Source organism: Argiope bruennichi, chromosome X1 (assembly GCF_947563725.1).
Source record: "Argiope bruennichi chromosome X1, qqArgBrue1.1, whole genome shotgun sequence".
Lineage (NCBI taxonomy): Eukaryota > Metazoa > Arthropoda > Arachnida > Araneae > Araneidae > Argiope > Argiope bruennichi.
The window spans coordinates 121,997,210-122,069,298 of NC_079162.1; the positions used below are offsets into that span (position 1 = coordinate 121,997,210).

At 27.7% G+C, this 72,089-nt stretch overlaps 1 protein-coding gene and 1 long non-coding RNA gene across 2 annotated transcripts; one reads left to right on the plus strand and one right to left on the minus strand.

Moving 5' to 3' along the window:
- Positions 1–38,854: 38,854 nt before the first annotated feature.
- Positions 38,855–49,183, minus strand: LOC129958065 (acireductone dioxygenase-like). Its single transcript, XM_056070235.1, has 4 exons — positions 48,881–49,183; positions 44,070–44,189; positions 40,944–41,123; positions 38,855–39,117 (listed from the first exon to the last, which is right to left on the minus strand). The coding sequence occupies exons 1-4, from the start codon at positions 49,001–49,003 to the stop codon at positions 38,998–39,000; spliced, it is 543 nt and encodes a 180-aa protein (XP_055926210.1). The 5' UTR covers positions 49,004–49,183; the 3' UTR covers positions 38,855–38,997.
- Positions 49,184–49,569: 386 nt separating this feature from the next.
- LOC129958066 (uncharacterized) lies at positions 49,570–55,365 on the plus strand. The gene is made up of 3 exons (XR_008783121.1): positions 49,570–50,539; positions 52,611–54,298; positions 54,999–55,365. It is a non-coding gene; the product is annotated as an uncharacterized LOC129958066 (long non-coding RNA).
- The last annotated feature ends 16,724 nt before the right edge of the window (positions 55,366–72,089 follow it).

Here is a 72,089-nt window from a genome sequence, read left to right on the forward strand (position 1 = left end):
AGTGCGCGAACAGGAAGTGACTAGCAATCGAGCAGAGACAAACGTTATCAAGAGAGTTTATAAGCTTGCTTAGCTCTAGCTACCTAGCTCAAGCATGACACTCCCAAACAGCTCAGAATCAAACATGGCTGCCTGTTCACAATGCTCGTGTAGCAAGTGACTACAGTCTGTGTATTTTCTGTAGGTGGTTCAAGGTCACATTTTCTACTTCGTTATTGGTTGTCTGGTACTAGTAACGCGGTATAAAATGTGACCTTAAACCGCCTCCAGAAAATACACAGACAATAGTAACCAAACGCAAGTATACGCCACCAAACGAGCTCATTCAGAATGGAAAATTTTCCTTGTCTAGATCAAAAATCAATAAATAAAACATTTAATAACTATTGTGACAAATTCGTAATATAATTAACTATCTAAAAATCAAAGTAAAATTATTTTTAGCTCATTCTGCATGACGATCAATCAAAGCTCGTTCTCATTCTTGGCTCAATTTCAGAAATAAAAATAAAATAAATGCTTATTTTAATTCAAAATTTAAATTCTCATTTTAAAATTTCAAAATCTTTTCTATTTCTACTTCAAATTATTCAAGAGATTAAATGAAGTAACAGATTCTTTAACCAGTTAAGTATATTCAAATCTTCATTTTGGCACTGCCGATATGTAATTTTTAGCTCATATAAATGAAATCTTATTTGCTTTATTATGATTTTTTTGTAAAATCTACTATGCACCTATTTGTATTACAATCGACGTAAATATGCAACGTCGCTTTATTTATATACATATTAATTAAATTTAGAAAAAAAATTATTAAAAAATGAAAAAAAAAAAAAGAAAATTTATTTTGAACTCGCTCCATTAGCGAATTTATTAATCACGTACTATTGTTTGTTCTAAATATGAAAATCCTGCTGACCAGGTTCAAATCTTTTGAAAGTATTATAAAAGGATAATATTTTTTCTAGTCCCGCATTAATATATATATATATATATTTGGTTGAAGCAGAATGCAGTTTTGAAGACAGTGAAGAGACATTGTATTTTTAAGTTCGCTTTATTCTCTCACCGGAGGCAGGCAGGATTAGTTACAAGAAGGCACGGACAAGCCACGTCCGCCACAACACGGCACAAAAGCAGAAGTCGGGAAGAAGAAGAGCGAAATAAATTATCCCTCGTCTTATATAACATGAGATAGGGATAGTGAAAATATTTTTTGTATTAGTAAGATTCTGATAGGGATTTCTGACGCATGTCAATCACAAGAAAGGGAAACACAGGGATCTTTAAATAAGAATGTGTTTACTGGACATTTTTCTATCCCTTTACGCTGAGCGTGTGAAAGTGTTGGCGTTTAACCACCGATTCAGCAGTTTTATAAAGCTTCTCTTGAATTAATTAAGTAGAGAAAGTGGAATTGGATCAAGAAATAAGAAAATGAACTTTCTATGGACTAAATTAAGATAAAACTTTGTAAATTAATTAGAATTGAAATCAGAGTTTAATATATATATATATATATATATATATATATATATATATATATATATATATATATATATATATATATATATATATATATATATATATATATAACATTATTTTGTTTGTGAAGCAGAATGCAGTTTGAAGACATTGAAGAGACTTTTTATCTTTTTAAATTCTTTTTAATCCATCGGGAAAGCATAATTATTTACAAGAAAAGACGCGGACATTGTGTGTCCGCCACAGAGCGTTGCAAAAGCAGAAGTGGCGAAGAAGGGCCGAAATAAATTATCCCTCGTCTTATATAACCTTAGATTTTGATAGGGAAAATATTTCTCCATTGTCCTATTATATTAATAAGATTCTGATAGGGATTTCTGACGCATGTCAATCACATGTAAGGGAAACACAGGGATCTTTTAAGAAAGAATGTGCTTACTGGACATTTTTACCTCTTCACGCCGAGCGTGTGAAAGTATCGGCGTTTAGCTGACTAAGCAATTTTATGAAGCTTCTCTTGAATTAATTAAGTAGAGAAAGTGGAATTGGATCACGAAATAAGAGAATATTTTAGAATGAAGTTACTATGGGCTAAATTAAGATAAAATCTTGGAAATTAATTAAGTTGAAATTAAAGTTTAAAATATCATTACATATATATATATATATATATATATATATGATATTTTGATATTTTAATGATATTTTAAACTTTAATTTCAACTTAATTAATTTCCAAGATTTTATCTTAATTTAGCCCATAGTAACTTCATTCCAAAATATTCTCTTATTTCGTGATCCAATTCCACTTTCTCTACTTAATTAATTCAAGAGAAGCTTTGTAAAATTGTTGAATCAGCTAAACGCCGATTCTTTCCCACGCTCGGTGTGAAGGGGTAAAAATGTCCAGTAAGCACATTCTTTCTTAAAAGATCCCTGTGTTTCCCTTACATGTAATTGACATGCATCAGAAATTCCTATCAGAATCTTATTTATATATTAGCACAATGAAGAAATATTTTCCCTATCAAAATCTAAGGTTATATAAGGCGAGGGATAATTTATTTCGGATCTTCTTCCTTTCTTCCGCTTTTGGCCGCGCTGTGGCGGACACACGATGTCCGCGTCTTTGCTTGTAAATAATTATGCTTTCCCGTTGGATTAAAAAGATAAAAAGTCTCTTCACTGTCTTCAAACTGCATCATGCTTCACATAAAATAATGTTACATATTAAAAAGTCGACAAGGATAGTTGCCTGCTAAAAATTGTCAAATGAACTGAAAGAATTAAAATAAAATCCGCGTGAAAGGAAAATGAATCATGCAATAGCTCTTAGCCGACGCTCTTCGTTCCGGCCAGCCGTCTGCTGTATCTCCGTGGTCGTGGTTCGAAATGACCAGCCGTCTACAGTCTCCCGTGGCATGGCTTCGCTGCGTCTTTTCATGTCAACCGATGCAATATCTCCTGCATTCCATACCCAGAGATCTCATCCGACGTTCCTGCTCTGCTATTCAATAGATATCCTTGTACTATTGCTCCATATCGTCATGTGCGTGCTCCTTATATCCTCAAGGATTTGGGGCTCCTTGTCATCATAAAAATTTTCTGGCTCCTTACCTGTACTGAATAATCCCGATCTCCACGTCATTTTCGTGTTAAATAATCACCATATAATACTCGCCAGTGGTCTCCAGTGCCAAATTGAATCAACCAAATTTCGAAAATATCATTTGTGTGTTATTTTATCAACTCAATATAAAAATAGCTTTCTGTCACCTGCCGTAGTCTCCATTTCCAGTGCTCACAATTGCATTTTTGTGATTAAAGTGATAATTCATCAAGAAAGTGTTTAGTGTTTCCCGACTCAACGGTGAAAATCAAGATTTACGTATATTGCGTGTTTTTCTTTTCTTTTGATTTTCATTTTTGAATTTTAGAATTATTGCAAGTTATATTTTTATAGTATTATTTAAAGTATTGAATTTTTAGCCTTTTATCAAGTTTATTTTTTAAAATTTTATGCATAAATCTATAATGTTTTTTATTTGAAATATACTTTAATGTGTTAAGAGCTGGAAAAATGACTGACCCAGAAAAAATAAATGTGTCTAGCCTTCAAAGTAAAGAAAATAAAATTGATAAAGAAAACAATCAAATAACCCAAGAACCCTCCATAATTCATTTTGATCCTGAAAATGGGATGAAAGTGGATTTATGGTTGGGATATTTTAACAAAATTTGTCAAGAAAATAACAAATCTGATTTGTGGAAAATTAAAAATATTGCTAAATTTCTAAAAGGGTCAGTTTTAACACAATATATAAATAGTTGTTTAAATGTTGATAATTTTGATGATTTGTGTTGTATATTAACTGAACAGTTCATTCAACCCAATATTGTTAGTTTTTCTGACTTTTCACTATTGAAATTTGATTCCAAAAATTCTAAATTAGTTGATAATTTTCATCAAAAATTAAATCATGGCAGACAGTTAGGCCTTAATCCACAACTGATTTTAGAAGGTCTTACTGATGGACTTCCAACTCAACTAGAACAATTAGTTAGCATAAAAGCTCCTAATACACCTACAGAATGGCTTACAATAACAGCTAAACTATTAAAAATGGAAGAATCTTCAGAACCAAACCCAGGCAGGTGTAATGAAACTAAAATCAGAATAAGACAACATGCACCTTTTACACCTAGGCATAATTTTAATTATAAATTTCAAAATTCTTTTACTCCTCGAGCTCCCAATAATTTTAAACAAAATTTTCATAATTCAATAAGGCCACGTCCCAATAATTACAATAACTATAATCATAATTTGCATTTTCAGCAAAGATTATCACTTTCTCCCCGTAGAATTTGCACTCAAAATGATATTCCAAATGTTTATCATTGGACACAAGCATGTCCCTTTTATCAACCTCACTTTATGACCAATACTCCAATAACAGCCAATGTGACTTCCCCGTGCACAGAGGTCCCTCTTGACTGTTTTCAAAATTCTAAAATGAGACCAAATTCTTCTAATGGGGCCCCTAGCCCAGCACAGTTACAATTATTAGTATCCGGACACATCTCAATTTTACCAAGTCTAGCTAACTTGGGCAATGTTTATAACCTTCATAGTAATGTTAATATAGTTATTGACACAGGATCCACTCTTTCAATTATATCTGCAGATATTGTAAAAAAACTTAACTTGACAAGAAAAAAATGTAAACCCTATTAGAGTCAAACAAGCTCATGGAACGTTCCAATTAACCCAAATTTGTGACATATATTTAAAAATTGGCCAAATAAATAAGAAAATCAAATTATATATTATGGATAATCCTTTACCATATATCATTTTAGGTCTGCCAGATTGTAGTTTATATAAATTAATTATAGATTGTGACAAAAATAAAATATTTAAAAATGGAAAAATTATTACCAACTTGCATACCAATAATAATTATATGTCTTTACATGTTGTTGAAAATAATAACACTAGTGATAATAAGGTCAAGGTAGTGAATACCTCAGAGAAAATTTTCCCACCTTTGACTGTAAATAAACTATCTGAACCTGTGTTATCTCTGGTGTCAGAATATTCTCATGTGTTTGCAAAAAATAAATATGATGTTGGTAAAATAAGAATGGAACCTCCTAGAATAAATTTAACATCTGATTTACCAGTTTCACAAAGGGCTTATAGAACCTCTGCTACTGATGAAATTGAAATAAATAAGCAAATCAAAAATTTGTTAGATGCAGGTCTAATAAAAGAATCTACTAGTAATTATTCATTCCCTGTAACATTAGCATATAAAAGAGATGAAAATAGAAAAAGTAGACTTTGTATTGATTATCGTAAAATTAATACCCTTTGTAAATCTGAGGCCCTAGAATAGATACCTTGTTAGATAAATTAAGTACTGCTAAAGTTTTTTCAACCTTGGATCTTGCATCTGGATATTGGCACATACCCTTTCATGATCAAGATAAACATAAATTGGCATTTGTAACAACTGAAGGTTTATATGAATTTCAAGTCCTAACTTTTGGCTTTAAAAATGTACCTGCAATATTCAATAGAACTATTCGTAGTATTTTAGATAAACATAAATTTTCAAATTTTGCATGTCACTATTTTGATGACATAGTAGTTTTCTCTGACTCATTAGAAGAACACTATGATCATTTAAAACAGATTTTTCAAATGTGTGAAAAAGAAAACATTAAATTAAAATTTTCTAAATGTGTGTTTGCTCAAGATAAAATTAATTTCTTGGGGTATGAAGTCAAAGAAGGATGCATTTATCCTGATAATCATAATATTGAAAGTATTAAAAAAATACAACCTCCAAAAAATGTCAAGCAACTTCAAGGTTTTCTTCGCTCTGTAAATGTTTATAATAAGTTTATTGATTCTTATGCTAAAATAAGAGAACCCTTAAATAATTTTCTTAAAAAAGATACACCATGGCAATGGACAGAAGACTGACAAAAAGCATTTGAAATGTTAAAAAATAAATTGATTATTAAGCCAATGTTACAACTATATAACCCTAATTTACCACTTCATGTTTTTTGTGATGCATCTTAGGTAGCCATTGGAGCTATTCTAAAACAGCCTGACTGTTCTGGTAGATTACATCCTGTATCTTATCATTCAAGAACTTTGCGATCTTATGAAAAAAAATTATTATATAACTGAGTTGCAATGTTTAGCAATAGTAGATGCTCTTAATAAATTTTATTATTATTTACATGGGAAAAAAATTCATAATTCATACTGATCATGCTGCTCTTGCTTGGCTTAAAAATGTAAAAAATTTAAGGGGAAGATTATTTCGTTGGTCTTTAAAACTAAGCATGTTTGATTTTGAAGTTAAATATTTAAAGGGAACAGCTAATGTCGAAGCTTATATGTTATCAAGGCATCCTACTGCTCAATATCTCCAACATTCTGTGCATTTATTTTAATTAAATGAGATAAAACACTATCAGAATTTAGACAATTTAGATGATAATAAATATAAAAATATGAATGATGTACTTGTAGTTAAAAAGAAAAATTTATTTAAAATAGTTGTACCTTTTTCTCTTAGGAGAAAAGTTTTGCAAACAGCTCATGAACAATTTGGGCATCCAGGCACTCAAGAAATGATAAATTTAATTACTCCTCAGTATTATTGGCCCCATATTACTAAAGATATTGCACTTTTTGTTAAACATTGTGATATTTGTCAATTAAATAAAAAGAAAAAACAAAAAAGATTTGGCCTTTTATAGGCTGTGCCCCCCACAGATCGTCCTTTTGAATGTCTTTCTGTTGATACTGTTGGTGGACTTAACTATTACAATTCAACAAAAAAATTTCTTCATATAGTAATTGATCATGCGACTAGATATGTTTGGGCTTTTCCTTCCAAAAATGAAAATTCTGAAACTTATATTAATATATTAAAGCAAGTTTTCCAAATTCAGGTTCCTTCCAAATTATTAACTGATAGAAATGGTGCTTTTACCTCATCTAATTCAAAAACTTCTTCAGAAATTACAGTGTCAAGCATCTGTTAACATCTTCACATCATCCACAAACTAATGGGAAATGTGAAAGAGTTAACCAGTCAATAGTAACTAAATTAAAGTGCAAAGTCAATTCGTCTCTTACCAAAATTCCTTGGACTAAACTTTTGGAACAAGTAATCAATGAATATAATTTAACACCCCATTCAGTTACAAAATTTCCTCCTGCATATTTGTTATTTGGCACTTTACCTTATCCTCCTCCCTTAACTCAAAATTAATTCTATCCTCCAGTAGAAGAAGCAAGAAAATTAGCTAAAGATAATACAATAAAATATCATGATAAAAATAAAATAAGATATGATGCTAGATTTATAGATTCTCCATTCAAACCTGGTGACATTGTAATGTATGAGGAATTTAATTACCCAAATCGTAGAAAATTATCTCCAGTATTTTCAGGTCCATATGAAATTGTAACTAAAATTTCAGATGTAAATTATGAAATAATTAAACCAAACGCATTAACAAACAAAGCTACTGATATTGTCCATGTATCAAAATTAAGAACATATTACCCACCAGAAAAATTAAAATTAAGTCATGAATAATAATTTGAATTTAAAAAAATCCTTTTATTTCTCATGTTTCTTCCACATAACCCCACTTAGGTTGGCCTGTTGTCTCCACTCGTAAGAGTTAGTTTTTCTTTTCTTCATGATGATGATGTGATAGGCGCCATCACAACATAAATTCAAATACCTCAGTCTTATTGAGATGTGAGCATAGGGTCAACCTCACAATTAATTTCTATCTCTTTCTATTTTTTTCCTGGATATGTTGTTCTCCACTTTGGAAATAAATATTCCTGGATGAGAGTAGAGAGAGAATAAGAATTACGTTCCCTTTTCTTGATGTCCTACTTTTGGGTCATTAAGTTTCACCCACTACTAGAAATTGGTGGACAAGGTTTTACTATTTACCACTAATTGGCTAACTAGTGGGTTAAAGTTTTTCTTTCACAAATACACATTTTTATGTCATTTGTTTTTGAATATTTATATTAAAAGAGTATTTTGAATCTTATATTATTATGTTCAGATTCAAGTGTTATATACAAAAATTAGAACTGTGTTGATATATTACTATTATATAAATTAAATTTGTTATTCCAATATATTACATTCAATTTGATCATTTTGGTGAGCCTTCTACTATTTAAAGGTCACTGTGTGCAAACATTCTTTAGAGACATTTCTCATCAAATAGAGACAATCTTACAGATTGAGAGACAATAGACTGAGTTTCTGCAGAAAATCATTTGTACATTGCATATTTTAATATTATTATTTTTGGTGTTGTTGAATATTTATCTAATATTTTCACAGATATCATATTATCTTTTTTGTGCTAATCTTGCTAAAAATCATTTTTATATTATTGTAAAGGTAAGGGAAACTCGTTTATCACTCTTAACATGCTTTTAAATTTTAGTTTCTTACTTCACCAATTTTTGATTTTGACTTTTAAATTTTAGTTTCTTACTTGACCACCACTGTAAGGTAAGGCTGTATGTCGAGGGTTCCGACAAACTTCCGCGTCTTGCAGTGGGGGGGGGGAATGTAATGATATTTTAAACTTTAATTTCAACTTAATTAATTTCCAAGATTTTATCTTAATTTGGCCCATAGTAACTTCATTCTAAAAATATTCTCTTATTTCGTGATCCAATTCCACTTTCTCTACTTAATTAATTCAAGAGAGGCTTTGTAAAATTGTTGAATCAGCTAAACGCCGATTCTTTCCCACGCTCGGTGTGAAGGGGTAAAAATGTCCAGTAAGCACATTCTTTCTTAAAAGATCCCTGTGTTTCCCTTACATGTGATTGACATGCGTCAGAAATCCCTATCAGAATCTTATTAATATATTAGCACAATGAAGAAATATTTTCCCTATCAAAATCTAAGGTTATATAAGGGGCCTTCTTCCTTTCTTCCGCTTTTGGCCGCGCTGTGGCGGACACACGATGTCCGCGTCTTTGCTTGTAAATAATTATGCTTTCCCGTTGGATTAAAAAGATAAAAAGTCTCTTCACTGTCTTCAAACTGCATCATGCTTCACATAAAGTAATGTTACATATATATATATATATATATATAAGCGATTAAATTTAGAAAAAAAAACAATTAAAAAATGAAAAGGAGAAATATTACTTTGAACTCGCCCCTTTGCTGACCAGGTTATAAATCTTTTGAAAGTATTATAAAACGATAATTTTTTTTTTCTCGTCCGGCATTAAAATTTTTTGATGAAAAAAAATCTACACATTTGCTTGATTTAGCAAAATTTTTATAAAAAAGTCTAGTAATAAATCGGATTATCCGAATCTAGATATCGGAACAAGGTACCAGATAAAACGAGCAAAACATCCAGCTATATAAAATAAAAAAACACCCTAAATTTCGTAAAATAATAATTACATAAATGGCTGAGATACATAATTAAAAAACTCTGTTATTAGAAAGTATTAAAAATTAGAACGTAACGGAATTAAATTAGAATGTTATTATTATTATTAAATTAAAATATTAGAAATTGGAAAATAAATTAAATTAGAAAGTATTAAAAATATTAATTAATTAAAACGTAGTAAAAGAAATATCAAGAACTTTCTTTGCCTAAAATTAGATATAAGATTGTTCAATTAAAATCGAAGCATTGATTGCATAAACACATAAAATCATCCATTTAAATTCGTACAAAAAATAATTAATTTTTATTTCAAAGCTGCATTAAGATTTTTTTAAATTAGCAGTTTTAATAAATAATTCCTCGTATAGAAAGTTTTCACATCAGAAGTAATTAATTGGGAATGGAAATATCCATTACCTCGGAGGAGAAATAAGGCTCCGCTGACCAGACGAGAACTACGGAGAACAAACAGCACGCTAGAAGACTGGATGAAGATTTAGATAATCCGTTTTTTTCACCCTTTTTATAGAGTTAGATGGACGGGAAAGTTCGTAGGGGAAAAAACTCGATCACTGATTGGTCCATTGGCAATCGGATGTTCTTTTTCGCCGAATTTTGGGCAAAAACGCTGTTTGAATTTTTTATTTCTGGAATTTTAGGAGCAAATTAGCATAACCTCGTGGGAATATATTTGTTTAAGCGAACATTTTTGTTCAAAGTGGCATTTAGGCAGAAAAAAGTGTATTCAGGTTAACATATTTTATTAATATTTTTAATGATTAAATTAATATTATTTTTCTCTTAGTCTGAGAACGAATTTGCACGGTTTATTAGATATTGGATGAAAGTTAAGGAAAAAAATTTTATACTTTGTAAAAAAATGAAATTAATCCAATATTTTTTATGAATTTTTGTATTTAAAAAAAATTTGAAATAGAGATTGTTAGGGACCGGATATTGTTTCTTTGTCATTAATTTAATGCAAATCAAATGAAAAACTTTCTCACGTTTCACTCCTGTACAACCAAAAAAAACTAATATATACGTATATTGAATGTTTTTCTTTTCTTTTGATTTTCATTTTTGAATTTTAGAATTATTGCAAGTTATATTTTTATAGTATTATTTAAAGTATTGAATTTTTAGCCTTTTATCAAGTTTATTTTTTAAAATTTTTTGCATAAATTTATAATGTTTTTTATTTGAAATATACTTTAATGTGTTAAGAGCTGGAAAAATGACTGACCCAGATAAAATAAATATTTCTAGCCTTCAAAGTAAAGAAAATAAAATTGATAAAGAAAACAATCAAATAACCCAAGAACCCTCCTTAATTCCTTTTAATCCTGAAAATGGGATGAAAGTGGATTTATGGTTGGGATATTTTAACAAAATTTGTCAAGAAAATAACAAATCTGATTTGTGGAAAATTAAAAATATTGCTAAATTTCTAAAAAGGTCAGTTTTAACGCAATATATAAATAGTTGTTTAAATATTGATGATTTGTGTTGTATATTAACTGAACGGTTCATTCAACCCAATATTGTTAGTTTTTCTGACTTTTCACAATTAAAATTTGATTCAAAAATTCTAAATTAGTTGATTATTTTCATCAAAAATTAAATTATGGCAGACAGTTAGGCCTTAATCCACAACTGATTTTAGAAGGTCTTACTGATGGACTTCCAACTCAACTAGAACAATTAGTTAGCATAAAAGCTCCTAATACACCTACAGAATGGCTTACAATAACAGCTAAACTATTAAAAATGGAAGAATCTTCAGAACCAAACCCAGGCAGGTGTAATGAAACTAAAATCAGAATAAGGCAGGCAACCAGCACCTTTTACACCTAGGCATAATTTTAATTATAAATTTCAAAATTCTTTTACTCCTCGAGCTCCCAATAATTTTAAACAAAATTTTCATAATTCAATAAGGCCACGTCCCAATAATTACAATAACTATAATCATAATTTGCATTTTCAGCAAAGATTATCACTTTCTCCTTGTAGAATTTGCACTCAAATTGGTATTCCAAATGTTTATCTTTGGACACAAGCATGTCCCTTTTATCAACCTCACTTTATGACCAATACTCCAATAACAGCCAATGTGACTTCCCCGTGCACAGAGGTCCCTCTTGACTGTTTTCAAAATTCTAAAATGAGACCAAATTCTAAAATGGGGCCCCTAGCTCAGCACAGTTACAATTATTAGTATCCGGACACATCTCAATTTTACCAAGTCTAGATAACGTGCGCAATGTTTATACCTTCATAGTAATGTTAATATAGTTATTGACACAGGATCCACTCTTTCAATTATATCTGCAGATATTGTAAAAAAACTTAACTTGACAAGAAAAAATGTAAACCCTATTAGAGTCAAACAAGCTCATGGAACGTTCCAATTAACCCAAATTTGTGACATATATTTAAAAATTGGCCAAATAAATAAGAAAATCAAATTATATATTATGGATAATCCTTTACCATATATCATTTTAGGTCTGCCAGATTGTAGTTTATATAAATTAATTATAGATTGTGACAAAAATAAAATATTTAAAAATGGAAAAATTATTACCAACTTGCATACCAATAATAATTATATGTCTTTACATGTTGTTGAAAATAATAACACTAGTGATAATAAGGTCAAGGTAGTGAATACCTCAGAGAAAATTTTCCCACCTTTGACTGTAAATAAACTATCTGAACCTGTGTTATCTCTGGTGTCAGAATATTCTCATGTGTTTGCAAAAAATAAATATGATGTTGGTAAAATAAGAATGGAACCTCCTAGAATAAATTTAACATCTGATTTACCAGTTTCACAAAGGGCTTATAGAACCTCTGCTACTGATGAAATTGAAATAAATAAGCAAATCAAAAATTTGTTAGATGCAGGTCTAATAAAAGAATCTACTAGTAATTATTCATTCCCTGTAACATTAGCATATAAAAGAGATGAAAATAGAAAAAGTAGACTTTGTATTGATTATCGTAAAATTAATACCCTTTGTAAATCTGAGGCCCTAGAATAGATACCTTGTTAGATAAATTAAGTACTGCTAAAGTTTTTTCAACCTTGGATCTTGCATCTGGATATTGGCACATACCCTTTCATGATCAAGATAAACATAAATTGGCATTTGTAACAACTGAAGGTTTATATGAATTTCAAGTCCTAACTTTTGGCTTTAAAAATGTACCTGCAATATTCAATAGAACTATTCGTAGTATTTTAGATAAACATAAATTTTCAAACTTTGCATGTCACTATTTTGATGACATAGTAGTTTTCTCTAACTGATTAGAAGAATACTATGATCATTTAAAACAGATTTTTCAAATGTGTGAAAAAGAAAACATTAAATTAAAATTTTCTAAATGTGTGTTTGCTCAAGATAAAATTAATTTCTTGGGGTATGAAGTCAAAGAAGGATGCATTTCTCCTGATAATCATAATATTGAAAGTATTAAAAAATTACAACCTCCAAAAAATGCCAAGCAACTTCAAGGTTTTCTTGGCTCTGTAAATGTTTATAATAAGTTTATTGATTCTTATGCTAAAATAAGAGAACCCTTAAATAATTTTCTTAAAAAAGATACACCATGGCAATGGACAGAAGACTGTCAAAAAGTTTTTGAAATGTTAAAAAATAAATTGATTACTAAGCCAGTGTTACAACTATATAACCCTAATTTACCTCTTCATGTTTTTTGTGATGCATCTCAGGTAGCCATTGGAGCTGTTCTAAAACAGCCTGACTGTTCTGGTAAATTACATCCTGTATCTTATCATTCAAGAACTTTGCGATCTTATGAAAAAAAATTATTGTATAACTGAGTTGCAATGTTTAGCAATAGTAGATGCTCTTGATAAATTTTATTATTATTTACATGGGAAAAAATTCATAATTCATACTGATCATGCTGCTCTTGTTTGGCTTAAAAATGTAAAAAATTTAAGGAGAAGATTATTTCGTTGGTCTTTAAAACTAAGCATGTTTGATTATGAAGTTAAATATTTAAAGGGAACAGCTAATGTCGAAGCTTATATGTTATCAAGGCATCCTACTGCTCAATATCTCCAACATTCTGTGCATTTATTGGAATTAAATGAGATAAAACACTATCAGAATTTAGACAATTTAGATGATAATAAATATAAAAATATGAATGATGTACTTGTAGTTAAAAAGAAAAATTTATTTAAAATATTTGTACCTTTTTCTCTTAGGAGAAAAGTTTTGCAAACAGCTCATGAACAATTTGGGCATCCAGGCACTCAAAAAATGATAAATTTAATTACTCCTCAGTATTATTGGCCCCATATTACTAAAGATATTGCACTTTTTGTTAAACATTGTGATATTTGTAAATTAAATAAAAAGAAAAAACAAAAAAGATTTGGCCTTTTACAGGCTGTGCCCCCCACAGATCGTCCATTGGAATGTTTTTCTGTCGATACTGTTGGTGGATTTAACTATTACAATTCAACAAAAAAATTTCTTCATCTAGTAATTGATCATGCGACTAGATATGTTTGGGCTTTTCCAGTAAGCACATTCTTTCCTAAAAGATCCCTGTGTTTCCCTTAAATGTGATTGACATGCGTCAGAAATCCCTATCAGAATCTTATTAATATATTAGCACAATGAAGAAATATTTTCCCTATCAAAATCTAAGGTTATATAAGGCGAGGGATAATTTATTTCGGGCCTTCTTCCTTTCTTCCGCTTTTGGCCGCGCTGTGGCGGACACACGATGTCCGCGTCTTTGCTTGTAAATAATTATGCTTTCCCGTTGGATTAAAAAGATAAAAAGTCTCTTCACTGTCTTCAAACTGCATCATGCTTCACATAAAGTAATGTTACATATATATATATATATATATATATATATATATATATATATATATATATATATATATATATATATATATATATATATATATATATATATAAGCGATTAAATTTAGAAAAAAAAACAATTAAAAAATGAAAAGGAGAAATATTACTTTGAACTCGCCCCTTTGCTGACCAGGTTATAAATCTTTTGAAAGTATTATAAAACGATAATTTTTTTTTCTCGTCCGGCATTAAAATTTTTTGATGAAAAAAAATCTACACATTTGCTTGATTTAGCAAAATTTTTATAAAAAAGTCTAGTAATAAATCGGATTATCCAAATCTAGATATCGGAACAAGGTACCAGATAAAACGAGCAAAACATCCAGCTATATAAAATAAAAAAAAACCCTAAATTTCGTAAAATAATAATTACATAAATGGCTGAGATACATAATTAAAAAACTCTGTTATTAGAAAGTATTAAAAATTAGAACGTAACGGAATTAAATTAGAATGTTATTATTATTATTAAATTAAAATATTAGAAATTGGAAAATAAATTAAATTAGAAAGTATTAAAAATATTAATTAATTAAAACGTAGTAAAAGAAATATCAAGAACTTTCTTTGCCTAAAATTAGATATAAGATTGTTCAATTAAAATCGAAGCTTTGATTGCATAAACACATAAAATCATCCATTTAAATTCGTACAAAAAATAATTAATTTTTATTTCAAAGCTGCATTAAGATTTTTTTTAATTGGCACTTTTAATAAATAATTCCTCGTATAGAAAGTTTTCACATCAGAAGTAATTAATTGGGAATGGAAATATCCATTACCTCGGAGGAGAAATAAGGCTCCGCTGACCAGACGAGAACTACGGAGAACAAACAGCACGCTAGAGGACTGGATGAAGATTTAGGTAATCCGTTTTTTTCACCCTTTTTATAGAGTTCAGATGGACGGGAAAGTTCGTAGAGGAAAAAACTCGATCACTGATTGGTCCATTGGCAATCGGGTGTTCTTTTTCGCCGAATTTTGGGCAAAAACGCTGTTTGAATTTTTTATTTCTGGAATTTTAGGAGCAAATTAGCATAACCTCGTGGGAATATATTTGTTTAAGCGAACATTTTTGTTCAAAGGGGCATTTAGGCAGAAAAAAGTGTATTCAGGTTAACATATTTTATTAATATTTTTAATGATTAAATTAATATTATTTTTCTCTTAGTCTGAGAACGAATTTGCACGGTTTATTAGATATTGGATGAAAGTTAAGGAAAAATATTTTATACTTTGTAAAAAATTGAAATTAATCCAATAATTTTTATGAATTTTTGTATTTAAAAAAAAATTAGAAATAGAGATTGTTAGGGACCGGATATTGTTTCTTTGTCATTAATTTAATGCAAATCAAATGAAAAACCTTCTCACGTTTCACTCCTGTGCAACCAAATAAAAAGAAAATCATATATAATAAAAGAAATGAGTTTTCAAATACAAATAAAATTTAAGGAAATTTTTTTATTTTAGTTCATTTTACCTGCATGTTTTTTAAAATTTTCAAAAGCGAAATGATTATATACCCTTGTAAAAAAACACACTCAGTTTTAAAATTGCACATGATTTGTAACATATTTTTTTTATTATTTTGAAACAATTAATATAATAGGCAATCAATATTAAAGACAGATTCATCCATTCTGAATACATTTTTTAAACATGATTAGATAGGAATTAATTACCCATTTATGCATTTTTAATTTGTAAAATCACTTTACTTAAAATTTTTAATAAAATCCGAGATTAACTTTACCGATCAAATACAATCTATAAATTTAATTTCATTTCAATGTTAAAAAAATGTTTAATTAATAACAAAGTTGATAGTAATTAATAACAACAATGTGTTTTGTTTTGTATTGTAGGTTAGAAGACGCAAATGTAGATATTTTCATTTCTTTGATTAAGAATTAAATTAAAGATGTTTATTCGTAATTCGAAAAATTGTTTTAAATTTGTGTTTTATATATATATATATATATATATATATATATATATATATATATATATATATATATATTGACAGAGAGAGAGAATTCAGAATTAGTTTTATTATTTTGCCAGAAGAGATTGGATTTCCAATTAATAAATGATATGTAGAGTATCCATTCTAATAGCTAATATCTAAATTGTTAGAAATAAGCCCTGGAAAAATATCCTAAATATCATAAAGAATTGTATTTCTGGTGCTTGAATCGTTTGTGAAAAAAATTATTATGTCTAAGTTTTTATTAAATTGACTGGTTCTATTAGTAATATGTTGGGAAATATTCTTAACACATTAAAATTTTTAATGAAAAAGTTTGACACGTCCATAATTAAAAGTGACATATTATCGAAGGTCTGAATACCAACCTTTTAAACAATTTTAGACCATTTCAATGGCCTCCTCTAAGAAAATATGTCTATGAACACAAGGCGCTTCCTCGAGACGACCGTTGATTGAATTAAAATGATGAAATTAAAAAAAAAAAAACTCAATCAATTTTTGATAGAGCAAAGTGAAACTTCTTTTGTTTTCACTATCAGCTTGTCAACATTATTTCACATATGACTAATAAGATAGAAGCACAGTATAAAAGTTTAAAAATCATAGTTTTTTTTTCTACAGTACAACTACTAAATCAAACTACATAAAAAATATATTTTTTATGTCATTTAAAGTTTTACCATTTGGAAATATATGTTTATCTAATGATTTAGAAATTGGCTATTTCGACAAGATTAGAATAAACACTCCGTATACTGTTGAATTGAATAATTATAGTTGTAATTTTTTTAAAAACTAGTGCGTTTTTTATCGATTTCCTATCATAAATATCGATTATTATTCTCGTGATGAACTCGATCAATACAAAATTATTTCCTAAAATCAGTATATAAAATATCTAATCTATAACAGATGAAAGCATGCAAATGTTTTAATTAAAAAGAGATCCCATAAATCTATTTCACAAGAAATTTTCAGTTTGTAAGAGTTGATTTGTTCCCAAAGTGGATTTGTGATGAAAAAAGCTGCGAATACATCTTTTTTTATTAACCTTATCTTTCGGTATAATATGGGTAGTTAATTTTATCTTTGATACCATCGAATCCAATAAAATTTGTTCAAAATTTGCCCTGAAATGATAGCGCTTATTTTCCTAGTATATAATAATAATTCTCTTGGGATTTTCCTCTGGTTCCGGTCACCTTGTAACGAAATCTTAGTTTCAGAATAGGAAAGTTCTGGATTCGAGATTCGATTTCTTCAAAGTTTCATTATGTTCGTGGGACTGGTGTAATTTAAATTCGAGAAAATGAAATATCTTCCATTTAATGTGGCATACAAATTACTTAGCTAGGGCCAACTCAGATATATTCTCAGAACCTGATCGCTATTCAATATTACAAAACCTGGTCCCGAAACATCCTAAGACGAATTTAGGCATTTTACGGACTTAAACAAGGCATATTATGAGCTCCCTCTTTTTATAACCAGCATATTGTTGACAAAGTTAATATGTTAACGATTTATTTTAGTTTTAGTTTATTCTTTTATTTTAGTACCTTTTTAAAAATATAAGTAACTATTTTTAATTTATATATCATGAAAAAAAGGAAAAAAATAATAAAATTCTTGAAAATTTATTAATAGTTTATGACTCTCCTACTTACAAAAAGAGCATTTAATTATTATGACGGATTATAAAGAAATAGAAAACTTTAAAGAAATATAACATTTAAAAGTATTATTTTATAGAAGTTATCAAGTGGAATATAAAATAATCAATTGAATGAATAATTAATGTTCTATTATATAATAAATAAAGATTAATCTTAGTAATGATTTTAATAATACTCTTAAAATACAATTGCATCCCTAGTATTTTAAAATTCAAAGAATTTGTATTTATTTTTCAATTAGGCTGATGATAGTCGATTTTCCTGTCCTTCCCAGCCTAGGCTACATAATTAGAAAACCTGCCAATAAGTGCCTCCCTCTTCTCTTTAAAATAACTTCAAAACTGGACGTTAATCTAGCTGAATTGAACCAAACCCCAAGTTTTTCAATTAGAAATTCATTTGACCTACAATAACCATCATAAAGTGACTCTATCATATTTAATCTTCTTTAAAATAATCATAATTTTAATGCACAAACATAGAATTTTCTTCAACGGGTTTAACTTCTAACACTCCTTGATATATTTCCTTCATTATTTTTCCCTTTATTGAAACAGCTCATAACAATCAACATAATAACTTTAATAATCTGATGAAACTCATTGTTTTATTGCGTGATTTTGAAATTAAAATTGGAATTCGTTAAAAGAGAGAAAATCAAGAAATGTTCCTTCAGAGAAAAAAAAAAATCAAAAATTATAATTTTTGAAATAATTTTTAATTATGGATGTTCTTGAGAGAAGGTTTAGTGAGTATAAAGAAAAACCTAATGATAATTAATTTTTCAAATGAATGCAACAGCGTAAAATATTGACTCTCGGTGATTAATTCATTTTAAAGTTGAAAAAAATGTATATATATTATTATTTCATTTGTTTTGAATCTCTTTTAAATACGATTTCTTATTGCAATTACCTTCAATAAATTATTTTAATGAAAGCTGAAATAAGTAAAGGCCCATCCTCGAAAAACTCCATTTCTGACTAACCAAATTTCATGAATCCTATCAAGAATGTGCGTATTTAACTATCTATGTGTATTTATTTCCCAGTTACAAAATCGATGAATAAATTAATTTCGATGATGTCTTGATTATGCCCGAAACATAACTGAAGATGTTGTACTGGTTTTTAAGTTATATATAGCCTCATTTATCTATTCTTCACATGTTTTATTATTAAATATTATTCATATACTAAAAAACAACCGAAGGTATAGGAACTTCACCCCAAATTGAGCTATATTGAAATATTCTTATATTTTTATTAAATTTATTATATTATTTTATTGTTACTTATTACTTTATTATATGATTTTTAATAATTTATTACATTACTATTAAAATTATTTATTATTATTACATTTTTATAAAATTATATTTGTTCATCTTTTTAGTGATCAGAATTGAAATTTCATTATTTCATTCAATACATTTATTCTAGAATTTGCCTTTAATTCAGCACAACGTAGCTAAATGTTCGTTATTGTACCGTTATCCAACAACATCCCTAAACAATACATTTTGAGGTGATTGCTCACTGACCTTTTCTACGGAAAATTAGTTCATGTTACATAAGGGATTCCGACACGTGCAAGGCAGTGAATCACTCACTCGTTTGCGCAGTTTTCATGCAAAATGTTTTGTCTGACTTTCAGTTCGTTAATTTTTGATGAAAGTAAAAAAAAACGTGCACACACATGTCTTCTTCTCTTTTCTACCCTTGATGACAGAAACATTCAATTTCACACCAATGAAAAAATTGTGCATGAATTAATCAATTTCAGTTATTTCCCCCTTGTTTTTTAAAATTTAACTGAAATCAAAATATAATATTTAATATCATCTTTTAATTTAGTTTATTCCCTTAAAAATAGCTTTTCATAATTATTACAGATCTATTTTCTCCACCATTTCAAGGCTTTGCATTTATCAGCAAAATGATGTCAGAAGATTTCATATAATTAAGTTTGCATTCTAAAAGTCTCTAATAAACGTAACTCTTCACTCTTTCTCTCTAAATAAATGTAAACCGGAATTTTCAAGACCGGATTCATTATTTTACTGACATTTCCTTCAATATTTTACGGACAAATGTAGTGATTCCCAACCAACACAGTGGATTTCCTTGATGACCAAATACGGGTATCTGAGGGGGAAAAATATTAGATAGAACAAGTAATATATAAAAAAACTTTTTAACTCAATTCCTACTTAGGTCAACAAAAAAAATTATTTTAGTTACTTTTTATTAAATAATTACAATTAATATAAATATGTATATGCATATGACAAAATTACAATATTAAGTGGCAAAATAGAGCTTGGCGACCATTTGGCGACATTGCGATGGATTTGGTGACTTTGGCGACTTTAAATTGAGAAAATTTTTAAATTGCTTCAAGATTATTACGCTTAGGAGACTCATGTGAGCCAACTTCTTGAATACAAATGTGTCTCATTGAGCTCGAATGGGTTAAGAAGCAATTTATATAGACATTTTAAGTGATTTTGATCTAAATTGAAGAATTGTCGGAATTTTTGAAGCAGAAAAAACTGACATAAATAAAAGCTCTAATGGTAAGCTGTTTTTGTAAAATCTATTACTTTCTCAGAAACAATTCGAATTTGAAACAAAATTGCTTTATATGAGAGAATAAATTATTCCTTTCTGATCTGTGAAGGAATTTTTACGTTATATATATATATATATATATATATATATATATATATATATATATATATATATATATATATATATATATATATATATATATATATATATATATATATAGCTTTTTTTACATGTATTGAATATCTGTTTTCTGAATTCTCACCTTCTAAACGACTTTCACTACATCCCCTCTATTAAAGTTCTATACCTCTATATGTCCGCTACAAAACTTGAGCGGATCGATGGAGTTTCTCATCATTCTGTATTTGCACTAATTAATACATATGTTTATAAATAAATACTTGTATAGATGAAAATAAATATAATGACAGTATACTCTAGCACACTGTTCATCCCCCCCTTACTAATTGAAATTCAAGATAGACAGAATTTGCAAGTCAGTATTCCCCCCCCCCTTGAAAGAGAAAGTGTTTCTTATAAAGGAAAAACATGTTACTTTCAGTCCGTATGATTTTTTTTGTTTGTTTGTAATTTAATTATATTCTCCAAATATTAAAAAAAAAAATCAGGAGTAGATTTAAATTCAAGATATCCAGCGATCATAGACACAGAGTTGGCTGTCTGACAATCTTTGCAAGAAATTTTAATTGTCATACTAGCAATACTAATTTATAGTTCATTGAAATTGTTTGAAAATAGTTAGATGAGAAATTAGTAATATAACCTGACTATATATTTTTTGTTAATAATTTATAATAACAATATTAAATAAATATTTTTCAATACAAAAATAACAATTATTATCTTTTTTTTTTTTTTATCCAGAATATACGCAGAGAGAATATCGCAATAGTCAAAAAATTCAATCTCGATATTTTGATGAATTTTCAAGTATTAGATCTCAGTTGAGTTCGAAAAACTCTTCTGCCTGTCTCTTACGAGTCGGACAGCTCAATGAGCTAGATGTAAGAAATTTGGTATGAGATCTTTCCACTATAAGAAATCCACAAAAGAACCCTGTCTGTAAGTCCATCTGTGTGCATTTGGATATGATACTTCAATAGCGCAACGAATTAGATAGATAGATTACGCCATGTGATTTTATCACTAGAATTATAAAGAAATATATGAACCAACTCTGTATGTCGATTTGTGAAACTTAACGTTTGTGATCGCAATCGGAGAAAAAAAACTACATAAGAAAATTTTAGAGTATAATAGGCAAAATCAGATTAAATTAAATTAGGTTAAGCTGTCTAATTGTTTATCCATACCTTTGTGATAGAGATTCAAAAACGCAAGCTAAATTGAGGAAATTCTGCCTACATTCTTGACATAAAATGCAGGTCTATATAAATTTTAGACGCAATCGGAAGAAAAAAGTTCCAAAAAAATGCAAGCTAGATTTTGTTCACTATTCAATGAAGATTACGCAAGACGCTCATTAAATGAGTGGTTAAAATATATCGAAAAGAGGATATTTCCGTGAGTTATAAATAGGTCCTCATAAGAAAATTATTTTATAAAAATTAACAGAAAATTAGTCTTGTAATAAAGATAATCTTTCTTCTACTTTCATATTTGATTTGTCTATAATAAATTAACTACACAGAAATTAAAAATGAATTGTAATTATAATAAATTATTAATTATATTAAATTGCAATTATTTTCTAGATAGTAGAATCGAAAGTTACATATCACGGCGATTAATTTAAATGTTATTCTGCAAACTCATGCTATTTTGTTTTAACGAAAGAAATATATTGCTCTAAAACTGCTTAGACTCTTTAAGATTAAAAAAAATAATAATAAATGCTTTATCGTGATTTATAATAAGCCTTAACGAATTCAACTGCTCTTATTCCATTTCTCGAAGTGCTAACACTACAAGAGCTGTTCATTTTCCATTTCCAGTCTACTTTCTGTTAAAAAAAGAGGTCTTTTTTGAAAATAAAAATAATAATTAGAAAAAGCAAAAATTAAAAAAATATTAATTTTAGAAATTTATGAAGTTTGAAAATTTTTATCAACTGTTAATTTCGTACAAGTAGGAAGAAGTAGAAAAAGTGATAAGTAAAATTTATATATTATATATATGGTCTATTTCGCCCTTTCCTTTCATGCTTGAGAAAAGATTTTTTCATGATTTAGGTTTTTCTTATATTATAGTTTTGTATCTAGATATTACTTGCATGTCTTGAGAATTGTAACCTTATATTTATTATTGTAAATTTTTATGTTGTCTTCAAACATACAAGTGTATACTCAAATAATTAATGTTTGCATTGATAAATCATCAAACATTCATGATTCACAAACATGATAAATCATCAACATCTGACATTCCTTCGAAATGTCTTGGAATGGTGATCAGTTGTATTAAATTTAACCATACTGGTGAACTATGAAACAAAGTAGACTCTAAACCATCCGTAATACTCAACCTAGGTAAAAAATAATAATTAAAAAGTAATAAAATATAATAAATAAATAAGGAAATTAGGAATAATTTATTGTTTTGAAAACTGCAAATTTTGTTTGGCGCGTTCATTTTATAAAAAAAAAATTAATTAAAGAAATCGTATTCATGGAAAGTAAAATAATTATATATATATATTTTTTGGTATCAACTATGCCTATGTTTTCCATTAATGCGATATTTATTTTTAAAATCATGCATGCAAATTGTACAATGAACGGGATTATATATTTCCTGCATTTAAGTTAAATATAATAAAATTTAACTTAAAATTCGTGCATTATTTTTATTCTTGTATTTACTTTTCCGGTAATAAATTTTGAAACATTCAACAGAATAGATAAAAAATAATTACGAAGAACTGTCATAAAGGAAAAATCATATGAATGAAAGTGGGGTTTGATAAAAGAACAGAATTCATAATGATAAGGAGATGCAAGTAATGGAGGTCTGTAGAATTTCGTTATATACATTTTTTTAATAAATACGGCCTGACATTCCTAGATCTTAGACCAAAAAGCTGGTATTCTACATTTTATAACTGTAACCCAATTTACAAGCATGTCATTTCAGAAATAATCATATATTCAAAAAGATTCTGAAATTTCAGTTTCAAATCTAATTTTTCTTTAATATATAATAAAAATCTGGTGCATTTCGTTTTCAATTTAAGTAATTCACTGCTAATAAAGCTGAACTTTAAAATACCACCTGATCACTACGCTACAGGCTCAGTTGCTATTTTAGGGACTGTCTCCTTTGCAATAGATTGTTTCCTCAACATACATTTCCATATTTAGATTTTCTTTTTAAGCTCTGGCCCTGAAATTTTGCGCATGCGTTTGGACTTTTCTTTGAATTTTTTGAAATACAAATTTATAAAACGTTTTCTCTACATTATTCCCCATGTATCTTTGTACTTTGTATTTCTTTTATATTTCGTTTTGTTCATTATTTTCTTTCTGTGTTGCTTTTTTTTTTTTTTTTTTTTTTTGCAATTGTTTTTCATATATAATTTTTATAAATATTTTCGTTAGAATTTTACATCTGAGCTCATTCTGTAACCAATATTTCAGATGCAAATAATTTACGTTAGAGATTCAATTTCTCTTTCAAAAGCCCCATTGTGGTCGTGATCTTATGATTTTATTTCTCTTCAGTTGTACTAATACAATTTCAAAAAGACACGATTCATTTTCTCTGTTCCCACATTTGCCCCATTCGTCCCAGATTCGAAATTTCACGATTCTAGGTGCAGAGTCATAGAGATACGTACATAAATAATACTGATTTTAACGTTAAAGAAATCTGTCTTTTTTAGCACACCGCATTATTCAGTATTCACTTTCCTCATAATTGTATTGCAAAGAATAATACAAACAATCGTTAAGTTATTCACAATAACAGTAAATTACATTATTCGCTAAGAATTTTATATGGTTTATTTTTGGTAGCTATGATTTTAACTATGATTTGTGAATAAACTTCCAGGTTATACGTTGTACTTCAGCATATCGTGAAACTTTATTCCAATCCACAGCCGCTGACTCGCTGCAAGCACCTCAGATTTTTTTTTTTTTTTTTTTTTTGTTATCGGAATATATTACGCGAGGTCTACCTCTTCTGACTACGAAACGTCGAAATGATAACAAAAATGTATCAGTGGAAAGAGAAGAAACTAGTTCAAAATGCACAGCTCGAAAAAGGGCACATGTATAGATTACAATCCAAGAATTATCACCTCGCTTTAAGTACAGAGGACCAGCTAAGTCCACATCAACCACTTCAAATACTGCTGCATCTTTAACACGGTCAGCAGGTAAGGAAGATGGTTCCGAAACAAATGATTTACTTTCAAATCGACGACACTTGACACAATTATTCCATACTTTTCGAACTGTTCGTCTTCCACCTAATATCCAATATTTCTCTCTAATTAAGCTTAGAAGCAATTGAGTTCCAGCATGGTAATTTTCAATATGAAAATGTTTTGTGAAAATACAATCACCAGGCAAGAGAATAGGTGATAAAAAGTTAGGAGTATTTATGCGTTCTGTAATTCGGGTTTTGACTCGAATTATACCTCCCCCATCTTTAAAAACAAATAAATTTGATATCGATTTCAAATCAGATTGAATAAGACGGGTCTCAGCCTTCTTTATCTTATCTAAGGATAAATTTTTATCCAAGTTTCTCTTTTCATAACTATTTTTTGCATTATGGATAAATTTTAAGACCCATGCTACTACTAATCGAATAATAGAATGAAATTTTGAAAGTTTCCTAGCATACCAAGGTATCTCTTTTTCTGACAAGTTTATATTGCATAGTCTAATCTTTCTTCTTTCTAACAAAATTTCGGAAGTCTCACAATTAATTAATTCATTTGCAGGCCAAGTATGGGAGAACCCTAGTAATCAAGAAGGACCTTTCCACCAACTTGATTCAATCAAATGATTGGGGGAACACCCTCGAGAAATTCATATTTCCTGGTACATGACGCCAATCACTTCTAGGAGAAAGGATTTCTATTTCTTTAAATCTATTCGCAACGAAATTGACCATTCCTCTTTATCCCTCAAGCAAAATAATGCTACCATAGAATCACTCCAAAATATTGTTTCTATGTTAGTAATTTTAAGGACAAGTTGCACAGAATGTGCTAATCTGGCACCAATACAGTATGCCATTAATTCTAATCTAGGGATGATTAATGTTTTAAGGGGAGCTACACGCGATTTAGCTCTCACAAAAAAAAATCTTAACACCTTTCTGTTCTTAAAAATATACATGTGGCATATGCTTCTTTGCAAACATCCACAAATATATGCATCTGAGTTGTATCATTGATTTCATAATAACGAGGAATTCCTATATCATTTAAAACATTAATTTCTTTTAGCCACTTTTTATAAGAGTTGGTAATATCATCTGGCAAAATAGAATTCCAATTATAATTGAGACTCCAAATTTGTTGCAATAAAATTTTAGGAGGTAAAGTTACAGAACTTAGTAAACCAATCGGATCAAAAAATTTCTGAATACTATTCAAAAGATGCATTTTCATAAATGCTTGTTGCTCTTCCATAAAATTGTCTAGACTTAAATTACATTTTAAAGTATCTTTATCCAGATCCCACAAAATTCATAAAAGTTTAGTAACCCCACTACTTTTAGAAACATTATTATTCTTAACATTGCTTTCCCAATTTCTCAAATTAAAGCAACCACGTGATAAAACTTCTTTAGCCCGTTCAATAAATTCTTCCTGTTGTTTTACATTATTAACCCCTGTAACACAATTATCTACATAAAATGAAAGTTTCAATTTATCAACAATTTCAGAATATTCTATAGGTGCATTTTGTAGCAAGTGTGACAAGACCGCAGCTAATGGAAAAGAACTTGATGATACCCCAGAAACTACACGGCATTGTCGGTAAATAATTTCTTCCGTCTTCTTTAGGATAAAAGAGTCTCAAAAAATCTCGTGCTCGGGAGCAATCCCTAATTGAAGGAAAGCCTTTACAATGTCGGCAGAAATTCCAATAGGGTGACTTCTAAACCTATTTATAATATCTGGTATTTGTTCAATTAAATTTGGACCTGTGTACAATAATTGATTCAAACTTTTCCCACCTTCTAGAGCGGACACGTCAAAAACTGGTCTAATTTTTGTAGTAATACTATCAATTTTAATCACTGGTTGATGCGACAAACAATAAGTTTTTTGTTTACTCCCAGCCTTTTCTATTATTTTTAAATCTTCCCACTTATTAAATACATCTTGGTAATCATCGGGAAGACCCATTTGTTTAGTGCGTTCACACATTCGTTTATGCCATTTTTACACACCATACACGCCATATTTTTCAACAAACTTTCATTGCTTTCTTGATAATTGTATTGTAGAACATAATACAAACAATTGTTAAATTCTTCACAATAACAGTAAAGTACATAATTCACTCAGATATATTTACATGGTTTATTTTTGGTAGCTATGATTCTTTATGTTAGTTTTGACTGAAATCCCATCAGACAGCATTAAAAACAACAGTATGTAACTTCTCAAAATTGTAAAGTTTCGCAATAATGTTCGCAATTCGTATAAGTTAAGTGAATAAATGACGTTCTATTATTTAAGTACTTGTTTAATAAGTTCGATTATAAGAAACTTGCTTAGGCTATTAATGTTTGAGCTATTATACTACAATACATCTCTCCGGGTTTTAAAGATGAAATTTACAAAGAAATTTGATTTATGTTTTTTGCTCTGTTTGTGTTTTTTTTTAAATAGACTAAATATCAGCACATTTTTTATTTATAGGCAGCTGAAGAGCCCATCTAAATAAAGTTTAGTATAATATATATTGATTATATGTTATGCTATTGTAATATATAAATTAATTATATATTATCACTATTAATTATCTCCGAAATAATTATATCGGTAATAATAGAGACTAATATAATTAAAAGAGTTACTATCCACGATATGTTTTCCGAAATGCCAAGTATGTCGACTTCCCCATTTTTTATAAATATGACTTAAAATTACTTACCGTCTTTTCGTTCCAAGTGTGATAATCTGAACTACATAAAGAAGATTGGTTTAATTTTAGGACTTACTTTATATTTAATACTTTTTTTAGATTCGTTACGGACTCTAACATGACTAATTATCGCACCCACGCATATTCTTATATTCAGCCGGCATGTTGAATTGCTTTCATGTTTCCGTTTGTTTTTTGTTTTCTCTTTTTTTCTTTGTTTTTTAATTCTATATTATTCATTGTTTTAAATCGAAATTTTCGTCGGAGCTCATTCTATATCCGACATTTCCCCTTTGGCTTTGTACATTTTTTTTTTTTTTTTCCTTTGAAAAGCCTCAATACGCATACTTATCATTAGTTATAAATATTTCTAACATTTCCTCAAAAAGACATGATTCACATTTTTTTACTCCCGCGATTGTCCATCTCTCTGTTTGAGAATCTTCAATATTTTTAAGACAGTGTAATTAGCAAAACTAGACATTCTCCTTTTTTATGAGCGTTTGTCCAATCAGAGTGAGGCGAACTTGCTGACTTATGTAACTGCCCTCCGCTTCTAACCATTCCACATGAGGAGAGCCCTGTTGACGTAACTTATTTTGCTCCGCTGTCCACCCAATAAACGACAGGAGAGCGCAGAATATATGGAGGTGGCGGGAAGCTGACTAGCATTTCAATCGAACAATTATCCCTGTGGGATGGGCGAATCCATCGCAAACCGTACTTTTTCACAGGAGCATTTGAGCGAGAGGAGCACCCGGGCTAAGTGTTGTCATTTAAATGCTGAGTTGTAGCTCAACACTTTTTCCGGTTCGAGTGAATAACGGTGTTTCGCTGAGCACCAGAGAAAACGTTGTCATTGCTACATGTGATAATCATTTTTTAAAACAGGTTTGTTATATAGCGAGAGAAAAATGTTAACTTTAAATTTCCCTCTATCATAATCTATTTTTAAATCGCTATTTCTTATATTTGTAAATATTGTTTTGCAGTTTACAAATTTGTTCTTGTGATGCATTTTATAAATAACTCATATAAAATTTTCTAAAACTTATAAATTTCATTGCGAATGAAGAGTTAATGTGATATATTGATAGTTAAGTTCCATAATATATAATATGAAAATAAAACAAATCATTATCCATTTCAAACAAGTTAATTTTTATTTGGTCATTATATTACCCTTATGCTTTGTAGTTTTAAATAAATGCATGTTAAATTCTAGTAAATTACAAAGCTATAATTTTTAAATAACTTTTAAATAACTTTTAATAACCTCATCTAGATAAATAAAACAAATTAACAGATAAATCTCATTAAATAAGCTATAAAAATATGATGAACAATTTTAAAGCATGAAATAAAATCATATTTCAATTCAGGTTTTATTGATATATTTTTTTTAATAAATTAATCATGTATAAATTATGGAATAGTTGTAAATATATTTAAAATATTTTCACTTATTTATCAGCTCAATTAATGTTATTTGAAAATTACTAGCCACCGTCAATGACTTAAAGTTGCAAAAAAATTGCATTTTATGGTGTGTGTTTTTATATTAAACTATTTAAATTCAATTTTCTTACGACAAAACATAAAGTTATATTCAGTGACATAAAATTGTTTAAATGTAATTTCCTGCCAACATATCGGAGGATTTAAGTATATTTTTAATATTGTTTCTCTTTAAATCAGGGTTTGTGTTTCTAGCTGCTAAGTCATGTTATGAAGAGTTTCATGTCCATACTTGAAGCTTCCTCAATATATTTCAAAATATCAAAAATCCTTGAAAGATTAACGTAATAGTGTTATTGATTAAGAGTTGGTAAGAATATTCTTTATTTTACTGCCTGTTATGGACACTTTAATTATAGGAAAGTAATAAACCTCCATTTTAGAGAAATCAAACTACTATATTTTCCGATTAATAATTTAAACAGAGGTGATATTGATTAAAATAAAATGTCAGAGGTTGAACCAATACATTATACAAATATAGAAGAAACGTTCAACATGTCAGAGTTTCAATACATATAAGAACTGCCATTTTTCAAGTGAATAATATATTTGGTGCAACACAGCCAAACATGGCTATTGAACCAATTAATTCCAAACAATTCATAGGAATCAATAAATAATACTTTATTAGATTGTCAATATGTCAATTTATTTACAATTAATTGAAATACAGAAAGGCAATAAAGTAAATTTCTTGTTTGGAGACCATTGTGAGATATGAACAGAATGAAACCAACTTGCATATATAGACTATGGAAGGCACAAGGAACTAAACTTCACAAAAAAGTTACCATATCAATATATTATATAAAGAAAAAGACGTCACATCGAAAATATCCCACATGAGCTTTGAGACCCTAATGTTTTGGTTTTAGTAGCACCAATATGTCTCCAAATGATTTTTTTTCCTCCTAAAAAGTGTTACTGGAATTTAGCTTCATTCTATTTATTAGTCTTAGTTGCAGATGCCTCCAGTTAGAGAAAGTTATTTTATGGTCACCCAGTAGTTTCATTATACAAATTTTTTGAAATGTGGTGAAATGAAGTTTTAAGAATTCATATAAAAATATTGGAGTAAATAAATTATAGTTATTAAAGAATTAAATTTACTTGCTAATCGTGCAGCAGTTACTTTTTTCATGCTAAGGAGTACGAAGATAATATCCTGAAAAGTCTATAGTTAAATAACGAAATAATGCTGAATTTTGAATGATGCGATAACACTTGGAAAAATAGAAATATAGCCAAATTCATATTGGTTTGACAGTATAATAGAAATAATGAAAAAGTGTACAAATGAAAGCAATGCTATCTTTTATATTATATATATATATATATATATTCCTTATAAAGATAATAGATTTTTATTTGTCATAGTGCTGCATATTTACGAAATGTATTATCTGAAACATACAAATCGCTAACAAACAAAAATATCGTCAAACAAAGGAAATGCACGTTACAAAAGAACAGAACGAAATCAAATCAATTTTAAGGGAATAAATTTATTCCTTACTGAAATTTATGAGAGACTATTAAATACATATTAAATATCTTCATTCGTACATTAACAAAATAAATTTCTCTATTTCATCAATATATTCTTGTATGATTATTTACACAAGGTTTAATTCATTGTATATTTCATATTTCCACAATAATGAAAATATAAGAATTAAGATATCAATAATAGGTAATGATTCAATGAATATTTATTCAGTTTTTAATTATGTTCTACTAAAAATTCTTGTATGATTATTCAAGAAAAATTAAGAAACTGCTTAAAGACATGAATGCGTTAATGTACTAGCAATCATATAAGAAAATTAAGTATAATTTAGTGGCAATTACTGAAATGATAAATTTATTGAGTGAAAGAATTTTTATTTCCAAATTAATGCATATTTAATTTAATTTGGGCTTCAGTTAAATATGGAAATGACTAAAAAATTTTATGCATGTATTATAATAAATGAGTTTTTTTATAGTTCTTTCCATGAACTGGGTAATGCAAATAAAGATATTTGCATAAATACTATTGATGACTTACAACTCTGTACATTATTTGGTTAAATGTTACATAGTATATTTTGGTTCATGTATTATAATTATAAAACAATCTAGTGAATCTGTAGAACTTCTGCTTTCAAGAATTGAGAACTTGGTGATAGCTCAATGACAATTAATATACATTTTATCGAAATATTTAACTTAATAAACTTTAATAATAATAACATTCTATAAAATATTTATTGCAATCAACTTTTTTTATTATCATTACTGAATAAAATAAATTTCCTTGTTTGGAGACAACTGTGAACTAATGAACAGAATGGAACCAAATTGCATATATAGACTGGAAGAGGCAGGGAACAAATTTCACACAAAAAAGTTGACAGTACAATATATTGTATAAATGGAAGAATGCCATATTGAAAATGTTCCACATGAGTTTTGGGATCCTAATGTTTTGGTTCCAGTAGAACTAATATGTCTCTATATGATTTTTTTTTTTTTTTTTTGTCTTTAATGGAATTTGGCTTCATTCTATTTATTAGTTTTAATTGTAAATGCCTCTAAATAGGGAAAGTCATTTTATGGTCACCCTATAATTTCATTATATAAATTTTTTGAAATGAAGTTCTAAGAATTCATATAAGAAAATAAAAATTAGAGCAAATGAATTATAGTTTAGGAAGAATTAATTTTACTTGCTAACTCATGCAGCAGTTGTTTTTGTCATGTTAAGGAGAATGAATATAATATCCTGATAAGTCTATAGTTAAGTAAGAAACTAATGCTGGATTTTTAATGAAGCAATAACACTCAGGAAAATAAAAATGCAACCAGATATCAAGTGCCAAATTCTTATTGGTTTGACAATGTAATATAATAATTAAATGGAGAACAACATGTAAAATAGTAATTAAAGATAATAAATAGCACTATATTACTTCACAATTTTTAGATTAAACTTTAATAAGTTCACATCTTAACTAGGCAGTTTAGTGATGAAAATAAAATTCATCATCAGCTTTATAAAATGTAAATAAATGTATTGATGGTAATTTCTTTCAGATTGCTGTTTAGTTTCACAGAATCCTATTTGCAGTGTTTGAGAATAAAGTAATGCTATCTTCTTCCTCTTGTGAATAATTGCAATATTTATTAATTTGTTTGAAAAATATTGGTTAATTTCATTGTGCCATAAAATATAAATAGGGAGAATATATATATTCCTTATCAAGAGAACAGATTTTACTTAATTTGTCATAGTGCTGCATATTTACGAAATGCATAACCTGAAAAATCCAAATTGTCAGCAAACAAAAATATCATTGAACAAAGGTAATTCACAATAAAAAAGAAAAGTACAAAACCAAACTAATTGTAATATAATGAATTTATTTCTTACTGAAATTTATCAGAGAAATATGTCAAAAGTATCATTGATATATAATTATTTGTGCATTAATAAAATAAATTTCTAGGTTTCAACAATACATTCTTGCATGATTATTTACAAGATTTAATGCACTGTATAATTTATATCTCAACAATAGTATAAATATAAGAATTAAGGTATTACTAACAATTAATGAATCAATAAATATTTATTCAGTTTTTAATTATGTTCAATTAAAAATTATTGCATGATTATTCAAAAAAAAATGTTTAAAGGCATCTGTGTATTAGCAATCATGTAAAAAATTAAGCATAATTTAATTACAATTACTGAATTAATAATTTTACTGAGAGAATTTTTCTTTCCAAATTAACGAATATTTCTTTAAATTTGGACTCCAGTTAAATATAGAAATAACTTTAAAAAATTTATACAAGTAATATAATAAATGAGTTTTTTTTTTTTTATAGTTCTGTTTTAGGGATTAGATAATAGAAAGATATTTACATAAATACTTTTGATGACTTACAACTCTGCACATTATTTGGTCAAATACTGCATACCATATTTTGGCTCATGTATTAAAATTATACTAAATAATCTAGAGAATCTGTAGAACTACATCTTTCAAGAATTGAGAACTTGGTATTAGCTCAATGATAGTTAATAGATATTTTTAAGAAACTTTAATAATAATGATGTTCTACAAAGTATCTATTGCAATCAACTTTTTTTATTATCATTATGGAATATATGGATATGGAATATAGCATATTATGGATATGGAATATAGCATAAGAAATAAAATACTTTTTTAACTTAACTTACACACAAATTTTAATTTTTCAGGGAACTTTTTTTATTCGATAGCAATTTAATTTTTTATTGGTTTACTGCATTTAATTATTAAAAAATTTAGCGTTGCAGTTATATTAGAAACAAAGCATATAATATATTTCAGCATTTCATAAACTGAATTTGTGGTATTGGACTTTTTGAGACTGAATAAACTTATGTAATAAAATATATTAAAAGAATACAATGAAAATAGTTATTTCCATTTTTTTTTATTAGTATATATACAAAAATATGTTCTTTTCTATGAATAGAAATATACTTCTATAGTTTTATATTATGACTTGATAAAAAAATGAACACATAAATTTGGATGAACACAAAGTTGTAACAAGTCAAGGAAACAAAGTTAATACGAATGGAAGTATTTGGATTAAAACTTGTTTTAAATATTTATATACCAGCTGATTTTGTGAGATGGTTAAGAAAATTATACATTTGTTTTCATTCGGTTTGCTTGGAAATCATTATCAAAACCAGGTATGAATGGTTGCTAACCATAGAACTTGTAATATACTCTCAGTTAACGAAGGAGCCATTGAGCATGCTTACCTATAGATATCTGATAAATATTTATTCACATAAAATATAGGGATGTTACAGTGTTAAAGAACAGAATAAGAATATTTACAGATTGGTATCCTTAGGACATCGCTTAGCTGAATGCTTACTAAACATTTCTTTTGATAATTGGTTAGTAATTAAAATAAAAATAGCAACTATAATCTGCTGTTCATTTACTTAATTATATATAAGTCTCATAATTTATAAAAATAATAATGTAAAGCATTTACATATGAATATTTTACTGAGTTAGTCTAACAAACATTGACATTGCAAATATGAGATGTCCTGGATATAGATTTTACTAAATAACTTTCAAAAATCAAATAATAAAAAAGCAAATTGCTCAGCATGTAACTAAATTGAAATATTAATATGAAATTTTTATATGTCTGTTGAATTGTTATATTTTGCTATAATTTAGGGTGTAAAATGTTAATGAATGGAATTAATACTATCAGGAGCAATGAATAAAGATACATATTAAATGAACAAACTACATACAAAAATGCTACGCAAAATTGTATACTTTATGAAGAATAAGACAATAGATAATATAAAAAAATATTTCAATTGAAAGATATGACTACCATAATTACAATCTGAGAATCAAAAATCAATAAAATACAGAAAGATGCGAGAAGGAATTATTTATCTAAAATTTTTTCACAAATCATAATCTGTTACTTTTTATAATTAAAAAAATGTTTGAAATTGAAATTGGATACTGCAACTATTTTAGAATAATCAATTTTTGAATACTTGGTACATTCTAAAATAGATCCCAATTAACTATGTATGAATTATTACAATATTTTACATAGATTTTATTTTTAATATTTTTAAAAAGAATTTCCCATTGCATAGTTATTTTTAGAAATTTTATAACAAATTGTCTAAAGAAAAATAAATGCAAAACATATGAAGTTCCCTGACAGTGTCTTAAATGTGTATGTATTTATGATATGAGAACATGATAGTTTTGGGAATGAGATTTTTATGCCATAAAAGTTAGCTAGCTATAAGTATCTTTAAATTGGAACTGCAGAAAATGCAAAATATCAGTCCAAAATGTATGAGTTTAAATTCTGATTCAACAACATCTACTCTTAACTCTAATTATATTATAGAAAATACTTATACAGAAAGTTTATATCAAGAAGCTTATTTTATTATATATATATATTCTGGATGCTTCAATTTGTCAATGCATTTTGTAATTAGCTATGATTTAAAAATCCAACTTTCAGTAAAACCAAATTTTATTTTATGTTCTCATATCACAACTTAAAATTAGCAATGGTAGAATATAATTTTATTTATTTTTTTCAGTTCATGGTAACATATAAAGACTAAAAAAAAAAAAAAATAGACACAAGCTGTTCTGGGAGTATCAAGAAAAATATAATCATTAGCAGAATATTTTTCTCTGACAACAAAGATACTATATAAATTCAACAACTATATTAACACTGGATGACACTTTGAAATTAATGCAATTACCTGGATTGGTGAATCAGATGCAATTTTAAATTAATGTATGCAATTCATGTTTAAATGTTCATGTACATATTCCCCCCACCCCCGCTAATTTACTGCCCACTCAGTTTATCATCTCACAATGCGGATTGATCGCACAAAATTATATCGTTGGTTTTTAGATGTCCGGCAAGTAGCTAAATGGTAATATCAGCTTAGGAGGATATTATGGGGACAAAAATTTATCTTCTCATACTAGAACAATTTTGTGAAGCATATTTTCAGAAGACGTATCTAATGAATTCATTGCAAGTTTAAGGAGACACCCAATTCACAAATTTGCATGACTCAAAACTCACAGCAATTTCTCGTTTAATTTTAATAGGGAAATAATATGAGCTGTTAGATGAGAATTTTTTCTTTGTTTTGTATTAATTAATTAAAATTTTTCAATATCCTCAACACCATATATATAATAACAAAAAAGAAATGTCAAATCACTGGCTATTGTAAATATAGTTTTAATAAAGAAGAAAAATTCTGAGAAAAAGAAGTACATTTCAAATTGGAATATCCAAGACTATTTATGAAGAAGTAAATACAATGAACGTCTGTTAGTATTAAATCTCTTTGTTTTTTCTTAATTTTCATTCCATAAATGAATGCAAAAATAAAAATATATAATTCAGATTCTGACAAATATTTTGAAATACATTTATGTGTTTTAAGATCAGTTAAAGTGCCAGTATTAATTAATCGAATTAGCTAATGCATTGTAAAAAGTAAAGAAAAAATTTATAGGAATGACATATATTCTTACATTTGTGTAAATTGAGACAGCCTCCAGCATATTTTTCTTATATCTCATAATACGAGGAACTGTCTATGAGGAGAAATGGAGATTTGCCTTCAGAAAATTTGATATGAAAATAAACATGAAGATAGCGTTTGACGCAAATCCGATTAGCATGTATATAAAGAAGGTAAATGATTTCATTAAATAATATATTTTGCTTCATGTCAACATTTATAGATTTTGAATATTAAGAAATGTCCGAATATTTTTATGATGGATGGTACAAATACCTGCTTTATTTTGAAAAATTATAAAAAGCTCTAGAATAACTGACACAGAAAACATTATGGTAACAAACAGGGCCGACACACTTAACATTTTTTCACTAATCAAGATTCGCACAAAAAACATTCAAAATTTAATGCCAAGTAAATTCTTCAGGATGAAAAAAATGAATTTGGATTTGCTTAAATAAAATCCTACTCTTAAATTTTACAAAGGCTCTTGTAATGGATAATTTAAAGGAAATGAAATGGATAATTTAGAACATGATGAAATCATAAGAATGGCAACTGATGATATTGCACCCCATTCAGTAAGCATTTAGTCCACATCAACAAGAGAAATTTGACATGGATATGAAATTTAATGCATACTAAGTTAACACCTGTGATGGATCTTCGGGGCAACAAAGAATTGAATCCAGGAATTTTCTAATCAAGAAGACTCTCACATCATGCATCAGTCACTTAAAAGTTAATTTAAAGTCAGTAAATATAAATTTTGTGAGATTTTGAAGTATTTAATAAGGAATCATAAAAACAAACTGAAGTTAAATAAATATAAAATCTTATGGATTAAAATAAAATTTATAAATTAAAATTATTTCATTGATTCCACTTTGAAATACACTTAACGAAATCAATTAACATCATCTTAGTATGTATTCCAATATTCCAGTAGAACAACAATATATTTAATCTTGCAGCATCTCTTATGATATAGTTTGCTTAAATCGTAGCTAAATTGTTAATTATTTTCGGTTATGTTGTGGAAATTCTGGAAATGGAGTGGCAATATTTCTAGAATTATTCTTAATCAACAACCTTTTCAATAGAATTACTGAAAAATCTTTGTTGATTGTACATTACTGAAAAGGAAATTATTTGCTTTTGGATTATATATATCGGCGTATGCATATCTTTTTAGGAATAACCAAAACTCAGTTTTAATTTATTGAATCAACAAATGCATTGTAAAAAGCAAAGGATACTTAATTTATATCTATTAACTAAAAATCTATGATTGGATCTTTTTTTTAAAAATCCTATAATGAAAAAAAAAGTTTTGGATTGCAGTAAACAACCATTTTTGAATAAAAAGTCAGCAATTTATTCTTTCAATTAATTAAGAAATTTTAGAGTTTGATATCTATGATTCTTACTCAACCCAGTAGTTTCTTATTTTCAGACACATAAGAATGTAAACTTTAACGAGTAACTGCTATGATATATTTCATAGGTCTGAAAATATTTTTTTGGTTTATTCTGTAATAGTTTTATAATAATCAAATAATTTTTGAAATGTTTATCTCCTTGTTTTATCTAAAAGCTTCACAACTGTTTCTTAGATGAATTTTTTTTTAATAAAATGCAATAAATTCCAATATTCTGGTAGAATTACAAGATATTTAATGTTAGAGCATCTCTTATGATATAGTTTGCTTAAATGGTAGCTAAATTGTTAATTATTTTGGGTTGGATTGTGGAAATTTTGGAAATCGAGTGGTAATATTTCTAGAATTCTTCTGAAACAATAACCTTTTCAATAGAATTACTGAAAAGAACTTCACTAATTGTACATTACTGAAAAGGAAATTATTTGCTTCAGGATTATATATATCAATGTATGTACACTTTGTCTTTAATAATAACCAAAACTCGGTTTTAATTTATTGAATCAACAAATGCATTGTAAAAAGTAAAGGATATTTAATTTATATCTATTACTAAAAATCTATGATTGGATCTTTTTTAGAAAAATCCTATAATAATAAAAAATAAATAAAAAAAAATTCGGATTGCAGTAAACAACCATTTTCGAATAAAAAGTCAGCAATTTAATCTTTCAATTAATTAAAAAAAATTTAGAGTTTGATATCTACGGCTCTTACGCAACCCAGTAGTTTCTTATTTTCAGACACATAAGAAATGTAAACTTTAATGAGTAACTGATATGATATATTTGATAGGTCTAGAATTATTTTTGGTTTATTCTGTAATAGTTTTATAATAATCAATGAATTGTTGAAATGTTTATCTCCATGTAAAAGCTTGACAACTGTTTCTTAGCTGAACATTCTTTTAATAAAATGCAAATGAATTTTAAACAATCTTATAACAGCAAAATTATAGATGAACATTCACTAAAAACACTAAACTGTTTTCACATAGAATTTTTCAACAATTTAATAAAAAATTTTGATCAGATTTTTTTTAACAAAATAAAATTTATTCATCTCAATTGTATTCCATCCCCCTTCACCCCATAAAATTATATTGAAATTTAACAGAAAATTTTATACAAAATAATCATCAATCAGGATGTTTTTCCAAGCCAATTTACTTTATAATTATGTTGAAGCAGCAATAGTGTTCAAGTATTTTACTCTTGCAGGATTATCATCAGCAGGACGATTATAAGCTTTCCAGACCGGTGTTCCACAGAAGAGCCTCATTACCTTGGCATAGTTCTAAAACAGACAGCAATGCATCAATAAAAGAATTTTTAATACAGAAAATAAATGTCATTGATTTATCTGAAAATATAAATTACTAATCTGCCATTAAAAATAAAGTTAATACAATTTCACTTTGCTTCCTTGTCTGTAACATCGTCATATATATATGTATATTCATTAACTGCCAAATTCAAGTTCTATTTGTAATTGATGATAAATGCAGAAAAATAAGTTAACTTCACTAATTTCTATTATGATTTTCTAAGGGAATAATTTTGTTTGCTAACCCTTTTTAATAATAAAAAAAGGAGCCAGGAAAATGCATAATGCTTATAATAAAAAGATAAATATAAATAAGAAAAAATATTTCAATATACAAAAATGTGTGTATTTTATTCTTTTTTAAAATTTTTCATAACAATTAGGAATAAAGTAGTAAACCTGCTATTTTATAGAATCTTCATGAAATGAAATGCAACTTCAAATGAGTTATTGATTCCACGGACAAATATTTAGAAATTTTGGACGTATTAACTCAATCAAAAGAAATCAAACTTGGTTTACGAAAACACACATCAAGGAAAATACAAATCTATTAATAAGGAAAAATTTTAATTTAAGTGAGTTTGATATTAAATATGTTTAGATCTACTTAGCCTAAAACAATATAAATGTATATATATATTAATCCTTACATACAAAATTGGGGGAAATTCCTTTCTCATTATGACACAAACAGAAAACATTAACAGAAAAAAAATTCCAACAACTAAAAGGAATTACATCAAGGCAAAGAAAATAAATCAATATATCTATTACAACAATGTATTAAATAAATGATATTTAAAATCATAAATAAATGAAAAACACATGAAAAGCAACTTGTAAATGTTTCTCAGAAATCCTTGTAGATGTTATATTATAAACTGAAAGATGCATGCAAACCTGTCAGCAATTGAACACAGCAGCACCGTTTTTATATCCAGTCTTTCATCAATTTGGCAAAAGGAAAGTCCTTTCTCGTGCAGTCTTATCTTGTTCAAAATCATTTACCAGCAAATGAACTTGCCTCTCTTTTGAGATATTCAGTAAATAATGTGTACTTACAGTAAAGCGATTGTACTGAATTTACTGAGAGAGGTTACAGAGCTATTACTGGCAAAATAAGGAACTTACAAAAAATAACTCATAAAATAAAGGAGATCGGCCAAGATGTACAGTTAGAAAAATGTACACTATTCCATAATAAACGTACAGGAAAAAGCTTCATGAAGTTATTTGTAAAACTGGTGGTGATATTTGCAATTAAAATTATGAATTTTCTGTTACCTAAAAAAGGGTTAGTCCTAAAAACTGAAAAAAGCATCCTCAGAAACCCCTGCCAAAGTGCATTTTTCAGATTATTATTATTATTATTATTTATTTTGCTTTCTCCACTGCTTAAATTTCACTTTTCTAGTGTTTAACTCAATACTGGCGAATACATTTTACAACTTTAGACTAATCCTTTTATTTACATCATGGAATATTCATAATTTAACTGCAATTACTTCACTAATTTTACAGATAAATCTGTGAAACTTTTTCTTGTGTTTTTATTATGGTATAGCGCACATTCTTTTAACTGGGCCTTTTTAAAATTTCCTTCGTTTTATTTTTCACAACTTCCTTATTTCGCCGCTAACAACGCTGTAATCAAAAGCCCTTTTAAAAGCACTTTTTTAATTTAAGGGCTTTTACTAATTACCCTATACATATTATTTTTATAGCTACAGGTATTTTTTACAACTATTAAATAATAGTATTTGTCACTGATGTGAGGATATAATTATACATACATTATTGTCAGGAGTAAATCTGTGGTAAATCCCAGCAGGTAAAACAAGAAGATCGCCTTTTGCAGCTTTAATACGAATCCATTTATCATTCTTATCCCGAACATCAAAATATCCACTGCCCTTTAGGAACAAACGTATTTCTTCATCTGTATGCAGATGTTCCGTATAAAATGCTTTGATCTGTAAAAATAACAAACTCAGTCACAATAATAAACTTCACTTTTGTATATTTTTCTGAACTTTCACATATTCTTCAGATCATTTAAAATAAATTCTAGCAAAAAAATTCATTTTACCAATATTTGGAATATATATTGACAGAACAAGAAATTCTTTAAAAAATCACATTTATGGACATGAAACCTGTGTTATCTGATAAAGATGTTGCTGACCATATTTTGAAATGGAATCAAAAAGTATTTCATGCTTTTTTATATATTACTTTAGTGTTAAACAAAAATATGTATATCAGTGGAGAAAACATTAACAGATCACACAAATGAGAATTATTGCTACCTATGTGCTATAATATCTACTTATCTTCAGTTTAAAACAGATATTTTTATTGAAAGCTTTTGTTATTGTTAAGAAAAAAATATTTATTTTCATAACCAACATTTTAATAAAAAAGTTAAACAATAAAGCAATGAATCACACATTCCCACCACAAGTTTATAAATTGAAGGCAGAACAAGGAGGAATAGTAAAAATACTCATATTGTGGAACTCGGAGTACTTACCATAAATTGTGATAATGATAACAGTATGTTGTATATTAAGTTGTGCAATGTTTTAGTTACTGCGTTACACGATAAAATTATATTAGATTAGTTACTGCTATGATAACAATGGTCTCAAAAAAACATCAGACATTACATTGACTATGAGAAAAAGCTCTTAAAGGAGAAAATGATATTATCGAAAAAGAAATAAAGGTAATTTTAGCAGGAATCAAAATGGGGGGGGGAGTCAAATTTTGTTGTCAAGTAAAGTAAACCCATATTTTGCTCATGGTATACAGGCACAAATAATCTTCAAGAGAAATCAGTATTTGTTTCACGCAAATATAATTTTTGTTGAAGAATCAGGCACATCCATTGGGCATGTTTTGCAGCTCAAAAAGCTTAAATGAAACAGGTGCATCAAAAACAAGCCAAATTAAAAGATAGAAGTGAAATGGGGTGGTGAGGAGAACACTTCATTATTCAGATTAAATTCTAGGGAATCATTTGAAAATTGAGAACAAATATATTTCTTTAGAATTAGATATGGAAGAAGCAGCCACTGCAATGAGTGTAAAGAATGAAGGGGAAAATCAAATAAATAAATTCAATTTATCAACATATTTTTTTTAACTTATGGATGACCTACTGAATCTCATGGTGTATGTCACTATAAAAGATGACTATGAGAATCAAATTTTGAATTTGAATCTGTATCTTGTTGAGGAAAACTTGGAAATAATTTTTATTCATGAATGACTTTATAAACACAATTTGGATTAGTACACTATTAAGGCAATTACAGTTACAAGTAGAAGAAATTTAAATGAAATTTTTGATGAATATAATGACATTTTATATGATAAATTTGGAGAAATAAATAAACATGAAGTTAAGCTCAAACTCAAAATCGAACTTAAATCTATATTTTGTAGGGTTTGAACAGAATCTTTTAAGAGGTCAGGTTGGAAACGAAATTGACAGTTTAGGAAAAGAGGAAATAAAATTGAAACCTCTGAATAAGCAATACAACTTATTAGAGTATCTGTAAAAAAATTGCATAGTTAAAAATGACTCCAATAAAAGAAATAAGTGCTGTGCAATATAATCATAGGAGTGCTCTAATTTTTAATCCTTTTTGGTACAATCCAATTTGATATATCTGCATCATTTTTATTTAATGGAATCACTACAGATGCATGTAACTATTCTGGTCCATGATATGCTCCTCAAAATATAATAAAAATATCTGTCACATTCTATATTGTTATTATGTTTACTTGCTTAATAATTATCATTTAAATGAGTATTTCTTCACAGAATAAATATTTTTTGTGAATGAATCAATTTCTAAACATATATTGGCAATATTTGAACAAGGTTTTCTGTACAGAGCACATGTGTCTCAAAATAGCATTTAGCCACACAATACTGAGCCTAGACAAAATATCAAGTGAACTACATATATGTCACATCATAAGGAACAGATTGGCTTAGCTTTGATTGAACATGGAGATTTACTGATTAGTCTTCAAACATCGAAAGGGAAGACACTTTTCAAAGAAAGTAAGAACATGCAAATGAAAGACTGATTTTCTTAAATTGAGGTAACTTAATTATATATATTTACATGAATGCTGCAAAATTTATATACAGACATAAAATTGTAAATTATTAGGAATTTGTGTTCCTTGAAATTACCATGCCTTAAACAATTGAGTTACAGTAAAAAAAAAAAGGAGATTATATAGAATAATAATAGGATAAAAGAAATTTTGAAAGTGCCTTCTTTTAGATTCTTCTTCATAAATAAAAATTATTAAAAAATCATTTTTATTTAAAGAATTTCACACAAATTTAATTAAATTTTCATTAACATTCTTTCATTTTTATTTTTATTTTTTATTTTTTTTTTTTTTTTTTTTTAGCTATTTTGAAATTTTCTTACCATAAAACATTTTTCACGGTTGAAAAATGTTTAAAACCCATTTATAACATCTCTGGAACTACATTCCATTTTAATATTGTCTCTTATTCAGTTGAAAGTTCTGGCAGGAGGGGGGTGGGATTATGCTTTGTTATCACATATGCACAAAAGAAGAAAACTAGGATGGAGAGAAAATGCAATTCGTCACAAAGTCTTTTCATAACACAAAGAAACATACTTCCAATGGTTAAAAATGTTAAATGTTATGTGCAAAATTAAATATATTAGCGATTTAATTTATACAATGAAAAAAGAGCAGCAGATACTACAGTTTTAAAAATGCCTATACAAAAGCTGCCCTTGTTAAGTATGATCTAGAATATATACAAGTAACAACAATAGTAAAAGATATAAACAAAATAACGCACCAAACAAAATATGAAACCATGCTTTACAATTTAAAAAAAAAAGCTTTACCTTTTCATCATACTCAGGCAAGGTATCCTTTGAAATTTCAACTAAATCTTCATAATCATAGCCCCTGTTTTTTCTCAATTCAGTATATTGTTCTTCTTTATCAAGATTGTCAACATCAATCTAGAATATATAATATGAATTAAATATTAAATATGCAAAAATATATCTACAAAAAATGTCTAGTAGCTACACATTTCAAAATAAAATAAATTGTCAGTAGCATAAAGTTCTATTTACTTTTACAAATAAATAACTTTCATCAAAATTTATACTACAAAAAATATACGGATGATCTGTGTCATTTAACAGAGAAAGAAAAGAGGAGAAGTTTTCTAAAAAGGTGAATCCATGAATACTAACATTTAATACTAAGTATTTAATAGCTGTAGATTTTAACCTTTTTTTTTCTGATGTACTTTTTTTAGTATTTAGTTTCTTTCATTCTTTGCAACTAGTTAACAAAGTTTTCCCACAACAAATAATATTTAGATTCAAGAAGGAAATTGGCAATCAGTTCAGTTCAGTGAATTATATTTAAACAATGAAACATCTTTATTCTTTAAATGTCAAAGTTTTAGCCTCTTTAAATATAGATGCCTATTATATATAATTTAATAATTGCATTATTCAAATCATAAATTGTTTCAGGGAATTTTAGAATGCTCACAATCTTATGAAAATTATATGAGTTATTCACAGCTTGAAAAAAAAAAAATGCTTGGGAACTTTGTATTCTTTTTGTCAGTTGAAAATAAGCATTGTTGTATTTTTTACAGCATCAGCTATTTTGAAAACACATCAAATGATTTATAAATATCACATCCTGAAATTTTCTTACATACTCCTCGATAAATGTGTAGATGTCCCCCCCCAGCATAAAATTTTGGACATTATTTAAAATAATGAGTATCCTGACTGCACAGATTTTTAGTTTCAGAGGCCCTCACATAACTGCTCTGAGCTTTATGGTAAACAAAACTGGTACTTATGCATTAACTGCATGCTACTGTGGAAAGAAAATTTTGAAAAAACATATAATTGAGCAAATTTGATGATTTTGAGGAGCAATTAATACACAAGTATCAGAAAACCGCATATGTATTTTGATGCATTCTTTGACAAATTTAGTTTAAAATTGATGAGAATCTATACACTTTAGGTGCTCATATTAGGAACCAAATTTCATTTACCCAAGTTGTGAATTTTTGAATTAGTACATTCACATGTTTCCAAAAGCATAGACAATCAATCCATAGATGGATTTGATCTCAAATTTAATTTGGGCCTATATTTTAAGAATTAAATTTGTGCAGCAATTATTATTTATCTAGCTCTATACATTTTGTAATTATTGTTTTTACCTGTATTTCCATAGTCAGACTTTCTCAGAAAGAATGTTGTTAAATATTTAATAGAAATTTAAAAATTTTATATTAAGCCTGTTTACCAAATTTTACCCGCCTAGCTGAAAATGGTTCTGAGTTGCCATGGTCATAGATAGATGAACGCACAATTATAACCCCAAAAACGTATTTTTCTGAATTAGGGATATCTAAAACCTGAAGATTCATCAAAATCTTCAGTTTGAATTTTTAACAATTGTAATACTTTCTCTTTGTACATGAGAAACTAAAAAGGTTAAATATTTTTAAAGAACAACACATATTTTTAAATCATTCTATGACAACATTTTATGTTATGTTTAATATCAGAAAATATATATGTGACAATTATGAGAAGGCAAATGAAATAAATGTTGCTTAATACAGCAATGAAGTTGACAAACAAAGAAAAAAAAAAACCTGAACATTTTGAAGGCATTATAGATAAAGAAAAGCCGATTAACATATAGTCTATATTAATTAGCTGATAACTAATTATCTACTGATACATACAGCTATCTACTAATAGCTAATATATTTGTCTATGTTGGATATACTATGCTTAGAACTTTCAGAGCATATATATATATATAGAAAAAATAATATTATATTTGGATTTTCAGTTGTTTTTCCAAAAAGAACCAGAGTCAAAATTAAACAAGCTGTTCATAAATTTTAAAAATATTATCCAGAGGAATATGAGTTTGGTGATGAAATAATACTTTTCATATAATTTATGTTAAAATTTTTCATAAAACCTGAAGAAAAAGTAGTTTCTGCAATGGATTCTTATAATCTGACGCATGATAATATGATACACTCGGCTTTATTGAATGTAATGACAGCAATATAAAATTTGCAGATGTCTTATGGTCACTGATACAAGAAGTTAACAAAGTTTATTAAAACAAAAACTACTGAAAAATTTTATATATTATCAACAATTCAAGGAACTCTAAGCTCTCTGGCTATTATAGCCAATAAACATGATGTATTATAAAAAATAAAAAAAAGTCTACAATATTTTTAACAAAGTTTGTATTAAAAAATGGAGAGAAGTTAGATATGAAATTATACCTAATATAATGAAAAATCAAATATAAAATATAAATTTTCATAATTTTTCAAAATAATACTGTTTTTTTTTAAATTTAAATCTGATCCCCTAATTAAAGAGTATCTAGAATCTGTTAAAAAGTTGATATCTTTTTACCATTTACCTTAAAATTAAATATACTTTTTTTTTGGCTTATTGCAAAAATTTTTACTTAAAAAAAAATCTTCTACTGAAAAATATTTATGTATCTCAATAATTTTAAATATTTAATTAAATAACAAATTTTCAATTATTATTTTTAATAATGATAAACATAAGAACATAAATTTGAAATAAATTAATAATTAATTAATTTAAAAAAGATAACAGAAATTCAATTATTGATAATATACATTTTCACTTCAAAAATATAAATATGAAATTAAAGTATATATATATATAAGTATATTTTTTTATGAAGCAGAAGACAGATTTGAAGACAGAGAAGAGACATTGAATTTTTTAAGTTCTATCCCAGCAAGGCATAATTTATTTACAAGAGGTGCGGACAAGGCACGTCTGCTCTCTGTGTGGTACAAGAGTAAAAAAGGCAAGAAGAGAGAGAAATAAATTATCCGTGGTTTTATATAACATGAGATATTAACAGTAAAAATATTTTTTCACATTGCATATATACTATTAAGTTTCTGATAGGGATTTCTCACACATGGCGATTCTGATAAGGGAAACACATGGATCTTTTTAAAAGAATGTGCTTGCTGGGCATTTTTCTATCCCTTCAAGCAGAGAGTGTAAAAGTGCAAATGCAAGCATTTTTACAAAGCTTCTCTTGAATTAATTAAGTAGAAAAAGTGGAATGGGATCAGGAAATAAGACAATATTTTAGAATGGAGTTAATATGGGCCAAATTAAGATAAAACTTTAGAAATTAATTAGAATTGAAATTAAAGTTTAAAATATCATTATATATATGTAATGATTTTAAAATATCATTACATATATATATTGTATTTTGAGAATTAAGGTGGGGAAAAGGGAGGGGGGTGCAGACAGATTTGTCTATATAATCCTACTAGGCTTAATCTAGTTCTGCTACAGATTACAGCTGGGGGTTCCAATGTATAAAAAAACTTTTACATACAGCTTCCAATATATATAAAATGAAATCAATGATAAAAATAAAACTTTTACATAATTTAAATGAATCAACTTATCTAATTTTTTCTTTAATGCATGTAATCCAACATCAATATGTAGTTTTTCATGTACCGTTAAAATTGATCTATTTTGATTTGTTGAATATTTCTTCATTCAATTTACTAAACTATTTTAAATCTTATTCTTTAACTTACAATTGATACAGAATTCATATAATTTCCATTCTGAGTTATCTTCTGAGTTTTACATTGATATTCTTTAGAATTATAATGACTCGCCATATAACAGTGACAAGTTACTTTTAAACATGTTATAAAGTTTAAAAAGTTAGGAATCATTTCATCAAGATGTGACATTTATGAAAATTTTTATGCATTTAAAATATTTCAAATTACCGAACTTCATAGGAATAATCAGTCCCCAAAGCTTTTTCCACATTTTCCCCCTATTTTTAAATTAAAAGAAATAAGAAAGGGGCAATTATAACTTTCTTTATTCTAAACAGATAGTTTTTTCCATTATTATAATTACTATATAATAAATATATAAATAATATTACATATTATATAAATCATATACGTTTTTTCTAACAGCTCATCATTTAACAAATATAAATTTTAAAGTTATAGTCATTAGAACATAAATAAAAAAATATTACACCATAAATTTTAACTAAAAAATTAAGGATGCATATTAATGATACAAACTCTATCTCCCGCAAACTTAGAAATAAATCTCCAGTTAAAACTTAATATTAAAGTGACATATGAACAAAATTTTACTACATTACTTAGTTAAAATTCTCATGTAATGCTATCACACAAAATGGAATAATCATTGCATCAAAACCCAATTAAGGAAATTCATCACAACACTCATATAAAAATTTAAATTCAACTAAAAGATTGAGTAATTTAAATTAAATTGCTGTGAAATAAAATTTCTTTAAAAATTTAACAAAAATTCCAGCTAAACGACTGTTTAAATAAAAATCGCAAAAACAACATCCAATCAAATAAAAATTAATGCTACATTCTTTTAATAACAATAAGTTTTTACTGTAAAATGCGGTATTTCTCCAACATATAATTTTATGAAATTTTGCAACTATCAGCTAACCTGCAGCTATTTTATTGGCAAACATATGGCAGGTTAAAAATTGCATTCTAGAAATTTCGTGCAGGTTAAAGATCAACATATTAAAATAGACTCACTCGCCAATATTCTACTCCCGACAAATCATACAAATTTTCGATTGGGATAAACTGAGGAGGATTTAAATGATGTTCAGTTCTTGGGTCTTCTGAGGATTCATCCATGTACCAGGCTTCAGGCATTTTGGAAGACAATATGAAAAGGCGCAACTGTGTAGTTCATAGATACTAAGCTGTCAATAGAAGATTGATCTGATAACTCAAAGGTTGTCAAGATATAAATGCTTCACATCAAAGATCAAGGACACATTGCACAATAATTTTATAATTATTTCAACAAAGAATTGCTTAAGCTTCATGCAGATTTTTAAAAAGTTATAAAAGAACTATTTAAAAACTGTTTGGATCATCGTGATAACAAGACAACAAAAGTTGAAGGTGTCAATATTTAAACAAAAAATAAATAAATAAAATAAGTAATTCAAAAACAAAACCTAGTTTATATTTCGCTGTTGCCATATAATTCTTGCAAAAAATTATGTTAAAAAAAAAAAGAAGAAGAAGAAGTCATAAACATGGCTATGGAAAAATAATTCCATTATTTTTACTTTTGGTTTTATCTCTCATTCAGGTATTAAATTTTTTCAGACTTTTTCTCAGTACGAGTGGTGTTTATGAATTTTCACAAGACGTGCCAATGTGAGTTCGCAAATTGTACAGATGTAAGGTGGGTTCAGACGAGGCTTATTATTGCGCGCAATAGAAGGTCACAGCTACTTCAGGAAAATCACGTGACTGCAACGGGACACGTTGTCTCAACTGTTCACACGGGGACAATAGAGGGACAACAGTAGAGAGACAACGTTTGCGCGCAATAAAAAGCCTCGTGTGAACCCACCTTAACTCTATGGTAAAGGATACCGACATGCTCTGATTGGTCGATTTCTTTCGCATAGACTTTTCTAAGCTATATCTGCTGCAACCCTGTGTTGTTCATTTCCGCCGTACTTTTTTGTCTGCTCTTTTTCAGAATGGAGAAATTAAATCTTCCTGAGAAATACAAGCATAAAATAATTGAGATTGATGAGATTATAACTATTTTTTGTATTTCTGATCTTAATAAATAAAGAATTAGCTCATGTAGCAGTTTTTCTGTGAAGTATTATTAAAATAAGATTTGAAAATCAAGCTTTTATTTTACGGAAAATTTTCGGCTAATTTTTTAATTCAATTTTCATGTTAAAATTATTACCATAAAATATATGTATGCAAATATACTATATTTATTAAGATATTTAGATGACATTAAACGGTATAGAAATCATTACAGTTCTTATTGACTATGCATGTAAAATAAAATAACGCAAGAGATTTATTTTTTAATTTCATATTAAAATTATTACCATAAGATGCCTATCTGCAAATGTGCTATATTTATTAAGATATTTAGATTATTATAGTTATTAACAGCCTAACAATCTAGTTATTAATCTTAATATTAGTTATTAACTTAATATCAAAATTTATAAATATATAAATAGTTTATACATCTCTTTTGAATACTTATTTCTTGCATTTTTGTAACACATATTTTAGGTATGGATTAAAGAACATGGACAAAGATCAGAATCAGTTTGGCGTGTTCAGAGAAAACAGAAATCAACTGGACGCCTTAATGTTTATAAAGGTGAATTTAGATGCCAACACAATGTGCAACAAGTAATAACTAATATTTTATATTGTTATTTTTATATAAAATATTATTATATTAATATTGTTATATAAAATATAATATTAATATTATATTAATTTTATATAACATTATTTTATATAATATTATATTATTATTATTCAATTATTTATATTATTTTTATATTATTCAAATGCATTACGTGTGTTATTTTAAACACTTTATGTTTTATTATTTAGATAATAACAAGGTTAGATTTAAAGTTTATTTAGCATGTGGCAAGAGACATATTTGTATCTGTCTAGCTATAGATATATTTAATTGCATCAAATTCCATTATAATAAGTATTTGTATTATTCATGTTTTTAAAATTGTTTTAATGTTACAAATTCATAAATGTTTTAGAGCTAACATATGTTTTTAACCAAGGTGTGATCTAAAGTTCATTTGGCTTGAGGCAAGAATGGTATTTGTGCCTGCCTTGTTACAGAGCACGTAGCAAATATTGTATAGTTTATATATATTTTCCTAGTATGGAAATATCTGTTCTTTTTATTCTCTTTTCAATCTTCTGATAAGTTCAATAAACAAAAGAAAATCTGTTTTTTTGTGTGTGCTATGATTTGTCATCTTCATAACACACATTTCATGAATAAGAGCACATTTTATCTTAAGAAAACATTTAAAAAATTTCAGATCTGGCACTAAATTGACTTGAATTTAAAAGTTGTACGTGATAGACCAGTTGCACCCAATGAGGGGTTAAGAATTGAATTAAAATATTGAAATTTTATAATTTTAATAAATTTATCATCTTTAAACACATTTTAAATATTTTTAAAATAAAAAATAAAGACTTTAGATTAGTTTATTATTATTTAAAATTTTTAAAACATTACTTCATAGCTTTATAAATAATTATTTTCTTCTACTGGAATTAGACATCAACACTTAGTGCTCTCATTATTGATGATTACACAAAAACTATTTTTACAGGTATCAAAACATATGAAAGAAAGTAAAAATACTGGATGCCCTGCAGTTCTTAAAATTACTATTTAAAGTTAAGTTTTAATTATTTAAATTTGATTAATAATAATAACAAATAATATATAATCAAATATATGAAACATGGGCAGTATTTATGGAGAAACATATTGCAAATACTTGATGTATAGGGGTGAGCACTGCCTTTTGAACTTTGTTATGAAAAAAAATCATACTTTTATCATGTCTTAAAATGCAGGAACAACATTTCCATAGTTTGGCTTTTTAAGAATTGCCTAGAGATAAGGATTGTCCTCTAATTTCTGTCTTTTTTTTTAAGTTTCAAACTTTTATGTACTTTCGTCACAGCAAACTTCAATAGTTTCATAATCCAGTATAATCTAATATTTCATATCTTAAGTATAAAATTAAATTTCTAACTACTAAAGAGATTTTTAATTATTTTAATAACTTACAAATAAAGATTATTTTTATTTTATACTACTGAATTTAAACATAAAACATTTTAGATTTGTAATGTAAATATTATGTAATGTAATGTATATATTATGTACATGAAAAATATTTGTATTTTCATAACTTTTAACTAAATTAATACATGACAGGTAACTAGTATATATTGTGGCATACATGACTGGCCATCCTATTCTATAGACATTCTAATTTAAGCTTCTAGTATAAAACATCAAGAAAAAAACTAATGAATTCAGTTTTATGATCAAAACCCTGCACTCCATAGAAATAAAATTTAATTTATTATACCTTTTTATCATGAATTGTCAAAAGATCGAGATAAGAAATTTTTATTTAGTGTGATTGTTGAATTTATTTGTCACTTATATACTTATAAAACTAATTATTTAAAAAAAATCAGGTTACATTTTTCTTCATATGTGTTAATATCTAATATCTGCTTTGTTTATTTATTTATTTTTCAATATCAATAATTATTTCTTATATTTTCAATAATAATTTTTTTATCTTTAATATTATTATGAATTATCATATTTTGAAAAGCTTAAATTTTCTTTGCTTTTATTTCTGACGTTTAATATATCCATGGTAAAATATTCAAATTGTTTTGATTACAGGTATTTTTTCACTGCCAAAACACAAAGAACCACTCCCAGAAGTTATAGAGTTTCCTGCTTTATATGAGCCTCTGTATTCTCATAATCATTTGCTTGATAGTGTTGCTGTTAAAAAGTTCAGACCATTATCAAATTTAATGTGAAAGCATTTGATATAGTTGTTTGAATTAGGACATATAGAAGTTACTGCAAGACAGATGTTGCAAATGGAATTAGAGCTTCAGAGTGATGAAGATTATGAAGAAGCATACATGGACAGTTCTAAGCTACCCTAATTATCTTTCATAAATCACTTACTAAATAATGAATTTAGGAAAATCTAGGGGTCACAAAAAGAAAGCAATATCCTCTTACAATCAACAGCCATTTTGTAAAGCTGCCTTTTCAAAAGAAAAAGTAGCTTGATGACTGCTGTAGTGACTCTAATAATGAAGCAAAGTATAGATTTACTTAGCAATGTTCAAGAATTGATAATGGTTTATGCATCTGGCCATATGGACAGATTAAATAATCGTGTTTACTTTTTTTTATTTCTTCATGTGTAGCTGGTGGAATACCTATTGGGTGCTTCATCACAAATGCAGAAGAAACTAATATTTTTCGTGAAGGAGTGAAACATCTTTGTGAGTGTTTCCTTGAGAAATGTTATTTATTGCAAAATGGGCCACTGATTGTAATTACAAGTGATGATCTTAAAGAAAGAAGTTCTGAGTGAAATATGGCCTAATTCCACTTACTTACTCTGTAAGTTTCATGTGCTGAAAGCATTGTGGTGATGGCTTATGAACAGTGAACATAAAATTCTAAAAGAGCATTGTCAAGAACTATATTTTTCTTTTAAAGCATTGATGTATGCAGAAACTGAAATGCAGCTGAAAGAGTTGCTTCAAAATATGTTGGAGAGTAGCATGGTTAGGAAATAAGACAAATTCATCATATATTTGAGTAAGTTGTTCTCCAAAAAGCAATTATGGTGCACTTGTCATAGAAAAATGCTTTTAACCAGGGGAAACAATACAACAAACTATGTTGAAATTTTGTTTAAAGTTTTAAAAGAGACAGACCATACTTGGACAAGTGAAAGCATTTAGCTTAATTCAATTATTAAACTTCATTGTCACATCGTCATTTGAGAAGTATCTACATTGTAGATATTTAGATTTTAGTTTTGGGCATTCTTCCAAAAAACTAGTAAAAAAGTTTTTGCCTGATGATAAAGGGACTCAGAACATCAGATCACTAAATAAGTGCAATACTTATTTTGAAATTGATCACTATTTTGTTGATTTGGAAAGTTTCATTTGTACTTGCTTTGTGGTACGAATGGAAAGCTAATGATTTACTTTCGCAATTTGATAATAATACACTTCCGCATTCTTCAAATGATACACTTTCACCTTTAGATATTGACAAAATTTCACAGTCTTGCAATGATAATAACATGGTTCTACCAACTATTAACACTATTTCACTACCCATTGCAACTTCATATCAAAACTCGGATAGTGAAGCAGATAATGATGATGATGATTACTTACAAAAATTTGATGATATAAATAATTGGATTAAATCCGGATACAAAAATAATCCTGATGTTTTTAAGCCAGCAATAAAAAAATGGTGAAGAATGTAAGCAAGTTTGGAGAAACAGAAACTGTATTGATGTCTGCCTTGCATAACTTTGGAAGGTACTTTTTTAAACTTATTTTTGTAGGCTTGTTAAGCTTACATTAGAAAATTTACAAGATAGGAAATAAGATTTAATGTGTCACAATTTAATGTTTATATTATATTGTGGCAAAGTAATTTTTTTATTTTTAAAGGCTATACTTTTAAAATCCAGTTTTAAAGTCTGTTTAGCTTTAGATTTCTTAATTGTTTGATGCCTTTCTTTTAATTTTTATTGCTGTAAAAATTGAAACTGAAAGAGTGATAAATTTACTACAATATATATTCAGAACAAGAATCTAAAAATATAGTGTTAAAATTTCAGCTAAACAGTGTATGGGTTTCTATTAATTTTATTTTAATGTTCTCTAAAGTATTGTTAATGCTATATGTTATGGGTTAACACTAACAACTTATCATTTTTTTACACCACACTTGCAGAGTTCAGTGGAAGAAAGTGTCAAATGGCAGTGTGAAAATTTATATATTCTTCTTTTATAATATGGTAGGATCTATTCTATAGACAATTTAATAAGATAGTTTCATTATGAAAAGAGGTTTTATAAGTGGCTTTCTTGTATTTTTATACATTCTAAAGCTAGATTTCTTTAATTCATTAAAATGTCATGTAGGACTTTCTTCCACTTAACTCTTCAGTTCTATGATGAAAGTTGGAGAAAATGTACTTAGATTTCTTCTTTTGTTTTTCCCTCCTTTTAGAAATCTTAATTACTCAAGCAGAGTTTTAAAGTGTAGTAGAAGGAGAGGCAATCAAATACCTGTCCAACCTACAGCAAATTGCAAGAACAAAATCAATTTATCGTGGAAGGAAAAGTCAAGTTGGTGGAAGACCAGTTAAGCGAGCATTACCACCTGCCCTAAAAGAACATGTATATGGAATTTTCTCTTGAGTTACTTAAAAAACATCCAAAAATAAAACATAGTTTGACACATTGTGTTGAAAAGAATGTATCTCTTCCAAGTTAATTTATACATATTTTATTACTTTCATACTTCAAAAATATGTTTGTTATTTGTAATTTTTTTTATGTGTGCTTTAAAAATGTATTAGAGCATTTTAACAAGATTTGTATGGTATTAAAATAATTAGTATTAATATGGTATAAAATTTAATGCTATTATGGTATTAAATAGCACTTATTTCATGAAACTGTTGTATGTTAATTATTTTTCAATTTATTATATATATATATATATATTAAAAATTAAAGAAGTTGAAAAAAGTATTTACCAGTTGCTCTGTTGTGTATTGATACATTTCCAGAAAATAAATAAAATATACCCTTGAAGGCAAAGAGTCCTGAATTTTTATTGATGTTATATGCATTCATTTCTATCAAACTTTTCGCAAAATCAAACTTGAGCTGTTATTTGATGGGATTTGAAGTTATTCTTTACATGTGCATTCTAAAACTTACTCCTGTGCATTGAAGTCATTCTTCTCCTACCTTTTTCTTTTTCTTAGTTTTTATTATTTTCTGCAACACTCTTCAAAGTTCTTGAATAAATTGTTTTCAAAGTAGATGGTCTTAAGCTGTGTATGGAAAATCAAACAAACAACAATAAAAGAGACTAATTTATGATTTTTTTTTATCATAAAAAATAAAAGTTGAAAAATTATTTCCTGGGGATGTAGAAGGGACATTGGGAAGCACATAGCCTCAAAGGACTTTCATCTTCCTTTCCAGCTGAAAATTGAAGTAGTTAGTGATATAAAACATAGTTTATGCTTATTTAAAATATAAAACACTAGATATTTATGATTAAACATCTAACTAATGTAATTGGATATAATTTTTTTTTTTTTTTTACATTTTTTTTATCCAAATAATTAAATTTGCTAGTCATGCCAGAGGATGAAATGCAAAGTGAAGAAGGGATTTAACACAGTGCTTCAACTTGAAAATGATAAGAACATTTTATATTAGAATATTGAGAATATTATTTATTTTTTTAAAAATTTCAAATACAAGAAAAAGAAATATATGAAGTATTTATAGTTTTTTCTATCTGCTGTAAACATGTATTTGTATATCAATTATAAATCTATCAATTAAACAAAGAGAGAAAAAGCGTTAGGAAAAATGCATCTCTAATCCACAAAATTTTTCATTCTAAGAATTGTAATCAGTGTTATGCTATTATTATGAGATATTAAAAAGTAAGTCTACCATCAACATTTTATACATATGAATTATTTTCAATATAAAAAAATTTTTAAAAAACATAAATGGGTACAAAAGTCTTCAAACTATAATGAATGTTTTAATTTATTTGTAAAAAGAGATCTTGTCCTAAATAAGTTTTTATTTTGAAGTTTTTAGATATACTCTGTAAATACAGTTCATAAAGGAGGCAAAAATGGACTATATGTAGAAAATTCATGTTTAAAGTCAGAATATATATATATATATATATATTTCAATAAAATAATTTATGTGAACAGAGTGAGCAGTAAAAACTATGCTAAATCTATTTTGTTTTGATAGTTAGTATGTACTATTGCTCCAAATGAAACTAATAAATTTCAAAATATTAAAATATTTCCAATTGAAAAGAGTTTTTTAAAAAAGGTTTGAAAAAGAATTAAAATGTTATTTTTCATTTCAAAGTACTTAGCAGTGATTTGACATGTTATGCCATTTTTTACAACTTTATTAAATTGTTTTCATTGTTGAGGGCATGATGACATATTATTTGCTTTAGATAAAATTCAAGCTGTACTCGCTTGTGGAAGTAGAAAAATATTTTTACATATTGTAAGAACTTAACTAATATTTTAAATTATAAATACTAAAGCTACATGTTTTTAAAATTTTAATTGTTTGAATGTCTGAAGAAATTGTTTTCAAATGGAGTTAGGGATATATAACTTTAGTTATTTAAAAAATAAAATTAAAACAATTCTTTTTAACATGTCTTAATAAAAGTTTTGGAAAATATATTAAATTTCTTAATACTATTTATTACTCTGAAATATATTTTTATAAAAATAAATATGTACATTTATCCTCCCCCCTCTATACATGTAATATTAATCTGGAACACATATACAACAGAAAAAATCAAATCCTGATACCTAAATTCAAGAAATACAAAAATTACAATTTATTAAAAATATTTTTGTGTTTCTTCTTAATATTATTTTGATATAACCAACAAAAGTAGCTATGAAATCATATATTCTGTTAAAGCTTACATATTTTTACATTTGGGGCATTAAGTAATCATCTTAATTACTTAGTGTAATGTTAAGTATTCATATGTAGGTGATAGGAAAGTAACAAACATTCAGCCACACGTTTCAACGACTGCATACATTATATAATAATGGCACGAAAATCATAGAAAAATTAGAAGTATTTAATTGCTGCGTCATATAGTGCGCAATTACGTTCACATAGTTTTTATATTTCTGTGCATAAACAAAATTAGTTACTTCTATTACTAGTTCCATAAATTAGAAATAGAAACGTTTTTCACGATTGAAACAGCTTTCTATTTGGTTTGAATTAATGTTTCATTAAACGCAAATATTTAGAGAATACAATTATATTAATAAAAATTAGATTGCGTTGAAATTCACTCGTTTCTTCCCTAAAACTAATGAAAGCTGCAAGCTTTCAGCCAATTAAGTGATAATCACATTGTTACGAGTGCAAAGCATTGGCAAAAAGATGCCAAGGCTTAAACCAATCAGGTCACGTCGGTATCCTTTACCATACAGTTAGTCTGTACAATTTGCGAACTCTCCTTGCCAATGTATCGCTTACGATCTGCATCACCAGGAGCGACTCGCGGAGAAAACAACCCGTAGAATTTCGTCTCTTTGCTTCATTTTGTCGATTCGCCTAAGTAGGCGAATTCTTTGACTCGAAGGAATTTCCGCATGCACGACAGAATGAAAACACGTCCTCGTGCAATATTTTCGAATTGAACATGTTTATTGCCCAGTAAAGTGTAATAATTTGAATGAATTTCTTTTCTCTGCAATTTTTTGATCATCCAGTTATAGGAGAATACTTCAATATATATTTTATTTTATATATACCGATCATTGCGAAAGTCTGGATTTCGAGAAGCTATTAATATTTGGTGGAAGTAATTTAGAAAAATATAAAGATTACAAAGATCAATACGTATTAATGTCCAAATTTGAAAATTTAACGTGGAAAGTGATTTTTAAGAATATTTTTTGTCGTTTGGATGACTTTTTTTTAAAGTTTTCCGTCTATAGTATGTTTACTTATTCAGGGCCCAATTTAGCTTAACTGAGGCCCGGGGCAAAAACTCCTTTGGGGACCCCTCCTCGATTTCACTACTTCAGTAATGAAGAACCATGTGTAGAATTTGTCTATGGTATTTTTCGTTAATTAATTCAAAATGCTATTTAAACAAACTAAAAACACTCTTAGTCTTAACTCAAAATACCACTTTTAACCATTGAATTGAAAATGCAATCTGAGAAAATACTACGGCAAGATTTATATTAGAATGCTTTCTACAACTATCTTAAGCATCTGTCTACAAGCGAAACTCCTAAATCTAATAAACTAAATGTTAGTACATTTTTAAATGAAAAATATGCAAATTTCTCAACAGTTATTTTCATATGTAGGAGTATTTAATTATTTCTTGCATTTATTGCATACATACAAAACAAACTTCATTATTTAAGAAAGGTGATTATTTTATCAGTCTCTTTTTTTTATGATAAATATTGGAACATGCCCCGTTTGCCCTTGCCTTATTATATAATTATAGTCAGGCTCTGTACTTACTATTAAATAATCTTGGTTCTGATGAAATTTCGTATGAATATTTAACTTTATGTTCTTAGTTTTGATGAATTTTTGAAGTAAAAAAAAGAAGGGAAAAAAAAAACTAAATTTCCGCATCCGACTTTCTAATTTCTGTTTCTTTTTTAAATTTTTACTGTAATGACTCTGTCATTTCTCCATAATTTATTGTAAAAATGCTCAAAATATATTTTTATTTATAGTCAAATATTGTCTTAAAATAAAGATATTTTATTGATATACGAGAAAACAGACGGGGGTCGGTTTAGGCTTCAATAGACAATTATTGGTTTGAAATGTCGATTCAAATCAATTAATTGACATGCCTTTTAAATTTCTAAAGTGCATGAGCTGCAATAAAATTATTAAAAACACATGTTTCAAAGCGACTATTGGGATTTGTCTTAAAATTAATTTTTCTCTCTCTTTAATTGTTTTCAGTTTCTAAGACGATATAAACAGCATCCTAACAACACTTCTAATAAATTTTATAAAAACACTTCAAACAAGCACATGATCAAATAAAGACATTCAGATATGATTTCTAAAAGAAGATCAGGAATTAGTCTGGTACTTCCATTGCCGTAAAATGTCAAAAATATTCTGAACTAAAATTCTTATGGTTATTTCAATAATTGCATTTATCATGTGATTAGAAATTACATATTTAATCTAATTATAATGATAATTGAATTTAATAAATTAATAGTTTAGATACTTTAACTCTGAAAATAAGGAGGATAGCCATTTGCTAATGAAACGCAGAATAAAAAGTACAGGCGCCTCAATCTCAGGAGACACCTGAACACAAGTCGAACTTGATTGGTTCGTTCGATCACATGACTTCAAACTATACGTCATGGGAAATCTTCTGTTGACTATTTATCTTTCCCTTTGACAATTAGATGCGTACTTTGGCGAAATTAATTTGGGAATAGATATCAGTACTGTAGTATTTTGTTTTGTAATTCAGTTCATTAAAATTTAACACTTATAATAAAGCTGATATAGAAGAAATCACGGTCTGCTACATGTTTCTAAGTTTATTTACAAGTACGCATGCATTTTTTTTTTGGAAAGTATTATATGAAATAAATTAATTGTATATGTTAACTGAAATTTTTCTTGAATCCTTATTTTCAACTTTCTTTTATTTTCAAAGTAAGAATTCCTTACTCCCAAAAAGTGAAATATGTCATTTAAAACTAACAATGCTAAGGATGCATGAACTTCATTTTTTGATGCATGTTGACTATAGTTTCTAACTTTATTTCAGCTTAAAAACGTAATTGAAGTAGTAAAAGTGAAAAGTAAAAACTGAATTTTTTTATTAAAAAATATTAATTTTCAATTTAAAGTACAATTGTTTTTTTTTTTTCAAAAATAAACCATATAATGACTATGGCAATTAGTGAAACTAACACATTAAATAAAATATTAATTATTAAAGCATAAGAAAATTTACCTAAATTATTGAATTAAATTTAAATAGTGAAGATTTATGAATAATTTTTTTCTTCTTTATTATAGAAGATGCAACCAGATCTTTCCTAAATAAAAATTTTGCCTGAAAATTATTATTTGAGCAATTTAAACTTTTTAAAAATTTAATTGAGAAAAACATTGTTGCATAAAAGGCATAATTTTTAATAATAGAATGAACATTGTTGATGATTGTCCGTGTAAAATTTAAAGCAATGGGCATCATTTGCTGTTATTAAATTTAGAAAGAAATCGGTAACATAACTAGTTTACATTTTATTACTATAAGAGTTAACTCAAGTTTGGAGTATAGTGGACAATTTTTCTTTTAATATCTTAATAAATAAACTTGTATAAAAGATTATGAATTACAACAGCATAATAGACAATACTTTCAAATTTAAAAATGCTGTTTCCTTTGACTCTTTATACATATTGAGGGCACTGGCATTATAATTGAAACTCTTATTGCCTGGAGACATTCCCTGTCCTTAAGATAGCCATACATTAAATGGGCTGAGTATTAAAGCATAAAAAAAATACAAATTATATGCATTTTTTTTTTATGAAAAAATAGAATTACTGTTCTCTTTATTGAGAATGATTTTCATAGATTTGAAAAACTTTACATATTTTGAATAAAGAAAATAAATAAATGAAAAAGAAAAGAAAGAAAGTTTCTAACATACAAAACCTTTTCATTTCATCAAATAAAGCTTTATATAATTAAAAAGGTTTATAAATGTTGTCTTTCAATAAAAATGAAATGATCAGATCTAAAAGCTCTCACTGGATCCATTTTAACATATGTGTTCGGAACTTAAGGTAACCGCCTACGTTCGAAGGAAAATTTTTGAAAAATTGGATTTTTTTAAATCTATTTATGGTTTTCAGATGTATTGTCAATTAGAAACACTATATATACAAAAAAAATTATTTGAAAATAAATATATTTTGAAAAATAGGAAAATTTGTGGTAAATTTTAATGAGATTTAACCAAAACGGTTAACACTCTACACAAAATTGTACTGCACCAATCCTATTTTTCTTAGTACACAAGTTATAGAATATAATGGTGAATGAAATGAACCTCAATCTAAGAAAAATTTTGAGATGCAAAAAAGTTATGGGTATAAATATACTTACATATGCATTTTTTCCATAAATTCATAACTAAATTTTTCTAAAAACCCCTATAAATGAAAAAGTATTTCACCAACAATAAAACTTTTGGTTCATTTCATTGCTCATATTATTTAAAACATATGCTGAAATTTTTATGTAAATATCTTTATTAGTTTTTGAGATATCATGTTAACGGTGGAGGATTTTTATGAAAATTAAAGTTTTGAGAAAATTGAAGTTAAAGTCAAATTTTAGTTGAAAAATATGGTTCCTGTAATTAAAATTGCTTAAAATTCACCTGGATGATAGGTCAGGCCTTCCTTTTCCTCAATACGTAGGCATTTTTTCTTTCGGAGGGCAGAAAGTGTTTTTCTTTGAGTTTTTGCTTTTGTTAGTGAATGTCTTTTAGAATCATTAATTCGCTGTTTTTCAACTAAAGACATTCCACTTATGCCCTGCATATAATGCCCTGCACTCAATTTAAAATTTCAAGTAATCCTTTCATACCATCATTAAACTGAAGCACAGTTATAAAGGAACATAGCTGTAATGTTTGTAATTCGACAAAATGCTCTTTCGGAACAAAATTCCATAACATGCCGTTAAAACTTTCGTTGGCATTTTGTGTTTTTCCATGTAAACACTTACGTAGTAATTCCTGTTCACATAGTTTCATATAAACAGGTTTCACTTTGTTTATTATTTGTTGTGGAAGCCCTGCTGATTTATCGTGGAATGTTTTGTTATTAGATCTTTCTCGTTAATACTTGCACCAACTGTCGACACCTTTAGGACATTGACCATGCATTGGGTACTTCTTGCTCGAGCAACAATGATAAAATGCTGCGATAACAGTGCTTTGCATAGATTTTAAATTGCCTTTATTACTACGAATTGCAATTCCGTAGTAATTTTGCAACTTATCGATAAAGCGATCAGTGAGTTTTCCTTTTCCACCTATTCCTTTTGTACATTTTTTCAGTTTTCGAAGGCATGTTCCAACTCTTTTTTGAATGTGGCCAATACATTCCAATTTCTTTACAGAGTCCTTACCATAAATGTCCTTTACAGCATCATAGGCCTTTGAATCTCCATCTCCATAGTAATCAGTATAAATTAATTTCCGGTTATTTATTGAAAGCTCAAAAATACGGTAGGCTCCAACCGTCTCCATACGTGCAGCTGAACCATTGTGGTTTTTACACACATGTGGATTATTTACAGTTTTTTGCTTTCCTGAGAAAGTTTTGCAAAATCTGCAGAACTGAGAAAGAGCTTCAATATCCAATACTTTGCTGGTGTCAATTGATATGCAACTTACAAGGCCATTCAATGAGGAAAAACCCCTCTTCTGCCAAGTGCCATCTACAGACACTCCGCAATCTACAATGTTACGCTTTGAACATTTTGAAATTTTTATTTGTTTAGCTTCATTTTCCATACTTTTTTGAGCAGCTTTAGATGCAGCTTTCAGAATTGTCAGCTTTGCCTTCTGAAAGTTGCTTTAGAAAGAAAAGGCATATCTAACATGGATATCAGTTTCTTACCTGCTGTATATCCTTTTCCTATAAGCCATAAACCATATACAAATAAAGTATTCATTTCATTAGCATTGTTTGTCTTTTCCGAAGAAGAAAATCCTTTAGCAAATGTGCAATTCTGGCATTTTAACAAAAAATTTGAGCACAAACCAAAACGAGAATCTTCTTCTAAGCAGAGTTTGTTTTTTAAACACATGGGACAACATAATATTGTTAACACTGACACTAGAATCTCAATGTTCATTATTCGATTTCCACATAATTCATTAGGATGTGAAGACTCTTTCAGTTGCAAATAGTTGTTACCACTGAGTTTTGAAGAAATTGCAGTAGTAACCTCAGTAGAAGTAGCTGGAATTTCACTTTCAGTATCTTTTTGAGAAGACCCAGAATTATGCTGATTTCCGGAAAATTTTCGCTTCTTTGAGCGATAATTTGTTTTATGACCCATTATAAATGAAACTTTACGTTGAAAAATGCAAAAAATTTCAAGGAAATTCAAATTTTTGCCTTTTAAAACAATCAAAATAAAATGAGGAAAGCAAGCACGAGATCGTAAACACAACAACAAGTAAAAAGAGATGTTGCCAATTGTTCACAAAGAAATAAGGAAAGTATGTATTAAAAACATGTGGCTATGTCGCTAGCAACCTAAAATAAAACTATTTTATAAAGTAAAAATCAAAGGAAAATATCAAAATTTGGCAAACTAAATGATAGTTTTGGTTTCAGAATTCTCCTTCCGGTTTCGGAATGCCACTTCCGGTCTTGTTTTGTTTCGGTAAGGTATTTTATAATAGCTATAACTTTTTTTCTAATTCACTTAGAAACAAAAGATAAACTGATTTAGAAAGAGGAAAGTTTGAATTACAAAAAATAATAATAAAAAAAAATTCGCCAATGTGGTCGAAAACCAGTGTTTTCAACGTAGGCGGATACCTTAAGCAATAACTTCACAGGGAGAAACTCATATTTCTATATTTGAAAAGGAAATATTATGATATGTTTTTTTTAAATGCGTTTAAAATAACTGCGTTTTTTTATAAAATTCAGCTCCGCATAACGCCTATTTGAATTCCATGTTTATTGCTTATCCTTGCAATAAGAAACAACATTTACCGCCTCTCAGATAAAAATTGGTTCCTGTAAACTTGGTGGGAACCGCATTTGGCGGTTTTCAATTCATTGATCTGACAAACCAATCAGATTCGACTTGTGTTCTGGTGTCTCCTGAGATTAAGGCGCCTCTGTAAAAAATATAGATAGATGAAAAATTCAAGTACAATCTTATCCTCACATTACGAAGAGCTTTGCAATGGGGTCAATTCATGTGACGTAAAAGGCGCGTGTCATGTACTTGTGCGCATGGCATTTAAACTTTCATCCGCAACGCTTTCGTCGATGAGTCTGCCATTAACGTTCTCCTCCAAGTTTGAAGTTGATTTTTTTCTTACATATATTCACATTATAATTTTGAGTCGTTATCGTTCAACTTATTATCAGTTAAAAGATGAGGTACTGTTGTTTTAATGCGTCCTGATGATGATGAGGTCCTGGATGTTTTAAGGCGAAATACAAGAGTGATTGTTGTAACAAAACGTTTTTTAAGTTTCCTTTAAACAATCCTATCTTGTTGAACGCGTGAGTTGTTAACATTGGAATATATTATAAGCCTTCTTCGATATCGGTGATATGCTCCAACCATTTTGAAGAAAATTCATTCAAAGTGTGTCCGTTTACCAATTGTCGGAAACTGAAATCCAAAGCTATGGCAGTAATTAAAAAAAAAAATCTTTAAAGAAAAAGAAATCGTTAAGCGATTTGCCGTCGTTAACAAATGGGGACAATCAGACAAAACAGTGAGTATATTTCTAATTTATTTTATTGACATTTGATGAAATTTCTGATAATTTTGAATATCCTTAGAAGGTTTTAAAATGTTTACATGAATATTATATCACATTTTTCCTGCAAAATCCTATCTAAATATAGTTAATGTAACAGAGGCGGCAGTATCAGGGGGACAATTGCACCCCTGTCGGCGAGAGATTCAGAGTTTCGTCGGTAAAAGTGTTTACCACTTCAGGATGGTTGTAGAGAGATGCGCGTTATCAAATATGATTATTTAAAAACTGCCTTGAAGTTAATATATTGTAAACAGTCGAAGTATCCAAGTAATGATTAAAGTGTTTTGACTATATTTGGCAAAATAATCGATAGGGGGGTAGGTCAATAATATGACGTATTTTGCGGACAATTTTTGATAGACCAACTAAGAACTGAATGCAATGGATGTCGAAGATGTTAAGTTCGCAGATTTCCAGACATCTGATTCAAATGTCGTTCATTCAGCTTATAATTTGTACTACTTTTGACATATAACCGACAAACTAACAAGTGAATAAGATATCGACAAGGTGTAGGCTCATTTTGTTGGCAATTTTTGATCGGCCGGCTATGAACTCAATGCGATGAGTGTCGAAGACGTTAAGTCTGCAGATTTTATACATTTGATTGAAATGTCGTTCATTTAACTTATAATTTGCACTAGTTTTGGCAATATATCCGACTGAATAAGATATCGCATTCTGCCGACAATTTTAAGACAGCCGACTGTGAACTGAATGTGATGGATGTCGAAGACCATACCTGCAGATTTTCAGACATTTGATTCAAATGTCGTTCATAAAACTTTTAATGTTCACTACTTCTGGCAATATTAACCAACAAGGTGACATGTGAATAAGACAAAATATGTCACATTTTGCCAAAAAATTTTGATAAGACGATTGTTACTTCCTCGATAACGAATTCGTAAATTTATTTTATTCATTTCACTATGAGAGTTGTCTGACCAAAATTTAGTTAATGGTTAAACTAAATTTCATCAAATACTTTTTTTTGACACGATTGTGCATACGCATGCTAAAAAAGTTATTTTATTGTAGCGAAATTATGTGGCTTCATTAAAAATTACTGAAGTAAATTGTACAATTACAAATTAAGTTTATTTACAGTAAAATATATGTTTTCTTTAGCAATCTAATTTATTAAGCTCCAATTATTACACTAAAGAGGTATTACCGCCTACAACTGACGACAAAAAAAAAGTATTTGTGGTATGATAGCTTTTTAGTTACACTAAAAGAATTTAATCAAGTATGCACTAAATTCGTTAAATAAATTACTTCCTAAATTATTCAAACTTTGCGTTCAATATTATGACTATGTAATCGGGGAATGTATCGGTTTTATTTTTTCTTTCTTCCAATTACTATTAGCATATAAACTATATGATTTCAGATGTTTCTAAATTTTTAATAGATTTTATATAAAGATGTCTTGATAATAGGATGATCAAAATTGTTATTCATAGAATATTCATATATAACACATTAATCCCTTGACATACGAATTTACTTAACTTCCAAATTAGATGGCAGATCTTATTTAGGATAATTATTATTTTAATACCTAAAATAATATAAGGCATTTGAGGTAATGATGCATTTTCAAGTGATTTTTGCATTTTAAATTACTTAATTATTTCCCTTAATTGCAGATTTAAAGTTAAAAATTTAGTAATTCCATAGCGAATTAGACTCATCATTGTATACGAAGGGGTTAAGAAAAACCAATGCATGCGATTGAAGGGATAAAACTCACTTATTGGGAGGAATATTAACTTGCAATTACTTTAAATTAAAAAAGTATTTACCCATAAGAACGCATGCCTAAAACTGAAGATAGGGAAATTCATATTCAAGATCTAATTTTTTCTTAATAAAATTCACTGTTTTATTTAAGCCTAAATATATATTGAAAAATAAATACATGGCGGATCTAATGTTTACGCAGTCCATTTTTAATAAGAATATTTTTCATATTTTACATAAAATAGTAAGTTTGTACATATATTTACAAAATATTTTCTCCAGTATTCTTAAAAAACGAAATCATTGTATATTTTCCGCATTCTATATTGATCGTGTCAAAACTATAGTAAATTTTTTGTTGTATTAAATGTAATTTGTTGTATTTTTGTTGCGCACTTATTATTCTCAGATTCGAAACACATCTGAATTCCTGCTCGTTGCTGCAATCCTGATATAACAAATATTTTAGGTAGGGGGAACTACGCTGAAAAATCTGCTTTTGGTGAAAACATCGAATATTTTTTATTATTTTAGATTTCTGAAAAAGTTTCTTTTATAAAACTTTTTCTTTGAACTTTTTTTATATAGCTTCTGATAAAAAATAAGAACATGCATTTGTTCATTTAGCATGACACGTCATTCTGGCGCAATCTGTGTTTCTATCTATATTCAGCAATCTAGAAAGGAATATAACATATTTTTTCTAATTTCAGATCTCAGATAAATTAAATCTTAACAGTCTCATAAAGAAATAGACTCAAATAGTGAAAATTATTTGATGGTCAGCAAAAGAAACTGAGAAATCTTTTTTACAAATTCCTTTTTAAAGTTTTAACAATGAAAAAAAGGATTAGCATCTGAATAAAAAAGAAACTAAATAATACTTGATTTTCTTTAATTAAATGTAAAATTAATTATTACGAGTTATTTTGAAGCCAAATGAGAGATATTCTGCTTGCCCCCCCCCCGTCGGCTTTGTCTTGCCTCCCCGTCGACAAATTTCTGCAGCCACCTCTGTGATGTAAGTAAACAAATTCTTGTTGCAAAAAATATCGCTCCCAGTTTAAAATTACGACCGGCTAAAATGCTAAACTTGGATGAAAATGAGTAAATTAAAAAATTATTTAATAAGTGAATCCTTCACTAACGATTTAAAATCCAACTTTCTTATTGTTATTGATTGTTACCAGCATTTATAATTGATGTATTTTATTAAAAGTGATCTTAACTTGAGCAATGGAATGTTGCATATAAGAAATATACATATATATACAGGGTGTTGCCGAATTCGACCGACAAACTCAGAGGGGTGATAGTAGGCATCAAGAGGATAAAGAATCACCAAACAACATGGGGTCGCAAACGACGTTTAGGGGGTGAAAATCGCAAAAATATATGGAGTCGGAGAACTGTTGGAAACTGTAAAAAATTAATAAAAAAATACTAAATGGTGTTTCAAATAGGAATTTTTTTAAGTGAAAGCACATTCTTAAAGACTGTTTTTCATGTAAGTAACATGCCGATTTGATGAACCAGGGGGGTCGTAAATTATTGAGGACGAAAAAGTAGTTTAGAACCCTTATCTTCAAAAATATTAAAACTTTAAGAAAAATAAAAGCTTGAAAATATAAGGAATTTTATACTCTTTAATTTGATATAAATCTGTAGTGTGAAAACTGAGGAGGTTTTAAGATATTCAAGAAAAACTAAAATGTTTGCCGGGAAACATTGACAGGGTTCAGCAAAGAAAGGTTTTTCTTTGTATTTTCTTTTTTGAATTTTTAAGCAGACCTTCAAAAATTGAATTCGTCAAAGTATCCAGTTGACTTATATTTTCTGTTCCTTGTTTAATTAAGGACTGGAATTTCAAATGAATTCTTCTCTCTTTTGTTTGAAATTTCAGATTCTACTGTTTCAATTTAATTATTTTCAATTTTAATTTTGTAACAACAATTTTTTATGAAAAATTGAAATTGTTACCTATACTTCCTCCAAAGTCATTGAAACCATGCCAAAACAGTTCCGTTCAGAAAATAAAGACTGCTGAGTTATCATTGACTGTACTGCATTTCTTATACAGAAATCTGCCAGTCAAGCAGAACAGCAAATGACTTTCAGTTTTTATAAGAATGCAAATACTTTAAAAGCTATGATAGGCATAATGCCTTCAGGAGCCATCAGCCTCATTTCGCCATTTTACTGTGGTAGTATATCTGCTAAGGAGCTTTTTATTAATAGCCATTTGATGGATATGTGTTTATGTAATTTCATTATTTGTAATTTTTGTTTTCATTTAATTATTTTATTTGTATTTTTTATTCTTTGTATACTTATTCATATAGTAAAAATTAATACTGAACGCAGATGGCGTTGTATGCTCTAAACCATATGTATCTTTGGAATGCTAGGGAAGCGCACTTAAGCTTTTTTATTGTAAACACTTCAACCTGAGAGTTGGTGTGAAACTGGTGCAAGCAGGCACGGCTCGCTCTTTTGCTTTGCGGCAAAAAGAATTATTCACTCGCTCTTAGCGGCAATTTCTACTTTTAAATGTATATATTTTGTGTTTCCTTATATATGTGTGTGTGTGCTAAAATAAATAAGAAAAGGACAAGAAAGCATCTTTCCTTGGATTAAACACATACACCCAGCTACAATATGTTAGAACCAAATGATGTTGTGATGGCAGATAAAGGTTTCCAAATTGAACAAGAACTTCAAAAAATAAGATGCATATTGAAATGTCCAAAATTTTTGAGGTACCGTATTCAGTTCAATGTAACTGAAAGAATTGATAATTGCAAGATATCTAATTAAGGATTACAGTAGAAAGAGTTATTTCAAGAATTAAAATGTACAAATATTTTTCAGGGGCTTTAACTTATACATGCTTACATAATGTCAATTCTATATTTTTTATTACTTGCATGTTGTGTAATTTTCAAACACCATTCATTAGCATTAAATATTTTGTGATTTTTAGCATTATAATGAAATGCATTACGAAATTTTACTTTTGTATTATTAACCTTAAAATTTCCTTTATCTATTAACAATTCATATTGTTCGGTTCTTGCTAAGTAATCATGTCTAATAACAAAATATCAATTTGTTTAATCTTATTAGGGTTTTCTTTCTGATAATTATCATTTTTTGTCTTATTACATTATTTATAAAAATAATTTTTCAGTGTATTTTTGTAGTTAACTGTATCACTTGTAACCATATTTACTAACTGTAGTTAATTATTTATGGCAAAACCGATCATAAAATTTCCCTAATTTATCTTTTTATGATTATCTGAATTTCAGTTATCAATACTATCACAATATATTGGTGAAATGAATGGATGGCTCCTGAAAACATTATAACTGGTTTTCTAAACACATTTGCTGATTTTCCAAAGTGGAGAATTTATGTCCATCAACTGTTTCTATTACTAAGAACATAATGTCATTAGTTTCTTGTATTTAAACTGAAATTGATTGTTATCATATCATATTATACCACTGTGCACTTAAGTGATTTCTGTTTTAAAAAATGCAGGTCATTTAATTGAAAATCAATTTCCATATCAGCATTTATTGTATATTTTTTATTACCAATTCCTTTCAAATTGATGGGATTTTTATTTTTAATTTCATTGCTACATGGATATTTCACTCTTTTTTTTCTGTTTCTTTAATATATCGAATTTGAATCATTATAAAATTCTGCATAAGCATAAAAGTGTTTCTCCCAACTCCTCTTGATATCCTATGTAAATTATATATATATTATTACCTCATTCTTGTGTACTAAATTTATTGCATTGTATGCCTTTGTTTTATTTTATGATATTCATTTAATATAATTTTTACCAGTGTAGCATTAGCATTTTAAAATACATTGTTCAACATTAATTAAATGCTATTTAATATAAAAATTATAAGTGTTATTATTGATAATGTTTTTACTGGATATTACAAAATTGTTATTTAGTATCTAGGATGTTTCTTTTGAATAAAGTTAATTTCATCATTTATTTTGACATTTTTATCATGCTATGTTTATGTTCTTTCTAAGTGTCTTAAAAATAACCATTGATAAATAGTTTTTGAGTTTTTTTTCAATAAGTTCATTGAGACATCCATTTGTTCATGTTTTTTCAAATAGTTATCATAAATTTTTTTATCTACTATATCTTTTATAATGTGTAAATAAAAACAATGAAGGCTTAATCATGCTTGTTTCTTTATTAATTCCTACAAATTAAAATAACTGATGCATAGATAACAAAAAAAAAGTATCTATACCTTTATATTTCATAATTTTAAATTGCAAACATAATTTATTCAATATATACAAATTTGAAATAAATGTTCAATATATACAAATTTGATTGTCTTAAGTTCGCTCTTTCCTCTGAGCATACATCAAACATCAAAGTCTCAATATTAATAAAAAAATCATTACATATTTTTAAAAATAATTAATAATTAATAATTAAATAAAATTATTTTAAAAAGAAAATTTTATTTATAAATTTCAGTACTCAATAACATTTAAATAATATGTAAAAAAGAAAGTATGTAATTTTTCGCCATCGGTTGCTCTTTTATCGTTGTAAAAAACAACAAGGATACATTCATTAAGATTTGCCACTGCTAGCTGACACTGTATTTGGTAATACTTTGTATTATTTGGCAATTTCACAATCATTTTCAACTAAACAGAATCCTACTCTTTCTTGACAGTGTTCTATTGGGTTGGTAACTAAGTGATTGCGGATTTTAAATAAGAAGGAAAACTCAAATATTTTACTTTAAAATATAACTTCATTCAGTTAGGCATTTTCCATCTTTGTCGATGACCTATTGCCACCTTTCAAACAGTGTCATAATTCCACGTTTATAAAATTTCTGATTTTTGTAAACAAAAAACCGAATTAAATGTGATTTTATATCATAAGCGTCATTAAAAATTTTACCATTTAAGGAGTTCTGCGTGAAACGAAATAATGGTAATCTGAAGGTATGGTAATCTGATGACAATATTCGGCTTGATATGGGTTTCATAAATTTCAACTGGGAGGCCAGATCATTGCTCATTTTTCAGTGAAAAATCACCAGAAAGAAATTTGGCAAACCAGTTTTGACACTGCCTTTTTTTCCAAGTCTTCATCCCCATATACGGTATATAACTTC

Excerpts from the sequence above, each read along its gene's own strand:
- LOC129958065 (XM_056070235.1), bottom strand. The coding sequence starts at position 49,003 with ATGCCTGAAGCCTGGTACATGGATGAATCCTCAGAAGACCCAAGAACT. Across the intron at positions 44,190-48,880 it reads CGGGAGTAGAATATTGGCGA|ATTGATGTTGACAATCTTGA; the intron begins GTGAGTCTATTT and ends TATATATTCTAG. Across the intron at positions 41,124-44,069 it reads TGCCTGAGTATGATGAAAAG|ATCAAAGCATTTTATACGGA; the intron begins GTAAAGCTTTTT and ends TTATTTTTACAG.